The sequence below is a fragment of the Pteropus vampyrus genome, unplaced genomic scaffold (genome assembly GCF_000151845.1).
Source record: "Pteropus vampyrus isolate Shadow unplaced genomic scaffold, Pvam_2.0 Scaffold894, whole genome shotgun sequence".
NCBI classification, from domain to species: Eukaryota; Metazoa; Chordata; class Mammalia; order Chiroptera; family Pteropodidae; genus Pteropus; species Pteropus vampyrus.
The window spans coordinates 75,839-147,927 of NW_011889675.1; the positions used below are offsets into that span (position 1 = coordinate 75,839).

The window sequence follows — 72,089 nt, forward strand, 5'->3', positions numbered from 1 at the left end:
ACAAATTATCTGTGTCAAGCCTGTTCTCAGGCAACCCAGTCCCATCTTGTGCTTTCCTTGAGACACAAATTCAACAGTAACTAACAGCATTCAGATCATGCGGCCCACACAAAGTTCATGCATCCCAGGAGAAACTTTTGGTGGTGGACAAAAAAACCCTGCCCACGATCTTCAGTAATTTTTTAATGGGTCTCCCATGTTTGTAGGCCCAAGGAGGACAGCAACTGGCCTTGCTGTGAACTGAGACTTTTATAGGAAACCACAAAAACATGAAAACAACCTAAGCCTTTCTTGATAGATGATTGAATAAAGAAGATATGGTACATATATACAATGAAATATTACTCAACCATAAGAAGCGATGAAATATTGCCATTTGCAACAACACGGATAGACCATGAGATAATCATGTTAAGTGAAATAAGTCAGACAGAAGTTGAGAACCATATAATTTCACTCATATGTGAGATATGAAATAAAAGTAACAGACAAGAGAAACAAATGGGGAATCAAGGATATGAACAGTGGATTAGTGGTTACTAGAGGGAAGGGAAGAGGGGGGAGTTAAATAGATAGAGGCATGGGGGGTCAAATATTTGGTGGCAGAAGGAAATTTAACTCCGGATGGTGATCATGCAATGTAATATACATATGATATATTATTGAATTGTATATTTGAAACCTATTTGAGTTTATTAACCAATGTCACCTCAATAATTTTAATAAAATAAATAAAATAATAAAATAAATGAATTGTGGAACCTGAGAAGATTCATTTGATATGAACCACAAGAAGGAATATTCTGCTCATATGGACTTCCCACAGTCAACCAAGGGCCCGATTTTATGAATAATAAGAGTCTAGCAGCCATTTGCTCACACTGGCTCCTTACCCACTTTGTACACTGGGAAGAACCTCAGACTGAACTCCCAGCTTCCTGCACTATGCTCGCTTGTTTCCACTACAGGAAAGCTCTGGTTTCCTTTTCTACCACAGGACTGAGACCTGCTCCATCCAATCAGAACTACATGAATTTATTCTCATTTGCATCTATACCAACCAGTTGGAACCACACAATTTGGAAACCTCATTTGCATAAAACTGGAATGGGAACTTTATAAAAGATGGCCTTCCCTTTTCATCAGGGGAGCACAATTTAGGTTGCTACTTGAATCTGTGTCTCCTGGACTGAAGCTCCTTTTGTTCAATAAATGCTTTGTATTCTTTATTACAATTTAAGATTAATTTTAGTTTATGGTATTCTAGTTCACACCTGAAGAAGGGCAGAATTTGCCACCCCAAAAGATGCCTCCATGGCATAAGCATTATTTTAGGCTGATTGTTTTTGAGAAATAGCAGACATAGGAAAAGCTCTGGAATCTGAGTAGACAGTTACCCTTTTGTAAGAGAAATTTACATTTATAAGAGAAATCTTTATTTGCAAGGGTGTCTGTCTCTCTGCACCAAGAGAAGGATAATTAAATTTCTATAGAATCATCAATGTAGAGGGCAAATGACTAAACTCTGCATAACAACCATACATTCATTTACCATGCTTTTCCTGGTAACTTCCCATAACTGGCCTCCCTCCACCCTAAAAACCTTTTTTTTCTTTAGGTGGAGATGATATTTAAGGTGATGGCTTCTGCCATTTTGGAGACTTACTCAGATTCTCTGGGTCTCTCCCATGTATACAGGAGGTACACATATTATTAAACTTCTTTTTGTTTTTCTCCTGTTGAAATGTCTTTTATTATGGGAGGGTAGAGCACAACCAAGAATCTAGAAGGGTAAAGGAAAAATTATTTTTCCTCCCCTACACACCAAAGTTTTAGCTATTTTTCCTCTCTTAGAAACATATATGATCAGTAACAATGACAGTCAAAGTTGTAGTTATGCTGCCCGTGGGCTTGCTTCTTCATTATTTTAGTATTTTCCATCATAAAATAGTGCTGTACAGTAAATCCTCACTTAACATCATTGATAAGTCTTGGAAAGTGTGACTTTAAGTGAAATAACATAAGGAAAACAATTTTACCAAAGGCTAATTGTATAAACAAGAGTTAAGTTCCCACAGCATATGAATAACACAAACATCACCAAACTTCTAAAGACCCAAACACATCTAATATTAAACATTTAAATAAATATGAGTTATACATACATTTTTTAAAAATTAATATAAATGAATATTATTTCCTGGCCCACTTTTTCCAGTTCAGATGCAGGTGGCTGGAGCTTATTCCAGCAGCTTAGAGTGTAAGGCAGAAACCCACTCTGAACAGGATGCCCTTCCATTGCAGGACACACTCACACACACATACCCTCACTCACTAAGACTGGGGCAATTTATACACACCAATTCACCTAACGTGCACATCTTTGGGATGTGGGAGGAAACCGGACTACCTGGAGAAAACCCATGTAGACATGGGGAGAATGTGCAAACTCCACACAGACAGCAAACAGGGATGGGAAACAATTTTTTACATTAATGTTATAATGAAAAGATGCTTTTCAATGATTTGCTGTATATTGGTGCTTTTCTAATTGAATGTGCAAATGAGTCACCTGGAGACATTATTAAATGCAGTTTGCTAATTGAGTCAGACTGGGTTGGGGTCTGAGATTCTGCATTTATAATAGACTCCTAGCTAATGCCCACTCTATAGGTGAGTGAACCAAAGTAGAACGACTCTGAATAATATTAAACAGAAATTGGTCCAGATTAAACCTTATCTCTTGATTGTAATCTGTAGTTCATTCATTATTTCCTAAATTTTAAAGCAACTGTCTAGCCCTAGGTTGCCACATTCTCTCTTGGAAGTCAATGGTCAATTAGTATGCAGGTTGGATATACGTTTTAAATTCTTCCAGCTTTCAGAGGCTTGTGCCTTTTTGTCTCTGAACTGAAAAAAAAAAATCACACCATCAAAAAGTAGGAAATGTTGCCTGCCAACTAGTATAGGAAACTCTCAAACTTTTATTGTGTAGTTTGTGACATCTGAATGTTTCATATATGATCTCTACTCATTTCATTATTTTCGGCCTTTTAGGCAATACATTCTTCCCGCTTCTTTCGTTAAATGTGAAGCACATTTTTAGACTATGAATGTATTTAAAATTTCTTGCTTCTCATTAATCTTCTCCATAGGTTACTTTTAAAGCTAAGCAACCTTATTCGTGGTGAATACCTTCATCTCAAGTGCAATTTCCTAAAAATTAAACTCTTGTCCTCCAAGATTTGACAATATCTCTATGGCTTAGCTTAGTGCAAGTTGCAAAATTACATTGTTTTATTAATACATCACTGAATAGAATCTGACCCATCCCTTGACTTCTGTATGTGCAGCACTCTCACCATGGATTAATTAATGAGGAAAAAACCTCATTAATAGAATCCAGAAATTTTACTACTAGTTAAAGGTTTGAATACTCTAACGCCTACTAGAATACAATGCTTTTAAAATAAGATTTATTCAACATTTGGAGAAAAAAAATTGTTTAATAGGGCTCATAGTTATCATTTGGCCATAAGACAAAATTATTGAGTCAAAAAAGTGTTTCTTGATGAGAAAAGAGTTCTTTTTTTGTATGAAAAACCTGAAATTAAGAAAGAGCTCCATTATTAATAGTCATTTAATAACACAAACTATTTCTTAGAGTAATAACTCAGAGGAATAGGCAATAAAGCATTCATCAGAGAAATAAAGTGAAACATTTCATATACATTTACATTTCTCTTTATCTTTAAAAGACTGGCATTAGGATATTTTTCTCCAAGTCAATATTTCTTCTTAAAGCCCACCAACCCATAGTGATCCGTCCAACTTCTGATCCTATAACATTATCTGTAGAACTCAAATAGCAATTATCTAAAATCAACTCTTAATGCAGGTTATGTTTTTTTGTATGAATTCTATCTCTCCAAAATAGAATGTGAGGTCTTGAAGGGTAGGCACTGTGGTTTTTAATTTTTGTGATCTTTTGCTCGTGGAACACTAGAAATACATTTCTGTCTATGTCCATTTTAAGTCATTCTATCCTTTCTCTCAATCCTGTAACTCTTTTCTTATATTTTCCCTAATCTAGAGGTAGTTTCATGTTCTAAAGCTTTTTTTTTTTATTTCAACAAAAGTAAATTCACTGCAACATGTAGCTTTTTAGGGTTAATTTTTAAATTGCTATATTATCTGAAGACATCATCACAATCCATACAACGTCAACTGTACACCCACACTGCATAGACAAAATTACAAAATCACAAAATTACAAAATTGGATCCATCGGCCCTAAATGCAGAGCATTCTTTTTTATGTACTATCTCAGACTAAACATTATAATGTTATACAACTTACCATTTTCAGTAAAGCTTTTTGCTTATACAAAAGCATACAAGTTATTAACAAAACAAATAATGAGACAAAAGCAAATGGTATCAAGAAAAATAACAAGGTTTCCCTCCATATGTCACCTAGGTGAAAATCACAAAAAAAGGAAAGAGTTAGATGTTTGCAATTATTTTTGAAACTGATTTTATAAATAATCTGGTAAATAGTGAAAAACTGAGTTTAACTCAGAAACTTCTGCCATCTTTGCCAGAGCATAGATACCACAGTTATGTTTGAGTATAGCATTCTTTTCATTTGTGTACTCTTTATATAGAACAATTACCTTACTGAACTGTGACATTTCTACATTTCACTTAGAAAAATAACTCCCCAAAGCCTAATTCTTATTATCTGATATGACTTTGTTTAAAATTTGACCTTGTAAATTTTTCGTAGGAAAAAAAATGAGAAAAAAATAGCCAAATGGTTGAATAAACATATGTATCACTTAACTCTCAATAAGTCAAATGTTTATATCATATAATGCTGTAGTGAACAAGAGTTGATCTTCAATAAAAGTCCCTGTGTGAATAATGCAACTAGTCTTTAAAGGTCATGTTTTTAAAGTTGTCTCATATTTTAGTAGCTAAAGAGATGTTTTTATTTTCTTTTAGAGATGAAGTTCTAATGGTTTTTCTGCATAGCAAAAAAAATGAGCAATTGCTAGACAAACTTGAAAAAGTAGACAAAGTCTGTCCTTCCAAACTAATATCTCTTACTTGTTTTGAAGTAGTAGTACAGAGCATCCTGAATCCTAGGCCCATACTTATACTTAAACCTACTCCCAACCTCTCCTATTTCTTTGCCTTATTCTCTTAGGATCTTATCTTCTACTAAGTCAAATTTATATGGTCAATTCAGTTAAGATTTGCAAGGATATAATTCAGAGAAATGACTAATAATTTAAGTTTCTGGCATGCAAAATTAACAGTGGGAAAGCAGGCTTCTTTCCTAGGGTTCCAGTTGCTTTCCCTAGATAGAGAGTCAACCCTAGAGAAGATATAGTTTCATTTAAAAAAAATATTATCCTATTGTTCTATACCTCAAAACATCCAATAAGAGATACTAAAAAACTAAGACTACGGGCATCTCAAGAAATTCTTTTTTCCTAATCTCAAAGTTATTAAGATTTTACCAAAGATATCCATCAGGGAAAAAGAAATCTCAGCCATCAATATCATGTTTAGCACTGTATGTAAAATACATAAAAGGATGTATTTATGTATTTAAAGTGGATATCCACTTTAAACTATGCACTGACCAATGACAAGATGTAATTTAGGACATGACTTTTTCAATGTTAGTTCCATAGAGTAACCAGATCTCTTACAGCAGTGACAAAATGAAAAATGTAGAATCAATAAGTGTTTGTTCTGATGCAATATATCTCTTAGTTTATTAAGTTCTCCCTCTATCTGCCTATTGTTTCTCCATGGCCTTTAATGATTACATGATATAGTTGGTATCTTTGTTTATTGTCTATCTCTACTCAACTTGGGAACAAAACAAATTTTGTGAAGACAGGGATTTTTTTTTCTGCTATATCTCACATGCCTAAAAAAGTCTAACACATAATTGGTGCTTAATAAATATTTGATGAACAAAAGAAAACAATGATTCCATTATATTAGTAGGGAGATAATAGCGACACAGCAATTTTAGTATAATGGAATAACATGAAAGGAGATGAATGATTGAGAGGAATGCAACTATCTGTCTGTATCTATATATGTATATGTATGTACATATCTATATACCTGAAAGAGAAATGATAAGTTAATTTAATTTCAAATAATTATTAGTTATCTTTATTGATAAAGCTAGTTTACTGTGAAAAACAATAATTTTTTGCCTCACTCTCAAGCCTTTTTAGTTTATGTTATTTAAATATGTCTTTTACCATAAGTCTCTTTAAATTAGTGTTACAAGTGAATGGAATATGCATTTTACTGATGATTACATTAGAAAAATATTCATTAGACATAGTACTAGACACTTAAAAACCAGTGTATGCTGATCGATCCTGGATTTAAAATTTTGGTTCTTTTAAAAATTGAAAGCATAGGAAAATATTGTTAAAATGGGCTCCACCTTAAAAAGAACTAGCATGTTCTTTTTATTGAGAAAAAAACAAGAATGTTCACAATAGAACTATAACAAGACCTCAAATAGTTTAACTGCTCTTAGTTAAAACTGAATATTATATTTTCCATAAATCTATGTTAAATTGAAATGCTTGCTAATTTATCTTCTCTGATTATAGACTACAGGAAAGAGCCTTTTGATTTCCATAAATATAAAATACACGGAAAGAACATTAATTTTGCTTACAAATAGCTCTAATTATTTAGTTAATGTTCATACCTTGCCAGCATTGTTTATCACTCCATTCACTCCAAATTCCACTATCTGAGCAATAAATATTCACTCTGCTTCTCACTAAAAAGCATAATTGTTGGCTTTTATTTGATGTTCTTGTGATATATATTTCATTTTCAAATGTGGGAGTCTGAAAACCAAGGAAAAAATAAGATGCCATTATTTGATGTAATTGCTGCTAGACCAATCCTATTTCTTTTGTCACTTTCAAAGTGGGTTTTGTTACATAAAATATATGCATCAAATGATTAAAAAGATATATACTAAATTCCTAGCAATGATTATCTCTGTATAGTGGGTTACTTTTTTATTCTCATTTTATCTTCCTTTCCTTATCTATATTCTTAAATTTTTCTATAGTGATAATGGATCAGTTGTAGTAAAGGGCATGTGTGACAGGACAAAATTCCTAGGTAGTTTTGTTGTTTATGACACCCAGTATTTATATTTATCTCAAATTTCTCAGATTCCATAAACTTGAAAATGCTACATACACTGAATTAAACAAAAAGACAGAGCCATCACAAATTTTGTTTCTATGAAAACTATAAAATTCATAAACATAAAGCTTTTTTTTTTCCTTATTCTTGTTCTGGTTAACTGTCATAATACCTGAGTAGCAGTGATCAGGAATTGGCATGAAACTACCCTTTCAGATATGAGAATACACAAGGTTGGATGATTTCAAAGGAAAAAAAATCACTGAAGAGATTACTTCAATTTTATATTTCAAAGAGTGGAAGAGTGTTTCTCATCCAAAATAACAACTTTACTTTTGTTGTAACTTTTCTTGGGAACCAGCATAATGTAATATAGGTGAAAGTGTACTGGGAATAAGATCTCAATTCTAATTTTAGTTATGTAGTTTGACTGTAAATCAATTCACTTCCTTGGGACTTGTAAATCAGCTCAACTCCCTGTTTTTTCATCTGTTTATGGTATGAATTAATTAGAACTAATGCCTCACTTACTTATCTCCACCACTTTCTGAGTTAGAAACTAATACATAAAATTAACATATAATAATGTGGGGAGCAGTCTTGCAACCATTACCTACTTCCCCAGTTAGCCCCTTTCCCTGCTACAAGCAATTCTTGGGTAGCCCTGCCAGACTCTAATTTTGACTTGATGGTTGTTCCTCAACAAGTGATTTTTATGTTTGTTTGTGTTTTTTGTTTTGTTCTCTTTTTTACTTGAGCCATCTTCATAATCCATCTTATGCACACACTTGGCAACTTTAATTTATTGACACAATATTGGACACGAGTTGCTAGATTATCTTTAAGGTCCTATGTAGCTTTAAAATTGGTATGATTATACTCTCAGACTGTAAAAATCTTTCTTTCGTCCATTAGATTATTTAATTTGCTGGAAATTAAACTAGGATAACTGTCATGTTCTAGTCCTCATGTGGATAGCAACTGATTGATTCTCATGTTTGCTATTTTATTTAAAAGCTATGTTTATGATTATCCCAAATAAATGTAATGTTCATACCACCAAAGTAGTATCATCTTCTGTGAACTCAATTTCATAAATGAAACACTTTGCTGGAGTAGGTCCTATAGGTATGCTCCATTTCAGGTTAATTTCTTCTGAATTCTTCACAATAATACTAAGATAGTCTGGTGGTGAAGGTTTAACTGAAAAGAAAAAGGAAACCTTTTAACATGGAGGTAACTGAAGTTTAGCAGTAACCATAACCAGTAGTTAGGGAAACTTAGTAACCTAAGCCTCCAGCATTAGTCAGGTGGCTTGAGACTATTCTCTATGACGTGAATTAAAATCAAAGTTGCTTACTAACCAAGTTTAGTTAATTAAGAAATTGAGTTTTTGTGGAAATTATTTTTTAATAAGTCATCTACTGACACATATTTAAGCCCAAGATAAAAGTTAGATGATCTAAATCATCATAGCCATTTTTTTTTTCATTTTGTAGTGAAGAGAAGCAGAATAAGCTGCCCCAAAATATGCCACTTTGGCACGTGGATTATTTTGAGCTGAAGACCATCAAGACTCAAAAGACTCAGGAAAAGTTTTCTTTCTTTTTATTTCTTTTTCTTTATTTTTTTTTACCTCTGCCTTAATTCACTAAAAGAATTTAAAAAGAGGACATGGTCCAGGAAGAAAGCTATCATCAGTGATAACTACAAAAGAGTATGGGCTAGGTGGGGTAGGCTGGGAGGAGCTGGCAGAGCATGTTTGTTCAAATTTTTCTCTGTGTCCTATTGTCTCTGCATGGCATGACAAACATCTTTTTACCAAACATTTGTTCTTCCCATCTTCCTGTGAACTACTTTCCTTCCCTTTGAAGTTCTAGACCCCTACCCTCTTGTTCTTAGCTCAGGATGGCACATAAGCTTCAATTGCCTGGTTGCCTTTGGACCTTTCTTGTCTATGTGAGGCTTCCATATAGACAAAATAAAATTTGATTTTCTCTTATTAATCTCACTTATGTCAATTTAGTTATTATACCAGACAAAAGAACCTAAAAAGGTAGAAGAAAAGTTTTTAGCCCCTACAGTAGCATTAGGAACAATTACCACAACCATAACTACCACTATTTTTTTATTAATAGCTAACACTTTTTTTGAACTTATGATATGTCAGACACTGATCCAGGGACTTTACATAAAAAAATTCATTCATATCTCATAATAAATTTATGAAGTGGTCCTTTATTAACTTCATTTTACTCATGAGGAAATTGAAACAAATGTTAAAAGTAACTTGCCCAAAGTCATATAACTAGAAAGTGGTAAATCCAAGATTCAGGCCCAGATATGGCTGACTCTAGAATCTGTCATTGTCATAATTGTTACAGCTGAGAACTCAGACTTAGAAAATATCCAAGCATTTGCTTATTGAAGACTGGAAGTAAGTGATTCCATAATTACTCTATCACTAACACTAGACAATAATACTATATAACAGACCAACTTTTGAAGCTGAGAAATAGAGTTTGAGTTCTAAATGAAAGTGACATTTTACCCTTCATTCAATTCCTTATCTTCCAAACTTTTATATTTAATAAGAGCTTCCTCATATGCTTTGTTGGCCCTCATTTTTCTGGCTTTGCATTTCAGTAGGTATCTCTTTCTCTATATCCCTATATCTTTATCTCTATGTCTATCTCTATGTCTATCTCTTCTCTTCCATGTGTTTGTAAACGGCTTAAACTAGGAACATCTTGAAGCTGCTTGTTTACCTCACCTATATCTTGAAGCTGAAAAATGAAATAGCTGGGTCTGATAAGCTGGGATTTTGATGATCCATTAACACAGATGTAGAAATCTTTATAGTCTGGTGACTCCAAATAGGGAAACCTGCATCCAATATTTTTTCCATTACTCTTGATGTAATCAACACATTGTAATGCATGGTCCAAGCCTTCATACCTATAAAAAAAGTTTTGTAAGAATTGTTTTAATGATACATTCTTGTATCATGAAGTCCGATTTCCAATTATCTTAAGATATCAAGTGAATTAAAAATTATTTAATAACACGCCACATTTATTAAGTACTAACTATGTCCCAGATCTTATAACAATTGCTAGGGATACCACAGTAAGGAAGATTAAAAGATAATGCAAGGTTAGGCAGACTCACCAACAGGACTCGTGAATCAAATAACAAGATTCCTATTAAGGAAACCAGGGACTTATATAGATAATCTTGGATGATATTGTCTTTCTTTCCTATTTTTTTTATTATTAAAGTATAGCTGGCTCACAATATTATATTACTTTCAGGTGTACAAATTTTTATACCTTACAAAGTGATCATCATGATATATCTACTAACCAGATGTCACCATAAAAAGTTATTACAATATTATTGACTACATTCCCTATGCTGTACACTACATTGCTTATTTATTTTATAATTGGAAGTTTGTACCTTTTATTCCCCTTCACCCATTTCTCCAGCCCCCTCTCCTCTGGCAACCCTCATGCACTCTCGGTGAGATTATAAATTGGTGCATTCACAATGAAAAACGGTATGGATGTTCCTCAAAAAATTAAAAATAGAACTACCATATGATCCAGCAATTCCACTACTGGATATTTATATAAAGAAAATGAAAACATTAATTAAAAAAGACATATATACTTCTATGTTCATTACAGCATTATTTACAATAGCTAAGATATGGAAGCAACCTATGTGTCCATCAATAGATGACTGAATAAAGAAGATGTGAGATACATATATTATATATATGGAATATTACAATGAAATATTATTTAGCAATAAAAAAAGAATGAAATCTTGTCATTTGCAAAAACACTTATGCTAAGCGATACTACCTTTTTTATATTATACTAGAAAACTTATATTTGAAGAAAGCAGATTTAAAAGCAGATTTACAAAATATTATTATATTTAATAAAACAAATGAAACTTCTTGACTGATACAGTACACATCAAGAGATCAACTTCAGAAAAGTCAACGGGGGTCAAAAAGAAAAAAAAAGGAACTATTTGGCAAGTAAATATCTAATTTCCCTTTCTCTTAGACAAGAAATGTTACCATATCATTGAAAGTTTTATTCCCATAAAACTAATGAGAATTAAGGGGGACTTCCCTACTGATTTCCAAAGCAACAAATACCTCATTTATTTTCCTAAAGAAAAGCTTGCAATGCAAAATGTGGCATTATCTGTAAAAGCAGCCAAAATCCCTTTTGAAATGTGGCCAATCTAGCAGCTGGTAAGATACTGGTAAAAATATCTGGATTCTACAGAATTCACTTCTTGCCAAGTATTTTTTACTTTAGGCAGAATTTGCAAAATTGTAGTATCTTGGTTAATTCACCTGATTAGAGTTTGAGAGACTTGAGTTCTAGGTTTGACTTTACACAAATTTACTTTGTGCCAGTGGGAAGCCCTTATATTCCATTTTTATGGTGTTAATATTTTCCCCTTACTACTTTACTAAAGTGAGAATAAAGTTATGTTAAACATGAAATGCAATGTACAAGAGGGCAGGAATTTTGTCTTATTCACACTTTTGTCCATTTTATCTAGAACAGTGTCAAGTATTTAATAATTGCTAAATATTTGTTGAATTAATGAGCAAAAAGTTAGACCTTAGAGATTGACACATCCAATTTCAGGTGAGGAAACTGAGACCCCAAAAACAGAAATCGCTTGTCCAAGACCACCAAGTGAAATGATGCCAGAGCGGGATTAGAAGCCAGTTAATAGGTTACATCTTATCACTTATTAGTATAATTTCCTAAAGAAATATGCCATGACAATTTGGGCTTGAAATTTACAAAGAGTAACACTTTTTCCTCTCTTGTTTTTTCTGTTATTTAATAAATGCAAAAGTTCTGATACTTATCTATCAATTTACCAATATCATCATCGTTGGTCTCATTCATTTAATGAATATTTAGTGATAATCTACTATGGGCATAGCACAGCAGAGATAGTCAAGAGGAATATAAAAAAATAATTCATGGCCACCAATCTCTTAAAAATTTAGAAGAGGAGACAAAGTATATATATTTGAGACAAAGTATATATATTTGAGACAAAGTATATATATACATATTATATATATATACATATATTATATATATATACTTTATATATATAATATATATATTTTATATATATATTTGAGACAAAGTATATATATTATATATATATTATATTATATATATATTTGAGACAAAGTATATATATATGATATATATATTATATATATTATATATATATTATATATATTATATATATATTTGAGACAAAGTATATATATATGATATATATATTATATATATAATATAATATATATATATAATATAATATATATATCATATATATATACTTTGTCTCAAATATATATATATAATAATATAAATTATAAATTATATATATATATAATTTAAATGTCATCTGGACAATAAGTAATAGTTTAGAAAAAAACTGAACAGAAGTTGTGATCAGTAAATGGTTAAGGAAATTTAATACCAAATAGGCCTTGGAGGTTGGATAAGAGTTGGTGAAAGAGAGAGCCAGAGGGCATTCCAGATAGCAATGTACACAAAGGCATAAAAAAGCATAACATGGGTGAGAAAAAAATGTAGAGATTGGTCTAAATGGAGTGGAACATTCACAGTGGTGATAGTAGAAAGTAATATTGGAAGACAGTGATACAATGAGGCAAAGACTTGAATGGCAGTCCAGATTTTTATCCTGGAGGCAATGAGTAGTCCTTGAGATTTTTGAGCAAAAGAATGGCATATGAATATAGCAGTATAGGAATATAAATCTGGCTACAGTGTGAAGATAAATAGGAAAGGGAGAGATTGGAAACAAAGAGATCATCATCTGGGCTATGGCAATCATCCAGGTGTGGAATGAGGTGAGTCTAAAATGGAGTTCTTACAGAAGAGGTGGGAGGTGAAGAACAGATGTATGACCTTGCAAAGGAGTGTCAGAACATAGTGATCAATGTTATCATGAAACAATTAAGGAATAAAAGAAGCAGAAAGTTCAAAATGGCTTTAAGTTTAAAAGCCTCAGTGATAGTCAACAAAGATAAGAAAATTAGAAAAATGATCAGGTTTTAATAAGTATCTGCTTTTTTAAAAGACAAAAATCAAAATACGCCAATTTTTAAGTTATAACTCCATCTATCTAAGGGATACAAAATTTAATCTAGTATAGAAACAGTGATTGAACCACCCATAGAGTACCTTCCAGTAGCTACAGCCAAAACCTATTTATTCCCATTGAAAACTCAAAATAATTGTAAACAACCTTCATCATAAATACAACTCTGAAAAATATAATATATTTAATTAAATGAAAATACAGTTATTCATACTATGGATTAATTTTGATAGATATTTTCCTAATATGGAATTCTTACTATAAAAATACTTACCAGTAAAACAAGTTGTAATTGGTATCAAAGTGGACACCCATCCCAAGTTTCCAAGAGCAGACTAAATATTCCCAGTTGTAATATATACAATCCATATCCCGAATTTTAGTTTCCAGATTTCCTAAGGAATGAATCAACTGTGAATGCTTAAAAGGCATGATGATGAATCATTTGGGAAATCGCTATGCAATTTTACTTTATCTCCTTTGACCTCTCCATTTAATTTAGCAATCAACACAATCAGGAATATTCCAAAAGGAAGTTGTTGGAAATCACTTCATTGTAAGTGGGGCATGCAAAATCGAAAACATTTGAGGACTCATTTACTAGTGTAAGTACTAGTGTAAGCATATGCAAAAGTACTAAATTAATAATTCCAGGGTGCTCTGAACAGTTGAACAAATGCTCGCATTTGTTGGTCTCATTATTTATTAATATGACCCCAAAATTGGGAACTATATTAGCCTAATAAGATGTAGGTTTTGCCAAATGTATTTGTCGATTTAAAGAATTCGAGGTGGCCAGTCACCCACTCTTAAGAAGGATTCTATTTTGTGCCACACTCTCAATTGTACAATACAATCTCATGTATAAGAATTAAAGGACTTATTCAAGATATGGATTTTTCTGACAGTATTAAATGTGAAATGAGAGCTTTGTTTTAACCTTGTGGTGATGTCGAATAAGTAGCTTCTGACCATGAACTTTGAACTGCAGATCCGTTTGTGCATTGCCCTTGCAGAAGCGTGTGTATCTTTGCTTCAACGCCTTTGTTAAGATCAAACCCGTCTTTATAATGCAGATTCTTAGTAATAATAGTCTGATAAAATGATAAGACAAAGGCAAGTTTATAAACAGTGATGGTATTATTAAAAGCCACATTCATAAAACTGAAGAATTCCCAATATCTAAGAAATCTCTCATGATTGTCTGATACTATGTCCCAGATATATTTCTGGGAGAACTCACTTCTGCATATTATATCATTTGATAAGATTATTTGAATCTTTTTTTACACTGTTTAAGTCTATATAACAACTTCTCTCATGGAAGACAGAACACCAAAATGGGTTAGACTTTCTTGCTATAACAAGCTCAGATTGTGTCAGATATTTTTGCATTTGAATCTTAACATCTCATTTAAAAAAAAAATTCTGGAAGAGAAAAAAAGCTCTATGGCAGGACTTAATCTATAACCAACTTGAAATCAAAAGACAATTTTCTCATTCCATATGCATATTACATGAAAAATGATTTATCACCTTTCAAATGTCATTTGACTTCTTCAGGACTCATACAAAGTAAAATCTTGGGAGTAACTGGAGAAAGCTAGACAAATTATGAGCTCCTAGAGGACTAAAATCATATATCGTTTATTCTTGTATTCTTGATACCTAGCAGAGTGCCTGATACAAAAAATGTTTCTCAATAAATGTTTGATTTAAATTATCCCTTGAAACCACCTAGCTGAATTGGAAAGGTAACAGAATTCTTGTACAACAAAAATCCTTAAATAAACATGCTTGTTGATTATGTAGTTAATAATTTAATAAACTTTTATTGAGTATTAACTATAATATATGCAAAAAAGTGTTCTATGGGGAGAGTACAAAGATAAATAAGACTTGATTCCTATAGAGAAAAAACTCACAGTCAAGTAGCATATATATGACCCATATATAGGTATATAAGTAACTATAAAATATGGTAAAATGTGTAAATACTCTTCGAACCCACTATCTATGGTACTAAGTAATGTTTTCCTAGACTTCCAATGATAGTCTTAATACTGAGTGGGGTGAAAATGAATGTGGCAGCTTGTTATATCTTAATAATAGCTATTAGGATATGGGAATCAGAGTAAACATTGACATCAGGAATCACAAGAAATTCCTAATAATCACTCTGATATCACAAACACATGTTTTACTTACCTTCCAGTTTTCACTATCAATATTTCTGTATTTTAATTCATATTCTATTGTGCATTCCTTAAAATTATCCAGAGACAGTGAAGGTTGCCATTGTAAATAGAGAAAACCTAAATATCCAGGATCCACTATCTCAAAATCCTGAGGGGGTTTAACTGAAATAAAATAAAAATATTTTTACTTTTTTACTTTATTTTATGACAAAAACTGCTAAATTTAGGTTACTTCCAATGTACATCACCGATGAATGGATAAACTGTGGTGCATCCATACAATGGAATATTATTCAGCCATAAGAAAGAATGAAGTACTGATACATGTTACGACATGAAGAACCTTGAAAACATTAAGCTAAGTGAAAGGAGGCAGTCACAAAAGACTTCATATTGTATGATTCCATTTATATTAAATATCCAGAATAGGCAAATCCATTGAGACAGAAAGTAGATTAGTGGTTGCCAGAGGCTGGAGAGAGAAGATACTGAATGGATATGGGGTTTTTTGGGGGGGTGATGTAAATATTTTGGAATTTGACAGTGGTGGCTGAATATATTCACTTTGTGAGTATACTAAAAACCACTGAACAGTTTGTTTTAAGGGGCGAGTTTTATATTATGTAAATTATATTTCAATAAAGCTGTTAAAAAATCTGAATTATTGCTGTATAGTTATCCTCTTCTTAATAAATCACATATGTAAAATGTGACATTGCCTAGCTAGGTACTACATTTTCACAGAAACTAGAAATTCAACATGGAGTTACCTTTGTGGTCATACAGACTATAACTTGGTCTAGGATGGGAACACTTTATTACATAAATTTCTCTAATAGCAAAAAACAAACAGTATTAATTCAGTGTTTACTATATCCATATAACATCATGGGGTGGGCGCGCGCGCGCGCACACACACACACACACACACACACGCACAAGCTAGAAAATATAATTACAATAGCTAAGTGCCTTAAGAATTAGGGGAACAGACAGATCTTGTTGGTCTATCCTGGTTAATTAAATCCTCTAATAAATTAAAGTTCAGAGCTATCCTTAGAGTATGGCAAACCAGGGCCGCTCTTTGGAAGGATTTAAGAATTATCAGCAGGCAGCTGAGTAGAATGACATCAAGAAACAACTCCTTTGATTTTGGAGGAGGAGGCAGTGGGAGGCAATAGCTCTCACATCTAGTAACTTAAAAAGCAACGAAAACAAATAAACAATAATTCTATAAATTTTCCTATAGGCAAATCTAGTAGTACTATACTATTACGCTCATGTTGACTTTCTGCTAATAATTTCCTCTCATTTTTACACGTTGTTTAATACTTCATAACACTTGAGGTGAGAAAAAGAATAAATACACAGGAAGAAATTGTGGACAAATTATAATTTGATGTGGGACCCCCTCCATGTACCAATTAAGAAGGTCTCCATTGAGGAAGAAATAGAAATCCTGTTGTTTCAACTTTTATGGTTAGAAATCTTTGTCACATGCATTGTTCTAATTACCTTTGGTAATAAGAATAGTTTATTAGACATGATTTAATAATTCTGTAATTATTTTTAAATTTTACTTTAAATTTCTGTGTATTTTTCTTATTTATCTAATTGTCTTAAAAGTTAAGGATAGAAGTAAGGAAAGTTCTAGTTAGTTGTGTACCAGGCAGTGAGGTTTCAAATAATTAGCCTATTCATTAGATAAGACTATATGAAATGTATGGAAAGTATCTTTCAGTCTAGCTTTTATGTCACAAAATGTTTATTATCATCAGTTACCTTATACATGAGGCTGGCTACTAAGAACATATCTTTTGTGCATGGATATCCTGAATTACTTCCAGTAACAATCCATCTCCTTGTGATGCATTTTCTTAGGGTAGGTTGAAAAGACAGTAAATATCCCTAATTTTAAAACTATTCCATTGTTGTTTTACCTTTTATTTCAGCATCTGAAGACAAAGTAGAGCCAAAAGCTGTGCAAATAAGAATGGCATATAGACATCTGATATCCAAATGAATGAAAGCCATTTCTCTAAGATCTAATACCTTGAAATTTTCACTCTAAGAAAAAAAAAATACATTTAACTTTATCTTACTTCAAATAACCAAATGACTAAATGTGATTGAAAATACATTTGGGAATTCTCTGCATGTTTTCTACCAAGAATTGGTAAAACCATGCCTCTCTGAACCATAGACACAGAAAAAAATCAAGTTTGGAACCAATATAATTAGAAAGGGAGGATTCTGGTCTCATACTTCCTATAAGAGTAAATCAAAGCAAAATAAAAACCTATATCGCTTCACCCCCAAACCCCGACTCCCACACTTTTCTATACACCACATGCTGTGGTCAAGATGGAATGACTTCAAATAACCTTCAGCCTGAAGACAGAGCCAGACCCACCAGAGTGTTCTTATTGGCTCACAGGGCCTAGCAACAAAGAAAACACACTGACACATATACTCTTTTCTGAAATAAGAAGTTTGAAAGTTATCTGACTATTGAGAATGTTTAGAACCTACGCCAAAGCCTCAGATAACTGAAAACTTTGCTCCATTTCTTCATAAATATTAAATCATTTTCTACTCTATTATCTATTCCACTCTTTACTGTGATTCCTGCATCAGTAAATGTTATTATCATCTTCCCAGTTGTCCAAACCAGAAACCTGGGAGTCTTCCTCAACTCTTTCCTCTCCCATCCAATCTCACAATTATCACTACAATATATAGCAAGGATGATCTTTCTAAAATGCAAATCTGAACTTATTAGCCCTTTCTTAAAACAGCACTTCACCACCACAGAATACAACTCAATTTTTTTAATCATTGAAGAATATTGCTTTTATGATCAAAACTTAAAGGATTTGTATCTCCACATACCTACTCAATCAAAAAAACACTCTTCTTTCAAAGAAAATCTCTACTCCAAGTTCTACATTTCTCTTTGAGTCTATATTCCTGGAAACAACAATTTCACAGGAAGTTAAGAATTAAAGGTCACTCATCCCAACATTCAGGGACAACCTTTCTTTTTCTCCTACATAAATTTATTAATCAGGGCAGACCCTCTCCTCCTGCCCCACCCTCATCATCCTACCTGGTCCATCTGCAATGTTCTAATGTTGGTAGGCTTCTATTATTACGTAATAGAATCTTGAAATCAAATTGTTAGAGCCAGCAAGTATATCAGAGACAATGTTAGTCCAATCCTCTTTTATATATTAGGAAGTAAAACTCAGACTTGCCCAAGATTACATAGCAAGTTAGTGACAGAGCTGGGAGTAGGACAGAGAAATTATTCCCAGTCCAGTTCACTTCCACCCTACTATACTGGATCTCACACGTTTAACTCAGGATTATGAAAGATTTTTCTCTGGGACTCCAGTATTTAAGTCTTCCTTCAATTAGCTGGCCAAGCTGAATCAACACAATGCTATTTTTTTCTATGTCTCATAAACTTGTAAGAGGATACCATTTCTTTTACTGAGGTCCAACAAATCTCTCTCCTCAATTCCTCCCTCCCCATTCGCCAGTCTATTGCTGCCCTCTAAAGCATCTTTAAGTAGTGAGTAGGTTTGGCCAACAGAAGGCCACAGATCTTCCACAGAGTTGCTCTCATAAATTGAGATGAACACACTGGTTACTTTTGGATCCAAGGCAATAGGTCTGACCAAAGAGAAATCTTTCCATACTACCTATAGAGACTAAGACAATCAGGCTTCCCTTAATATACTCTCATAAAGATCTTAAAGTTCTCTTTCCCTTATCAATCTGTACTTAAATATTTCATAGCCCTATGTCATATATAACATAAATACTAAGTAAAGAGTTAAAAATCACTTGTTTCTATTATATTTATAAGCCACTGAAATTTGACTCTGGCTATCAAATACATTTCCTGGATCAGCCCAATACATTTAAACAAAGGTAAGAAATGAGATAGCTGGCTTCCTGACACACTTATCTATAAACCCACAAAAGGAGTTCCTGAATTACACCTTTGATCTTACCTAGACTCCTTACTCAAATTCAGAATTATCACTAGTGCAGAGAGGTGCTTTATATACTATATGGTTTCAAGAAAGAACAGAGTTTTCACAAGGGGATAGAGGACCTGAAGACAAAGGGAAGTTGGGCGATGGAAATGCAGACCTAAGATTTAAAATAGTTTCTGATACACTCGCCACTCCAAACCCACAGTTAACAATGACTTATCTGATCTTAACTTCTCATTTTTAAAAATGAGAAAACACCCAGAATGGAAAGTGAGTTGTCCAAGCTCACACAACTTATTGGTGGCAAAACTAGAACTTAAAAACACTCTTTAAAGGCCTTTCCACTGACTAGCAAATAAACGTTCTTCTTATAATGAGTCTGCCCTGCACCTATCTTACCAGACGACTCACCGTGAACCTTCTCAGCTTATTGTCACCACTCAAACCATCAATCCCACCACAGAGTTTTATCATCATGACATTTTTGGCAGAGTAATAATTCAATAAACTTTCATTGGGCACCTAGTTTTGTTGCCAGATATTATTCCAGCCAAATCTTGTCAAATATACAAAGTGCAAGTGATAAGCCATAATATCTGTAATAATACTATCTCCTACTATTTATTCAACATTCATAGTGAATAAGCATTCAGTATCTCAGGCACTGCCCTGTGCTAAGCACATTATATACATTATTTCATGTAATACAGTCAGCCTTGGATATATGTACTATTTTTATTTCCATTTTAAAGACCAGAGGAGGTAACATAGAGATATCAAACAACTTCCACAAGTCACACAGACAATAAATGGTGAAGCTTAGATTTGAACCCAGTCTTATACCAGAGCCCTTGATGATAATCATTACACTTGGGCATTTTCCATGCCTAAGATCAATATGGAAAGCAGCTTCCTTTTTCTACCAATTCAGTTTTGAAAACACAACACTATTGCTTAGACAGTTTTCCACTGAGAATCTCTTTTGGAATGACAAGCTTAAAGCTATTTCCTGTTTTCAGCCTCACTTCCCCACTTCTTCAAAGCCAAGCTAGGCTGGGATAATCCTTGAATTATTGGAGAAACTCCAGGTACTTACCAATAATATGGTTTCTCAAAAAAAAAAAAAAGATTATCAAGAGCAATTATCACAGGTCCTCTTTTTTTCTCTTGTCCATTTTAGAGACATTTATAGAATTTATAATATTTCTCCTCCTGCCTGATAATCAAGCACACTAGCACACTAAAAAAAAAATAATAGGTGTTCCTGAAACAGCCAGTAGCCAGGATACAGATTCCACAAGTCACAAAATAGGGGAACTTATGGCTGGGGCTAAAAGCCATCTAAAGCAAATTTAGAATCACAGCAAGGTGTTGTAAAAGCTGACAAGACTAATTAATCTTTTAAGATATATAGCTGAGGAGCTTGTTATCATAAAAGGCACAATGGTATAAGTATCAACCTGGATTTCAGCCCTGCATCAACCATTAATATGCTCAGAAGTAAATTATACATCAATTTCCATTCATAAAATAGAGATAATGAAACAAGCTTGGCAGATTTGTGTTGAAGATTAAATGAAATAACGTATATTAAAGTGCTATGAGAATAGTAATTTTCTCTATATACTTGAGAGGGGTTTGGTTCTGTGCACTTTGCCACTAAGCAAAGACTTGAAAATAATTTGCTCCAACCTATACGTTTGCACCTACTAATTCGGCAAAATTGACCTGAGACTTGATAACTAGACACTTAATATTAAACTCCAACTTTCAACACTCTTGTTATTAAGACCTTTGTCTTAATAACAATAATTTCTTACATTTGTTTAGCTTTTCATAGTTTACAAGAATTTATTGAATTATTTTTACAAATCTTCAAGTACATAATGGTGATATTGCATATTTGCAATCAGTAAAACTGGGGCTTAGAGGAGTGATGTAATTTGTATAAGATACCACAGATAGTATAATCTGTACTGAAAGAAAAGTTTAAAAAAGAAAAAGACAGAAAAATGTTGTGAGACTAATAATTCAGTCATCTACATAATATAGTTTTGTAGAAAATTTTCTTCTCTACATTGACAAAGAAGAAAAAAGTTTCTTCCAAAGTACTTGAAATGACCACAGGTTCTTGTTTCATTTATAAAAGCAGTGACCAAGTTACAGAGACAAATAATTATGTATTTGAAAATGATACATGGAGTTTTTCAATGTCACTAAAGTGGCTTCTAAAAAACCACCTAAAAGAAATATGGGCATGTTATTTCTGTTGTCACTGGGTTAAAAAAAAAATCAGTGCTATAAAATTTGATACTTTCCATTCACTTTATTTGAAATATCCAAAAATAGACAAAGCAATTATAATGTGGCTTGGAGAAAAGGAAAATGGGAAAATAAAGAAGTAGAGCTTGAGGAGAGAAAAATGAAGTAGTGTCGTTACAAAGGCTTAAATATTGTAAGTGAAATGATAAATTTATATGGCCTTGCATGAGAAGGAATTGATTAGATCTGGGCTCTACCACCAACTTTGCCAGACGATTTAGAAAATAATAATAATAGAGACAATAGTTTATTAAGCTCTAATCAGGTGTCAAGTTCTGTGTCAGGTGTTTGATATGAATTAGCTCAGTTAAGGTTCATCAACATTGATAGTTACCATTATGATTTATCCCAATATTACAAATGAGTCTTTTGAGACTTTAAAAGGTTAAGTAAATCACTCAAGCTCATAAAACTTAAGCAAGAAAAGATGTATATATCTGATTCTAAAGACTGTGCTCATTTTAACATATAATACTGTCTTTTAATTTCACTTTAGTGAAGCTCAAATTCCTCTCATATAATTATCCCAGAGATATCTTTTTTTTTTTCATCAGTTAATCTGCTGTGTATCCATCCACAGTTTCAGGATGTGACTCAAAAGCACTGGCTTCCTGAATAACTAATCTTATTTCAAGGAGATCATCCAACATGTACAAATGTCTATGCAGAGCTTCTGAAGTATGATCTTGACTCAGCATCATAATCAGCACGTCTTGAACCTGCCAGATCTTAAGGACTGACAACATGCTGAGATCAATACATGGCTAAATAATAGTGCAATCAGCTTATGAAACTGGTGGTGAGTCAAATCTAATTTAGATAATAACTAGCAAATAGTATGTCTTGCAATAGAGTCATTTATAAAGAATGATGATGACTTTGTGCACTTTCAAACACAAAAAAAGACTTAGAATCAGACAGATTCATCATGCTCACCACTAGTCAAGTGGTGTAAGTCATTTCCCACAAAAATATTCAAAGAAGTTAGGCACACATTAAATGATGAAAATCACTGTAGACAAATGAAATACAGGTAGGATCTCTTTTTAACAAACATCACTTTAACCTCATTATGTATAACATGATATTTTTGGGTCCCTGACAACATTACATACCAATATTATTTACTGATATTTATAAAATACGTTCAACACGTCTTATAAAACATAGGTAGTCATCTTATTCCATAATGTTTTAAAGATAGTTTACTGTATGACATACTGAGTTCATCCAGCTAACAAATTTCCTAAAGCACCATCAAAGCTAGAGAATTCAGTTTTGAATTACTATAGCAACTGCCAGATTAACAGTGTTAATTCATGAAGCAGTTTATACATTTCAGAATCTGTCCCTAATTTGAGCAGATCAGAGCTTTATTAGTTTATAATTTCATCAAACATATCACCAACATACTTTTACGACCCTTTTAAAAAAATCCCTCTAGATCATCAATTTTTTAACACAGATCAAATTATTATTAAATATGTCTTACATTCCATTCAAATGTAGTCACAGATGAAGAACAATGCAGTATCTTGAAAGGCCCCACTGCTCTGAAACTAGCAAAATAATCTCTTTTATTCGACACTCTTCTCTACATTCCAAGATGCTCCAAATATTTGTTAGCAAGCAAACACCGTGTACCCAAAATATTCACTTAGCATAAAAACTTCAAAAGTAAATAATAGAGTGTACCCCACCCTCTCCATACTAAGAACAGAATACAAATTGTACAATAGCAGGTTTTATATTCCTTCAAGGTGATTCTACCAGTATACTCTTTCATGACCATAAGGTATAATTGTAAATACGTGGGAATATGGTATTATAGCATGAATGCTACCGTCAGTTATGGAAAAGAATGCTAACAAAAACATGTAAATATTTCTATCATGTATTTATTATTCAACATTTTTTGGAAACCTACTACATGCCAGGCACTATTCCAGGCACTAAGGATACAGCAGTGAACAAGACAAAGTACCTGCCATCTTGAATTAACTTTCTGGTGTGGGAGACAGGCAATAAACAGATATCAGATAACTATAAGTTCTACAAACAAAAATAAAGCAGTATAATATGAAAGTAAGTAATGGGAGTCCATTTTAGACTAGGTGGTCGGAGAATTCCTCTCTGAGAAAGTGACATTAAGGACCTCGATAAAGTAAGGGAATGAGCCAGGTGAAGATACAAGGGAAGAATTTTCCACACAGAAGGAATAGCACATCCAAAAACCCTGAGGTGGGAATCAGTTTAGTAGTTCTAGAAATAGCAAGATCACTACAATAGGAAACAAAGTTTAGATGATTTCACAGAGATAAGCACATTTATTTTACCACTTATTTTTAGTAAAATGAGAAGCAAGTGGACAGTTGTGAGCTGAGTGAGATGATGTAACTTAAATTTTAAAAGGCTATTCTGCATGGAAAGAAATGGTAGAAGTAATAATCCAGGCTAGAGTTGATGGTGACTTCAACCAAGCTGATAGCAGTAGAGATACTGATACAATCCACTGATGGACTGACTGTGGAAGATCAGAGAATGATGCCCCATTTTTGTCATGGGCAACTGAATAATTGTGTATGGGGCCTGGGAATGATGGACAAGAGTTCGGTATTGGATGGTTCAGTTTGAACTGCCTGACTAGACATATAAGAGGAGAAGATGAGCAGGCAGCTGGCTATTTGATTCTGGAGATCAGGGGAAAGGCCATATATATTTGAGAGTCATCAGCATATAGACAGTATTTAAAGCCATGAGATCAATTGAAGTCACCTAGGGTATAGTGGAAATTAGATTAAAAAAGAAAAAAAAATAGAGGATTAAGGACTGAGATCTGGGACCCTCCAACATAGAGAGGTTAAAGAGATAAGGTGGTACCAACAAAGGAGACTAAAGAAAAGCCAGAGAAGTAAAAGGAAAACCCAGAGTCTGTGGGGTCTCAGAAACCAAGTGAAGAAAATGTTTCAAGGACAGAGTTATAGACAAAAGCTGTTGATAGGTCAAGTAAAATGAAGCCTGAGAATGGCCTAATAGATTTGGCAAACTGGAGATAATTGATGATATTGATAAGAGATACACAGAATGTTTGGAGCAAAGCTCAGATTAAAGTGGGTTCAGGAAAGAATGGAAGGGTAAAAATGGAGATAATGAGTATAGATAATTCTTGAGACTTTTGCTATGAAAGGACTCTAAATAGGAGTAAATCACTCATTTCTTCTTTCCTGAAAACACAAATAGAGAACATCTCACATAAAGGCTTGACCCAGCTCTTCCTCAGATTTTTGCCAGACATGTTTAGTAATGGTGAGTGTTATTTTTGAGGGACACAGGTCAGAGTATCTTAGCATTGTAATTATCAAAGGGTACCATACCAAGGCAGAACATTTTTCTGAGACAATCAGAAACTAACAAAGTTTAGTTTCACCAGTGATAACTTTAACAAATACTTTTTATCTACAGAAAACACTCTCTAACTTCTTGCATTTCTAATTAAATATTATTTTTTAAAGACTGCCAAATTCTCCAGACTATAGCACACTTTTACTTTCTATTTATGTGGAACCTGAGATTTCATTTTTTTTTCCTTCTAAATTTGTTTTCTGCAGCAAAAATCTTCAGAAATAACTTTATATTTTTGTAAGGCAGTTTGTATTCTGGCTTAGATACACAGCCTATTTGAAACTCAGACCATGGAGGATAGCGATTTCATCATTTCAGTCTCTTACTTTGGGCTTCTCCCTCATGCTCCTCTCTCTGTGGCCCCCTCCTCTTCTTTTCTTCTCTCTACTTTTCATTTTTCCATTTCTCCCCCTTTTCCTCTCTTACTGATGTTTCTCTTTTCCAATAAGTGGAAATTAATATATTTTTGGGTTGCTGGCTATCCTTATTTTAAAAATACTGGAGTATTATCTCTTTTCAATACATTTCCATTAGTTATTTGACTTCAGAATATTTTCCATGCATCACTTGAAGATTAAACCAGTTTTGTAATCTTCTAAGCTTACTTTTTAAATGTGCTTATGAGAAAGTTAGTTTTTACTTGTGTGTGGGCAGAGCCTTATTGTTTTTCAGGAGACTGACTTGCCCTTCATAAAAATAAATTTCCTGATTCAGGATGCCTGGTTCTTTATAATCATCTGCTTAAAACCTCTAAATCTACTTTAAAATTTTAAATGGTAGGTCTGCATATTCATCTACTCTCTCACCATTTCGATAGCTGCTTTTGAGCTTGGGATAGCAAATGTTTCCTAAGTGACTTTAGAGCCTTCTCATCAAAATAGAACCTCAGAGTTTCTATTTTTCTAACCTGTGCCTTTGATTGCTGTATTGATGCTGACATGGTCATAGGCATCCTTCCAGATCTTCATTTCATAGACATTTCCGGAGCATCAATTTTGCATTCAAGGCTGCAGACATGAAAACAAGCAAGAAACATTGTTCCCTGCTCTCAAATGTATTGAAGGAGCAGACAAAAAATAATACTCAATACATATCTATTAAAATGGCCAAAATCCCATTAGAGGGTTTTAACAGGAAATGCAGACAGCAGTAAGGTAATGACTATGTGTAGAGCCAGAGGGAAGATAGAGCAATCAGGGCAATTGTTTCATAAACTATATAAATGTCTAACCAAGGTACTGTATACCTGAAACTAATAAAAATAAACATTAAAATTAAATGGTCAAAATCCAAAACACTGACAACGAGTGATGGCAAGGATGTATAGCAACAGGAATTCTTATATTTTGCTGGTGAGAATGTAAAATGATGAAGACAGTTTGATGATTTCTTACAAAACTATACTCTTACTATGCGATCAAGAAATCATGCTCCTTGATATTTACCCAAAGGAGTTGAAAATATGTCTACAGAAAAACCTCCACATGGATGTTTATAGCAGCTTTATTCATAATTGCCAAAACTTGGAAGCAACCGAGATGTCCTTCAGTATGTGAATGAATAACTAAATGGTGGTACATCCAGTGATAGAATGTTATTCAGTGCTAAAAAAAATTGGCTATCAAGCCATGAAAAGGCATGAAGTAACTTTAAATGCAAATTACTAAGTAAAAGAATCTAATCTGAAAAGGTTACATACTATATGATTTGAATTATATGACATTTTAGGAAAAGCAAAATTATGGAAGCGATAAAAACATCAGGGATTGCCAGAGGTTGGAGTGAGCAGGAGAGATGAATAAGCAGAGCACAGAGGATTTTTCAGGCAATGAAAATATTCTGCATAATGCTATAGTTATGTATGCATGTCATTATACATGTGTCTAAACTCATAGAATGTATAAAACCAAGAGTACAAGCCAAAAGTAAACTATAGACTTTGGGTGATTATGGTATGTCAATGGAGGCTCATCAATTGTAACAAATATACCACTCCAGTGAGCGATTTTGATAATGGGAGGCTGTGCATGTGTGGGGACAGGGGTATAAGAAAAAAATCTCTGTGCCTACCTCTTAATTTTGCTATAAATATAAAAGTGCTGTAAAAAAATAGTCTTTAAAAATTAACTTATATAAACTTACAGTTAAATAAATTGTAATACAAGCAAAATTAATAAATAAAGTGTGAGTCTTCTCTCAGGCTACTGGTAGAATTATGAATTGGTACAATTCTTTTTGCAGGTGGTACAGTTGAGATTACTAGCTGTCCCCTAATGTTCATTCTTTTCTCCTTCAATAATAATGGAATTCCCAAGTTTTATCTGGGTGGAAGGCCACACAAAATGAAGACTTCATTTCTGAATGTCCTTTCAGCTATATGTGACATCCGATTAAGTTTTGGCCTAAGAGATGTAAATCGAACTGTTATCTCCAATTCTGGGTCATGTCTTTAAAGAGAATAGACCTTTTACTCCCCTTCACTTTTCTCCCTTTCTCCATCCTGTATCTTAGAATATGCTCTTGATAGTGAGCCACCTTTGATCAATTTGAACTCATTCAGTAAAACTGCATACTCTTCATGCAGGCCTGGATTAGCTATCTTGTCATCTGAGAGCAAAATAAGTCACTTTCTTATTTAAGCAAAACCTATAATCTAATTAGGGGAGTATTTAGCATTGTGTATCAAAATCCTTTAAAAATTCATAATATTTTAAGCCCAGATTTCTAAGTAATCAAAGAAGTATGCATTTATATAGTCCAATCCCTCATTTTCTACATAGTCTTTGAGTCAGAAGTTCATCCCTGAGAAGGACACCATTTAAGCTTCCCTAGGATATATTGGGGGGAAAAACTTACTGAAGCACTCCAGTTGCAAATGTTAGAACCACAAAATGCTGAAACAGAAACTTTTCACAGTGACAAAATACAATGTGACAACATTTCAATGTCCCCCCTTTGTGGTCTTCAAAGTTCTTACTGTTGTAAGCAAGGGGATATAAGTGCTGGAGGACACTTTTTGGTTGTCTGGAGGTACCAGAGCATTTCTTCCACCATCATGAGCTGCCATCACAATTTTCTGAATGATGTTCTGAATTATTCTTTAATCCAATGCTGCTTCATCTTTTCCAAATGTTACCAGCTCACCCCACATTCTTTGGTTATTATCAGAATACCCTGGAGTTCAAGTTTCCTCTCAGTGAATCAGTACTAATTCCGTCAACAACATACACTGCTCTTCCTGTAAAAGTGCTAGATAAATAAAATGACAGATTCTATAATTAAAGATTAATTGCTGTTGGATGAGCAAAAGTAAACTTGCCTAGGGGAAAAAGAACTACTTGTAGTAGAACCACACCTATCCAGCATGGCTTAGTCTTCCTTTCACTGAGCAACCATGGGAGGTTTAAGAATGACTAATACTTCCTACCCTCCAACCCTGCTTCATTTCTTAGAAGTGAGTGGGATGCTCTTCAGGAGCTTCTAGGCCCTCCTGATTATCTTGATACTACCAAAAGATAACGAGATATATGTATAAATTTACACACACAAACATATACTTGGTTTCCATCCTCTATTACCATGGCTTATATACAGGTGAGAAAACAGAGGCCAGAGAAGTTATAATTTTCCCATAATCCTAGCTTACATTTTTAAGTACTGCCACTGTGATCATTTTTCAGTTTTGCAAAGACTTCACTGTTTTATCCAAATCCATCAGCCAGATTTTGCCTTCTTCCTTTCTTTATTCCATCCAGATTAGCTTCCATACCCCAAACTAAACCTGCCTCTCTGCATTTTTGTCATAACTTCCTAACAAAATCTCAATCCTAAATGAATCCAACTCTCAGGTTTCTCTGTGTCTGTGCCTAAGCAGGTGAGTGCTGATGGAAGATGTCCCACGATAGATTAGTTCCATGATAAATTCATAACATTTAATTTTAAGTAAACCCACAGTACTACTCAGAAACACTACTACATCTGTTTAACTTTATTCCATTCTTGATCATTAGACTTCTTCCAATATCTTCAATCTTCTCATCCCCCTTACCCCAACCTCAGCACATGACCTTATCTCTTTAAAAACAAAACTGAAACTATCTGATGGAAATTCCCTCATTTTTCCGATTCCACATTTTCCTGATTCAATATCTTCTCTTCTTTTCCCTCCTGTTATAATAAAGAAGGTACATTTCCTACTTTCTAAGGTAAAACTCTTCATGTTTGTTTGGAATTCCAACTCTGCTCACATTGTTATAAATCTTACTATTTATTTTTTCTTCTCTCATATATCTTCAACATACATAAGATATTTATGTGAACACATATGTCTCAGCTGCATGCATCTCATTAGCATTTAAACATATTAATTTCTCCCGAAACTTAAAAAAAATGAATTACCTTACCCACATTTTTACCTCCAGCTACGGCTCCTATCTTCTTCACAACCAAATTTCTAGGAAGAGTTGTCTATACTTGTTATTTTCTTCACACCTACCACTCACTCTTCATCACTCTATTTCTTTCTGGCTTTGTCCTTCATCCTACCACTAATTCATGACTCTCCTGAAACATGTCCCACTAGAATAATTACCAATGTCTACCTTATGTTATCCAATTGATATTATTTATCCAAATCTTGTTTATCTCTTAGAGGCATTCATCTGTTTACCACTGTCCTTCTTAAAATATTTTTCCCTTGGGTTTTCTGACACTAGCTTCTCAATTTTCTTTCTATTTCTCTGGTGACTCTTTTTATTTCGCTTTTAGGCTCATCCTTTATTTATTCTAATATTAAATGTCAGAGTTCTTAGCGTCCCTTAACTCTTCCGACACTATGTTCTTCTTAGGTCATCTTATCCATTCTCACAGCTTCCATTACCATTGATATGCCAATGAATTTCAAACATCTCTCTCACACCTGAACTACTGTTCTGAGCTCTAGACTTGAATATTCAATTGCTTTCTCAAGATCTTCACTTAGAAGTCTCAAACGCACATTAAGTACAAAATGTCAAACACCAACATCATGATCTTCCTTCAGAAAATGGGTCCTCTTGAAAGAGGTATAGTAGTTTCAAGGTACAGTAGTCTTATCTCACTGGTTGGCAGTGGTATCCATTCAACAGTACAAGCCAGAAACCAAAGAGTTACACTAGATACCTGACAGCTATATCTACCACGTCCAATCCATAATCAAATTTGATCCTGTGGATGCCAGGCCTGGCTGGCTCAAGGTCTGGCTGTGATCCAAGGTCTAGCTGTTATCCAAGGCCTGGCTGATCCAAGGCCTGACTGGCCCAAGATCTGGTTGGTCCAGGGCCTGGCTGTGATCCAGACCTGCGGCTAGACATAGGACCCCAGATTTAGAAAATACGTAAACATGCTTCAGCTTATTGTATCACACATGTGTGGCTGAATGCGACTTTTGTACTCTGCTATGTGAGGAGCCATACAGTCCCCTAGAGAGGAGAAGGGGAGAGCAGAAGGGGAGTACTGCATGGGGAGCAGAAGCGTACGCAAGACTGCTTGCCCTGTACAATAAATAGACTGCAGTCCCCACCAGAACTGCACTTCCCAACAGAAGTGCACTCCGCACAATAAAGTTGGTGCCTGTTGGTTTATCCTCATGTCTGCTTCTTGTGCATTCTTCCAACTGGGCATCTCACTATCAAACCTTCCCTTCTAGGTCAGCAATACCTCTGACACTTGGCGTAGCCGACATGATCCATTCGGCCCTGATAGATCCATTTTTCAAACATCCCTTGAAACTACTTATTCTATCTACCCTCCCATGCTAGTCCAAATTACCATCAAAATTTGTCTCTATTATAGTAGATTCTTAATACATCTCCCTGAATTTGCTCTGGTCCCAGTTTGTTTACACACTATAGGCAGATGCCTTTTCTCTGTTTTCCAAAAGCAAATCTGATTATAAAAACTCCCTGCTAAATTTTTTTCATAGATTCTTTTTCATCTTGAGATAAAGTTGAAATTTTTTTACTTGGTCCTCAAGGTCCTAAATATGTGGCACCTGAAACTTTACAGACATGTATTCTCCTATTTTGTGCTCTGCATTCTCACTACAGCTGTAGTAATAGGTCTCTTCAGATTTCCCGTTTCTTTTTGATTCAGTCTTGGGAGTTTGTATGTTTCTAGGAATGTATCTATTTCTTCCAGACTGTCCAATTTATTTGCACATAATTGCTTGTAGTAATTTCACATGATCCTTTGTACTTCTGTAAAGTCCATAGTTACTTCTCCTCTTTCGTTTCTGATTTTATTTATTTGAGTCCTCTTTCTATTTTCTTTGATGAGTCTGGTTAAGGTTTATCAATTTTGGTTATCCTTTCAAAGAACCAGCTCTTGGTTTTATCAATCTTTTGTATTGTTTTTCTAGACTCTATTTCATTTATTTCTGCTCTGATCTTTATTATTTCCTTCCTTCTACTCACTTTGGGCTTTGTTTGCTGTTCTTTTTCTAGTTCTTTTAAGTGTAAGGTTAAGTTGTTTATTTGACCTTTTCCTTGTTTCTTGAGGTAGGCCTATATTGCTATGAATTTCCCTCTTAGAACTGCTTTCGCTGTGTCCCATCGATTTTGAGCTGTTGTGTTTTTATTTTCATTGTCACCGGGTATTTTTTGATTTCTTCCTTGATCTCATTGTTAACCCATTCAATGTTTAGTAGCATGTTATTTAGCCTCCATGAATTCGTGTATTTTCCAATTTTTTTTTTGTAGTCAATTTCTAATTTCATACCATTGATACTTGTTTCATGGCCTAATATGTTGTCTATCTTCAAAATATTCCATGTGCACTTGAGAAGAATGTGTATTCTGCTGTTTTGGGGTGAGATGCTCTGAAAGTATCTATTAAATCCATCTAATTTAGTGTGTCATTTAAGCCCACTGTTTCCTTGTCGATTTTCTGTCTGGAAGATCTGTTTATTGGTGTTGATAGGGTGTTAAAGTCCCCTACAATGAGTATATTACTGTTGATTTCTCCTTTTATGTCTGTCAATAATTGCTTTGTGTATGTAGGTGCTCCTATGTTGGGTGTGTTTATGTTTAATAGGGTTATGTCCTTTTGGTGTATTGATCCCTTTATCATTATGTAATGTCCTTCTTTGTCTCTTATTACAGCCTTTGTTTTAGAGTCTCTTTTTTCTAATATAAGTATTACTACCTCAGCTTTTTTTTTTTTTAATTTCTATTTCTGTGAAATGTCTTTTTCCATGCCTCTACTTTCGGTCTGTGTTTATCATTTGATCTGAAGTGGGTCTTTTGTAGACAGCATATGCATGAGTCTTGTTTTCTTACCCATTCAGCTACCATATGTTTTTGATTGCAGCATTTAATCCATTTATATTTAAAGTGATTATTGATAGGTACACAGTTATTACCATTTTATTATTTGTATTTATTTGTTTCCCTTTTTTTTTTTCACGGAAGTTCCTTTAACATTTCTCGTAATATTGGCTTGTTGGTGATTAATTCCTTAAGTTTTTCCCTGTCTTGGAAGCTTTTTATCTCACCTTCCATTTTAATTGAAAACCTTGCTAGGTAGAATGTAGATTCTTGTTTTTCATAACTTCAAATATTTCTTTCCAGTTTCTTCTAGGCTCCAATGTTTCTGTTTAAAAATTATGAGACATTCTTATGGGGGTACCATTGTAAGTAACTAGTTGCCTTTCTCTTGCTGCTTTTAAGATTCTCTCTTTGTCTTTGACCTTTGGCATTTTAATTGTGATGTCTCTTGGTGTGGGTCTGTTTGAATTCTTCTTGTTTGAGACTCTTTGTGCTTCCTGGACTTGTATGTCTAATTCCTTTTCCAGGTTAGGGATGTTTTCTGTCATTATTTCTTCAAGTAGATTCTTAATCCCTTGCTCTCTCTCTTCTCCTTCAGGTACTCTTATGGTGTGGATGTTGTTACACTTCATGTTGTCCCAGAAGTCTCTTAAACTATCCTCAATTTTAAAATTCTTTTTTTCTTTTTGTTGTTCCAGTTGGATGTTTTCTGTTACCTCGTCTTCTTGTTCTCTGACCTGATCTTCTGCTTTGTGTGTGGACTTCATTTTATTGAAGCTTGGTTATATAGATTATACAGGCCTTAGCTGTACAGTACAGAGTCAAGAAAAGGTGTCTTTTATCTTCCTCTGTTGACAAAAGAACTCATAGAAGGTAAGAAGTTAAAAGTACCAAAGAAAAAAGGGATAATTATGTAAAGAGATTTTTGAAAAAAAGTAAGAGAATGGCATGGAATCTAAAACAAAGATAGAGAGATCGAATTAGAACTGATAGAGGGCTAGTTTTGCCTCTAAAACAAGATGAAAGTATGGATACAGATGCAAATCAGTGTGTATAAAAGATGGTGAGGTGGGTGGATCAGAGGTATACCCGATGGCTTTTATTTTCTATGTGAAATAAGAAGCAAACTCATCTCCAAAGAATACATGTGTAGTAGCTGAGTAGGAGGCTTAAAAAGAGAGACGAAAGTCTGTAACAACCACCAAACAGGATGTAAAAGAGCTAAGGGAAATCCAGAAGAATCTGAGTAAGGACATGTAGAAGGATGACATGATTAGTGCCTATTCATATTTCAAATATTAGCCACTTTCTCAGAGAAGCTGAAATGAAGCTCCTGTTACATGCTTTTAGAGCACCAAAGATCTTTTTTAAGACTTACAATAGTTTTAATTTCATGTTAATTCGTAGAATTAGCTGATTAATTTCTACTCCACTAGAATATAAACTCAGTGAGGTCAGGTATCATATTTATTTTGCTCACCACTGCATCATTTAACTCTTAGTTTCACATCTCTAAAATGTGAAGAACATTAAACTGCTACATGACTGGAATATGGATATAGTTAGGTTAGCACCAAACTAGAATTTGAAATATGAAATAGCAGAGACTTCAAATTATTCACTATTATATCCCTAATGCCTAGCACAGTGCATGACATATAGTATATGCTCAATAAATACTTACCTGGGTGAATGAAACTGATATTGCAGGATACCAAGCCTCCTGACTTCCCTTCTAGTATTCCTCCCACTATACCACAATTATCCATACTAGATGTTCAGTATATTATAGTTATTATAATAAGGGCCTATGCATTTGCATTATTATCTCTGCTTTACTCAAGAAGAAAATGAAGCTCTGAAAAGTTAAATATCACATGCAATTTAAATAGCTAAGATCTGGTGGAATCAGAATTCAATTCCATGTCTTCCTGGTTCCAAAGCCTGAGCTCTTTATCCAGTTCCACACTGCCTGCTAAGGTATTAAGTGATAAAAGATTTAATGTATGAACCCCCCTAGAGGGAATGTACATTTGAAAGTCCTCCCAAACTCCCCACTGGAAAAAAAAATAATACAAACAAAGTAATGATTTTAATGGTAAAATCTCAAGCAAAGTGACAAGTCAATGAGGATAATATTTCAGGCCAGACACTTGTCAACTGCCTCCCAAATCATGCCATGTAGGCACCTGCCAATCTAATCTATGATCATGTACATTATTCATCTCCTCAGCATGTATTGATCCCTCAGAGAGAATGGAAGACATAATTCCAGAGTTTATCTTCTCAGCATGACCTAAGCATGACCCTAGAAGCAGTATGGAATAATGGAAAGAGCACAAACATTGCAACCACTCTGATCTGGGCAAGACGCTTCAGCTATCTATACCTTAATTTTCTTATCTAAAAAATTAAGGCAATGATGCTTGTGGTTTAGGAAATGATTACATTGGATAGTACATATAAAATGTTTGCAGCATAGTGGATATATAACTCAATTGTTATTAGTTGCTTTCTCCCATATCCAGAATCCACCTCCTATCAATTCTTTGAAGACACTCTGAAAAATACATCAAAAGGACAAGCAATCCATTCTACCCACTACTCCAAGTTGTAGCAAAACACAGGTGATATTTTTCTGATTTTCAAAAAGTTCCCTGAAAGCAACTTTTCATTTATAGGTGAGATCTTAGCATTAAAACAAAAAATAAAAATAATCTAATAGTTGTTCTGCCCCTTTTATGTTTAATGCTGCTGTTTAAATAATCATTTCTTTTTTTAAATGTCAAAGAATATTAGATAAAACTTTTATTTTGAATGTGATTTAGACTCATAGGATAAAACTTAAGAATCATGTATAACTTACTGCTTGATCAAAATTAACATAAAAATATAACAAATTGTATTTTAACTCAAATGGACAAACCACTTTCTAAAAAAAAAAAAAAAAACTTCCTGCTCTATGCTATCATAATTTTTCCAATGGAGTATTGGCAAAAATGTAGTTAAATTGTGCCACAAATGGTTAAAAACAACATTTTAGGTGATTTGGATAAAATATACATGCATTACTCAAAATAAATATTAAGATAATTTTCTCTGTAAAATTAGCTTGCAGATGAAAAGAAGAAATCCAAATCTACAGACTAACAGCTGTCCTCTTTAAAGTTCTATTCCATGTAGCTACTTCTATTAATGGTATATCAGTTGGATCATTTTCTCTTTTATTTTGCAACTTCCAAATTAAGCCTTTTAGATTGCAGACCTCTTCACTCAAATGTTCAACATTACTAAACCGTCCTTCACAAACTGAAGTAAAATTCTGAGAAGTTCATTTGAATACTATCTTGTGAGAATTTACTGGCAATTCAGTAATGATGTTCTGTACAGCTGTTACTAAATGGCCACATTGTTTGTTTAATTTCAGAAGAAAGTTGAGTAACTCATCACTACTGATTTCCAACTTTGCCACTTCAGGTAATTCTCCAAATTTTATCGCTTCTACATTTAGTTCTTTAAGAGCAGCCGGAACTTTCTGCTGATCTCTATTGATAATTCAATTCTTTTAAAACTCATCTTTCCTCATGATCAAAAGATGTCTTAAAGCTATATTATTTTCCTTTAATAAATCTGTCATATGCTCAAGTCCAAGGCCATGTAAAAATATCTCCAGATCTTCAAATGAACTAAATATGTGATCTTTTTATTTATCAGAATCCATTGTCAATAGTTTACAAATAGTCTCTTCTTTAGTTAGCTCTGTACATTGGAACGCTAGCTTCATACATAAGGAGTGTCCCTCTATACTGGAATCTACACTAATGTCAGAATTTGGGAGCTTCTCGACCAGTGAAATATCTCCTGTAGTCAATACTTTCTTAAATGTTTCATTCTTTTCTTCTGTCTGTAATGCTCCTTTTAATTTCTGAGCTGCCCAATCTATATAGCCAGTCTCCCAGTGATCATCCTCACTCTTGCTACTCTCGCCTCCACCGGCCACCTCCAGGCCTCATAGCATGCCTGCCACCATGCCCTCTGGCTGCTGCGGACCCACACTGCTACACATGCCCACTCCTAAATAATCATTTCTAACATTTCTATTGCATTTCATAACATTAGGCAGAGTCAGGACATCTAGCTTATTTTACAGTTGAAGAAATTAAGATGGAGAGGGGGTGGGATGCCCATCCCAAGCTCACAGGACTCAATGAGGGAGGGCTAGAACTAAAAACTAGATCTCTTAGTCCTTAGTTTATTATTCTATAATAATAATAACAACAATAACAAATATATTCAATTTACTTAAGTCTTGAACTCTCTAAACATGCTATATAACACTTTGATCGAAAACAGCTAATAAATCCCCTATATTCATGTTCTGGTTTCATATACCCTTTTACATATTAAAAACTGAAAGTTAAACTAGAAGCATCCAAAGTGAGCCCAGTGTGTAAGAGTGATGTTTTTTAAGTGTTATTTTAAGTGTTAATTACATATTCTTTCAGAGGAAGCATCCAATGTATAAGATGCTACTTCATTTCATAGCAAAAGCAGTGAAAATTGGAATTTTTATTTTAATAACTTTACTATATCTATAACCACAATGGACAAATAAATGAAATCACCACATATAGAGGATAAGCATGTTCTATAAATTCAATCAAAACATCATTAAAGATCAATTAAATCATTCATTTTAAAGGAACTCTATGGTTATTTCTGAGCTTAAGAGAAAAATTACTACAAAGTGAAGGATTCTCATTTATAGAAAAAAATCACATAGAAAATAAACTCAGAAAACCTCTTAACTCTAAAATACAACTATCCTTAGCATTTCCAAAGAACCAAGTTTGCTTATAAGAGGTATACTTTTTAAAGAAAATAAAAGTTAGTAAGAAAATAACAATAAGAATGAAAAGCAACAGACTTATTTATGCCAATTATCCAGCACCTATGAATTAGCTTCATGCAAAAATTGCAGTATTTCTCCAAATTAATATTATATCAAATCAAACATACAATTTTTGCCACAAAAACAGATTTATGAGCCCATTTTTTAAAAGGCGAAGGAAGTGAAACAAATAATTATTAAAAACAAGTTACCTCTCATCCCCACAGTCCCTCTCCCAAATTTAAGTTCTAGACTTACTGTAAGTGAATAATGTGCCCAGTTACAATAAAATCTTCTGTAATACCACCGAAATCTGTCTCAATGAACAGCTTCTTAGCTAAACAGATTTAAATGACCTTAGAACTGAAATCTTTATGTAGGAGGAGTTCTGTTTTATCCACCAAATTTACCAATTGTCATGAGAAAATTTGCATTCAAAGCAGGTCAGCATTCAAGGCTATATTTGTCAAAAGATTCAGAGGAAATCACAAAGTTCAAGTGAGTGAGTTTTTCCCCTTTTAATTAGTTCCTGATAGGCATTTCAGTATGCCAATGTTATTTTACTATGTGACTCACCACGTTGGGAATTAACAGATAATCCAAAGGTAAGTATGCGATTGCCAAGTCTATGTTGTTTCCTCAGAGTGCACTATCCAAAGTACCTCACTGTTTTGAGTTTCAAATACCTTTAAGTATGAAAGGAGTCATAAATAGACAAGGAGTCTGGAAACTTGCATTCTGCTCTCCCTCCCACAATCAGCTAGGTGAACTTGGGCAATTTCCTTAACATCTTTGGGCTTCAGATTCAAAAAAATTATTGAGTAAAACCCAAGACATCATGTAGTCCAACTTCTATTGCCAAGCAAAAACTCTCTCTTCGTTTGTCCTAAGGTTTCTCTAATTTCTAAAATCTTCAGTGTTGTAGTTAAAACTCAGTGTCATGTATCATTTTCTTTGCCATTAAAAGTTTATCAAATATTTTTAATAACTAAACAAGATTCCATTTCAGCCCAGATATAATTAAATAAACTTCATCATTAAAGTCTCCACAGAATTTTTATCTACTCCTGATTTAATATCCATGCCAGGAATTGTGCAAAGCCATAAGAAGCTAGAATATTTTGATGCTTTTCTAAACTATATGAAACGATGTCAGTGATTTATTTTAAAATAAGAATTAATTGAGATTAAATCCAGTCTACATACCACCTAATATTTCAATGGATAAAAAGTATCTTCCCTGCTTTGGAATACAGGTTCCAAACTTGTGTTAAACTTGATAACTTTTCTCAGATACCAAAAATATATTGAACACTAAATATGTGAATAAACTAATAAAAAACAAGGAGTCTAATGAAGAGCGGATTATGGATAGTCTTCTCTCCATTATTAACTTTATGTTTTACCCTAAGAGTTTTTTTTTTCATTTTTTATTCATTTGCATAGTTAATGCTTCACTCTAAATTAAAGTTGTAAAGCGGGAAAAAACAGAATTGTTTAGGGAGTTTAGTATCTGCTTTTCAGATGTCAGTTAGTTTGGCTCTTTCATAATCATTTTTGTCAGAATCATCAGGCCTACATGAGTTATTTTATAATCAGAATTTGCTGACATGATGGTAACAATGGAGACTTAGATTTAAAATATTTCCTTTTCCTGCAATTGCAATTCTAATTAACTCATTTATCTTCTTCTATTTAAAAAAAAAATTCTTCAGGAAGTTTTCTTCACGCTTCCTGTTTCCCCCAAATTTTCTAGCCCTTGCAAATATTTCATTATATTATACTTTACAATATAATGGAAAAATACAATTCAAAGAAATAGTACTATAATATCTTGGAATGATACAGTACATTTATTTGTAGACATGCAAACCATAAGTTAAACACAGTTAATAAAATGCAGTTGGAAACAATAATGCACCATATCTCAGATGTTAAAGCTGATTAGATATGAGATATGGACTTTCACCCTGATTTGATAGTTTAACCGTGAAAGCATAAGCTAAGCTTTGCTTCTTGGTGTGAAGAGAAAGACACTAAAAGGGTAACTCATTTTAGTATAATGAAAGCCTTATTTGATGGCTTTCTAGTCACATCGATAGAAGTTGCCAACAACACTTGTTTGCTTGTACCTTAGCACTCATTACTCTGCCTTAGATACAAGGCAAATTGTAACTCCTAAGAAAATGAGAATTTGAGAATAAACCTTATTGGTGCAGAGAAGGAGGTTGGATAAGACTAGTTGGAGCAGTCCCTCCGTAGCTGGAAGCTGGTCTACATCAAAATTGAGAAAGTGTATAAACTCACATATGAAGCAGGCCAGGTTCAGTGTCACCCAACAGGTATGGAATAAAGAGGTATATTAAAGCCTCAGGGTGGGAAAGTTCTTCAGGATAGTTGTGATATGGGCCATCACTTGCAAAATTCTTAATATTTTTAGTAAACCTAATTAAGACTTTTCTTTCTTCCCTTCTTTAAAGAAAGACCCTCTCCCTCAAACTTAGATAATTACCTTGACTCCGGTGACTCAGGTCCTCTGGCTATTGATAAGGATCATTGAAACTCAGCATTATCCTTGGCCCATTACAAGACAGGAATGGCTTTAGGCCAAAACAGGGCCCTTGGGGTCCAAGAAGAGAGAGTACCTTTTACCCAAGTTTTTTTTTTCTTTCTTTTACGAAATATATTAATCAAGCCTGATTTCTTTTACCCACTTGATAGGCAAATCAATAATAGAAATGAAACTAGATATATGATTCAAGTAACAAGTTTGTATATTTTTCCTTGTCTAGAGATCGAGGTGGCACTTTAGCAGGAAACCCAAGACCCCATCCTAAGGCAGAGAGGGAAAGAGCTCTATGAAACCCCAATAAGCAGGCACTACAACTCTCCTCAGCAGGAAGCAGATACAAAAGAAGAGACCTCCCATCCCTCAACATCCATACTAATAAGAAGGGGTTCATGGCTCTCAGAAAGAGAGTTAAGCAAGAAAGTTAGATAGGAGGGTTTGGGTCTGCCTGCAAAGACACTGAGGTCATCCTATGCTAGAAAATGTCCACCCTAGTCAGCCCACAATTAAGCAAGCCAGAAGGCATTTTGGGGGCTAAACATAACTCATGCAAGGAAACAAGTGAGCAGAAAATTGGGTACTAGTTTTGGCCAGTCACTCGCACCTGCTCAATGAAGACCGCAACAACCTTTAAGTCACCTGAACCTCATTATACCATCATTATAATATGATGCATATTCCAGGAAGTTCATTAATATAATTATTACAGACTGAATTCTGAGAATGAACATGCACAGAAAGCAAATGATTAATCACTGAGTCCTGTTAGTCTTAGTTGTCAATCAAAGAAGCCCATTCCTCTAATAAAAGTAACTACTCACAGCAAATAGGGATAAAAACCCCAAAGGCTTTGTTACCAGGCCTTTGAGCCACTCCTCTTGCTCAGGCCCGCTTCCTGGAAGTGTACTGTTGCTTCTAATAAAGCTATTCTTTTCTGCTGTATTTCGGTGTCTTGCTCAATTCTTTGTTCAAGACATTAAGAACCTGGACAATGAGTTGAGAGGGGAACCCCACTCTCTGATAACAGTTGGTATCAAGTCATTCTTCTGAAACAATCGGGAAAGATGATACAAATGATTCTGCAAGCAGTCTACAGTCAATCCTTGGAAAGGGGCCAGCAGAAACTAGGCAAAAAGATTTAGGCCTGGGCCCCAATTTCAAGACACAGGAAGAATTGAGCTTCCAAATTAGAGCCAAGTCCAATTAAACAACCAAAAGCAAATGGTGGGGTAAGAGATAAAAGCTAAAGACTGATGCTTAGAAAGTCTCCCAGGAGCCCAAATAAATTCCAGAGGCCAATAACACATTAGACTATTTCCAAGCTGCTACCTGCTAAAAGACAATGATTCTCATTGGGCTTGGGCTGTATCAGAACTGAGACTTCCTAAGCCGACATCATGAAGTGAAGCTAGAATGGGCCTAGGATAGACAAATACTATCCCTGGCCTCTTTGGTAGGAATATATACATATTATTTTGTATATAGATCTTAGCCTAATTTGAATTAAGTGTGGTAAACAGGAAGGCTTCAGGTAGGGGCTTCAGGTATATATTGAGATATATATCTTGATAAATCAGGAGTAGGTGTGCCCCCCCAAAAAAGACATTTCTGCCAGAAGATACCCTTTTCACCACAACTCATGTAGAATGAATTGTTTCCTTTAAGCTCCCTTAGTTGTCGATGATTCTATCATAGCATACTGTTCTTATCACAGTATCCTGTAATTATGCAATAGTTTCTAGTTTCTATCCCTCTACCTAGAAGGTAAGCTACATCAGATAATATCAAATCCACCTTTGTAACCCGAGCATCTAGCACAGCGCTTGGCACATTGTAGCTCTGTAAACTGTTGAATGAATGTGAGTGAATAAAAACCAGAGTCTGGCACTGCTGACCTCTGTGATCTGTGGGTCTGTATTTAAGCCTATTTGGTGTTAATCTGGGAAGTGGATCATGCTGTTTTTGGATCATGTATTTCCCAGGTCATGTGGGTTTCCTGAGAATCTCAGCTCTGGTGTCCTGCTGTTGAATTTGTGGTTGTTTGGAGGGGAATTCAGAGTTCATATATTAATTGGTTTCAAAATAATAAAGGCTGGACTTCAGGGAAAGAAGGCAGTCTAAATGTCCTCTGTGTTCTTTATAAGATGCTGTTTTTCTGTATAATATGCCAGCTCTACTAAATAACTTTTCAAGTCAGTTTTCGGGAGGCGTGATGATTAAAAAAAAAAAATCAAATAAAAAAACCTCAGAACTTTAGAAGTTTGACATATGTCTCAATGTTTAAAAACTGTTCTGAAATCCAGAGAATTTCGTTAAGAACTATGTGTGTGTATACATATAAATTATAAAGTCAGTAGCTATTTTTATTTTATTATATTTATTTTTCTTGTGTTTGCTTATTTAATATCCTTTAATCTTACAAAGGAAATAATACTTTGGGCCATTGAATTCTGCCTTTGCTGATTGCCTTATTTGAACAGCAGTTCAGAAATACCCATTTCCTATTATGGTGGTCAACAGAATGAGAGTTAAGGGGACTAAAAACAGTAATACTTTTCCTCTCACCTTCTAAGTTCTTCTAGCTGGGCTAATAATCAAATTAACTGAGCAGATTAATAGTAAAAAATCAAATTTTAATACATGTGCATGGGGAATTCACATAAGCATGAAAATTCCGAAGATAGTGGGACGACACTGGGTATATATGACATTTTTGACCTAGGAGAAAAGGGGGATGGTAATGGGGTCTTAGACTTCACAAATGAGAATGAGTGATTTACAGGTATTTGAGGAAGAGCAGAACACATGGCAAACAAATTCTTGCTAGGCGACTATGAAACAATGGGACATAGTGGGTATCTAGCTAACAGCTCCCTAACTGAAGCCTTCCTATTTACCATACTTAATTCAAATTAAGCTAAAACTAACATCTTAAGATTTTATTTACAGGTTTTTCTATCTGAATTTCTTGGACAAAAAGGGGACAGGTCAAAAGTTTTTTCTGAGTCTTCTGTTTCTTAATAAACAGCTTAAAACCAATATCCCCCCCTCAAAAAAAAAAAAGCAGCCTTCAGGGTTGCAAAACTTTTGTTCCCTTCAGAATCATAAAGCTTTACACAATGAAAGAAATATCATGATCCCTGCTAATCAATTATTTTAGCTACTGAAGTATCAGAAAGAACCCCAACAGTAGCGTGACTCTGGTGGAAGAACACTGAACTAGATGTCAGATCCACCTAGATTTTATTTCTCTTGACTTTTTGACTTTTGGAAAGTAACTTAACCTATTGAAACTTGAGTGATATCCATTTATGAAACTGAAATAGTATCTCCTTAGCTATCTCAAGGGGATAATAGATAATATAATAGATAATATAGTTATAAATATATATATATATAACATAATATATATGTTATATATATAATATATATGTTATATATAATATATTATATATATATAACATATACATATTGGTCTTTGTCCCTAGTTCCTGGCATAGAGATCCTAACATCCTTGGAATTTCCTGAGTAATAGGAGTGCCTTTTGTTTTTTGTAATGAGTCTCTTTTGACTACACCTGAGTTTATGCTAATGAGGCATAAACTACTGGTGAGCCCCTGAATAGCTTCAGGATAAAGCCTAGTTACCAGAGGAACCAATCTTGTGATTAGAGGTTTGGAATTTTCAGTCCCACCCCCTGACCTCCAGGAAGGGGAGAGTGACTGAAAGTTGAGTTCAATCACCAATAGCCAATGATTTAATTGATCATGCTATGTAAAGAGACTTCCATAAAATAACCCTAAACTGGGTGCAGAGAGTTTCCACCTTGGTGAACACATCAAAGTGTTGGGAAGGTGAATGGAAGCTCCCCAAGCTGCACTACATCTCCCCTACCACAATACCTTGTCCTATGTATCTCTTTCATTTGGTCGTTCCTGAGTTGTATCCTTCATAATAAACCAGTAATAGTTTACCTAAGTTCTTTGAGTTCATCTAGCAAACTATCGAACTTGAATTGGGTCATGAAAACTGCCGAATTTATAGCTGGTTGGTCAGAAGTACTGAGATTTTTGACTGGCATCTAAAGTTGGTGCAGTCTTGTGGGACTGAACCCTTAACCTGCAGGGTTTTTGCTGACTACAGATACTTAATGTCAGAATTGAACTGAACAGTAGGATAGCCAATTGGTATAGAGAATCTGAGGCCAGATAATTGTTTGATGTCAGAAAACACCTCAGACAAGTCAACCTTCTTTATAACCATTTCTTTATTGGTCATATAGCCCACCTACTTGGAAAAGCCTAGGTCTTTCAGGAAACTTATCAAAATAAAGTCATCTTACAAACTATGGTAAACACTGCTAATTGTTTCTCAGTATCCATTCTCCTACCCTTTTTTATAGTAATAGAAACTCATGTGTTTTAGCTGTGTACATGACCTCCCAACCAAACTGTATTTTCCAGACTCCTTTGCAGTCTGGTATGAAGATATGACAAAAATATAGACAATGATAAGCAGCAGTGATGCATGTAAACTTCGGATCATGTTTTGAGAAGAAAATCTCTTGTCCTCTTCATTCTTTCCCGCCACTCAACCAGCAGAGACATGATAGTGGGAGCCATATTTGACCACACAAAGTTATCATACTAAGAGATAGCAAAGCCGCAAAGTGAAGGACCCTGGGACTTGTATGACCTTCTGCAGAAGTGCTGACTGTCTACCATTGGTCTATTGCTTGAGCCATAATATTTTGAGATCTCTTGGTTATTACAGCTTATACTCCAAATAATATAGAAACAAATCTTCATTAAAGTGCAATTCATATTATTTAATGTTACTCTTCTCAAAGGCATTTGCACGTGGATTCCAAAAATCAAAGAATGTATGAAGTTCAAAGGAAAAATATGCTAATGGTCTTTCAGACCTAGTGATAGGCCAGAGGTTTTTGTTTAGTTTTTATCTCCCTTAAATTTCAGCATACCAGCAATTGGCTACTTTGTCTCTCCTTTAAGTTCAGCCCTGACTCTAAGCTCTTACATATCCGTTTTTCCTCTTAGTACAATAGTCCTCCCTTATCCACAAGGGATACATTCCAAGACCCTCAGTGGATGCATGGAAACTTGGATAGCATCAAACTCTCTCTATATATACTATGTTTTAATCTATGATATAGTTTAATTTATAAATTAGGCACAGTAAGAGATTAACAATAATAACCAATAATAAAATAGAAAATTATAACAATATACTGTAATGAAATTATGTGGATGTGGTCTCTTTCTCTTTCTCCACTAATCTTTATATTTTTCAGTCCATATCTATCCTAAATCTTTGTAACCATCCATTACTTGTAGTAAATGGCTTGGTGTCTCTCATTTCAGGGGATCCCTTGCTGAAGTCTCGATGCTTTCTGGTGCAACACATTGCCATCATTGGAACACATTTTTTGTTTGTGTCTTCCATTCACAAATGTAATACCTTTTCTATCTTAACTGAGCACTTCTCACACACTGTGGCCATAACTTTTGCAGCTTGTGGTAGGACAGCAAAACTAGTACAAATTTCTTTATCCTTCTTTAGAATTTCATGGAAAGAAGAGTCATTCTTATCATAGATCTTAGCAACCGCAATATACAGATTTTTTTTTCATTCCTTATTAAGTCAAGAACTTTCACCTTTTCACTTAAAGGAAGTGTTTTGCGGCTTCTCTTTGGCACGTCCAAATTGCCAGCATCACTACTCCTGTGTTTTGAGACAATTATTAAGTAAAATATGGGTTACTTGAACACAGCACTGTGATACCATGACAGTCGACCTGATAACTTAGATGGCTACTAAGTGACTAATGAGTGAATAGTGTATATAGCATGGATATTCTTGACAAAAGGGATAATTCACAAACAATGCAAGATTTCATCAAACTACTCACAAGGGCACACAACTTAAAATTTATGAATTGTTAATTTTGGAAATTTCCATCTAATATTTTCATACTGCACTTGACCACAGGTGACTGAAACCACATAAAGCAAAGCTGCAGATAGGAGAAAACTACTCTATGTGATTTCCTTAAGAACAGGAAGTGCACCTTACTTGTCTCTATAAATAGAGCTCCTAGAATATAACAGATGTTCCATAAATATGTTTTGAACACTTCTAGTGAAGGTAAACAAAACAGCCATATTTCTTCCCTTGTTTTTTTTTTAAATTCTTTCATACTAAACTTTTATTCTAATAGTGCAATAACTAAATGACAACAATAATGAGAGAAATAGGCTGTATTGTTGGTTTAAACTGCTTGTCAAACAGTATGTTTAATGATTACCCATGTTCTTTAGTCCTCACAATTACTTTATGATGTAAATACTACTACTGACATTCCCATTTTACAGAAAAGGTAACTGAGTCTCAGAGAAGTTTAAAAAGTGTTCAGTGTTCTTTCCCATGGTCTCACATTTAGTAATGATTGAAACAAGGATTTGAACCCAGCATTGTTTAACATCAAAAGACACTTTCTTAGCTGCAATATAGTATGCTACATTATCTTCTAGGAATGGCCTGGCACTGTGAAGGATAGCAAGGGGAAAAATCAGTCTGGGTTTAAAAATGAATTGCAGATAATTAAATCAATCTAAATTATGTGTTGTGAGTTGCCAAATTAATATAAATTATATGACATAAGAAAAGTTTGCTAGCTTCCTCATCAATAAATACCATCACCTTGAAAATCTGTACATGGGAGAATTTGTTAATCTGGTCTGAACCTTGGCACAGTTACTTGAAAACCAAAGAAACTAGAATGATCACAAGAGGGACTGCTATTTTGCATAAATGTTTTAGAGGACAATGGAAGAAAACAGCATAGACACAAAATAGACTTCACAAGGGCAGTTTGAATGTAGTATATTATCTGCTATCAAGCATTTTATTAACCAATTATAATTCTAAATTTGTTACTGTTTAAGAATATTCAAAGATACATAAAAGCCAAATAGTACAATGAAATTGCATGTACTCATTATCCAGATTCAACAATAACCAAGATAAAATATTTATTAATCATATCATGAGAACTGATAGTCCTACACTTAAAGATTAAAAAGTATCATGTTCACTGAATCTTAAACTGGTAATACTGAAACAAATTAAACATTCCAGTCTAACATCCTCTTTTTACAGCCAAGGAAACCAAGGCCCTGAAGAAAGAGGTGATCTAATCAGGTTATTGAGTTAGTAACAGCCAATATAAGAATTAGTTTGCACTATATCACACTGCTATTTAGTATTAATTACTCTTTAGTTGATTTGAATCCTTTTAAAATAATTGATAAAATATGGCAAAAGCCTTTTCTCCATAAATTCATTAAAACAGACTAGGCTATACGCCAAATATGAGTCTTTTCTACCTAATTTTTTCCCCAAAAATATAAGTTACAAAACAGCTCTCTCATTTATGCCCTTTAACATTTAAGTGTATTATAAACAGTTTTTCAATCAAAAGAGTTCAGAGAAACAATCACAAAAAAATTTTACCGTAACATCATGATCCTTCCGATTTGTCTCTTGATAATGCTGAGACAGGAACAAACACATAATGAACTTGTTAATGAACTACTAACAGGAAACCAGAGTGTACACATGTGTGTCCTTGGATTGAGCCTTAACAAAATTAGGAAGTTAAGTTCCAACTGAGGACCAGACAACCAGCAGAAATTCGTAAGAGCTAAGGCACAGCAGAATTTCAGGAAAAATAAAGATCAAGAATACATATTAATTTTCTCAAGTTGTCATTCTATTAGTGGCATATGAGTGTTAAAATGCTTACATGGGTTATTAAATTGGGTTCCAAAACCATCTCACTCATTCATCTTAATATTTATTTAGAAGAAAATCACAGATCATATGGATCATATTTACTGCATATTAACATTTGACTTCAAAATGGCTGTATCTCCTAAAAAGAGAACAGCTGGATCTTCTACATTAATACTGAGATGATCTTGTGAACTATATTTTAGATTGGCAGCATATCTTTGAAAAAATGTTTTATTTCTTTCTTCAGACTGTGGCCTACTTTCTACGTAGGCTACTGCCATTGAGTGATTTATTCAATTTGTCACCCATTCACTTATTCAAAAAATAGTTATTGAGTTTTGTGGTAGGTAATTGGTACACAACAATGAATGAACAAATTCCTGCTCTCATTGAACTTACTTTACGGTAATGTAGTAAACCATAAATAAATAAACAAGCCAAAATAAATTAGATAATGACACATAAAAAATAAAAAATAAATCAGGGTAAGATAGTGAGGGTAAGAGGCTAGACAGTGATGAGGGGAGTGAGAGAAAGAGGCTATTTTAGAAAGGATGATCAGGAAGGCCTGTCTAAGGGAGGACCTGAATAAAAGGATAGAGGGAGTTATGAAATTAACTGAGAGTGTTTAAGGCAGATGGAATAGCAAGTGCAGTGGTTCTGAAAAAGGACTGTGACTGATGGGGTTGTGAGTCTGTGTTGCTGGAACAGAGTAAGCAAGGAAGAAAGAAGGAGGAGGAAAGGTAGGAGAGGTACAGGGGGCAGTTTGTATGGTGCCTCATTGGCCATTTTAGACTTCGGCTTTCGTTCTGAGTGAGATGGGGAGCCCTTGGAAGATTTTGATCAGGGGAGTATATGAAATTAGTTATGTTTTAGAATAACTTTGGCTGCTGAGTAGACAATAAACTGAATGGATATGAAATGGAATCAGGGAGATGATTTAGGAAGCTCTTGCAATTGTCTAGCCAAGAAATGATGGTGGCTTGCACTATGATAGTGAAAAATACCATATCTTGAATATATCTTGAAGATTGGGCTAGTGTGATTCTCTAAAGGATTGTGGGGTATGCAAGGGAGGAGATAATCAAAAATGATGTCAAGGGTCCTAGTCTAAGCAACTAGGTAAATGCTGATGCCATTTATTGAAAGGAGGCATACTGGAGAAGGAGCAGGCTTGGTGTGGGAATAAAAAATTCAGTTTTGGACATGATAAGTTTAGGCTGTTCATTAAACTTCCAAGTGGAGGTGCTGAGTAGACATTTGGATATATGACTGGAGCTTAGAGGAAAGTCTAGTACTCCATTAAAATTTGAGAGTTATGGTATATACATGGTACTTAAAGCCTTGAGACTGAATGAGATTTCCTAGTGATCATTTGTTTGGATTGTATAGCAAGCAGGTTTAGGCATGGGCAGTTCTAAAATTAGAAAATTAAGAACTCTAGAGAATTACCACAACATTCAAGAAAGTTGAACATTTACTGAGTAGACAAATTACCAAATATCACTAGTTAAACTAAATTATTTTATTTGGTTTTAGTCTTATCCTTTATTATCAATTACAAAAGTACATTATCCCACATCGTCACCTGTCAGAACAAATTCAGTCTTTTTTTCTTTTAAACTTATTCTAAGTTGTTTTAAATAGTCAAAAATTTAGCAATGTTAACACTACATTGTTAATCATTAAGCTTCTAAAAGACATATAGTCTTATTCACTTTATAAGATTTGTTACTACAAAAGCTCTTACACTTTATAGAACACTTCCTTGCCTGGCTATTGGCATTACCACATTAAAATACGAAACTTTCTTACTTTTAGCCATCTCATTCTCTACCTTTTCCATTCAAGTTTGAAGATCAACTACAAATTTTTGTGCTTGTGTGACAATTAGGGGGCAATAATTGAAAATTTCCCTGAAGAGAAAACTGTTCAACAACTCATAAATTCAGTACTTTAAAGATACACTTTAAAAAGTCCTTCGAACTCATCAAATTGTACACATTAAATATGTGCAGTTCTTTGTATATCAATTATACCTCATTAAGCTGTTAAAGGCAGTTTTTAAAAACATCATCCTTTTTCTTGCGTCACCAAATTGTTGCACTGATTTCCTGTTACTATTAGTTTCAGTTGATCTTTTCAGTTGTTCTCTACTGCTTGGCACAAAGTAGCCTATGTGTGAATTAGGCGATGGAGGGTTTTGATAAGGGGGGTGAATGAAATAAAGTTCCACTTGTCTATTTACTTGCCAAGATTTACCCCTTGTCACCTACTATGGTTATAAGTCCCATATTGGCATCACTTCTTTGTGATGGGCTCCCGAAGCAGAAATTTTTTTTTTCTAAAATTCCATTAATATTCACATAGAGAACTCAAGAGGTCATCGTGGGAAATAGGTAGGTATGTGTTAATCTTTCACATTTGCACAGCATGACTAATTCTTATCTCGAGTATTTCGCAAAGTACAAAGACTAAGACTGATAAATTTTAGTGATGTGTAAGGAATGAATGTGTGAATACATAGATGTATGCCTAAACAAAATTTAAAAAATCCTAGAAGAGGGAGGGTAAACATAATTTTAAAAAAATTATCAAAAGAGAAGGAGATGAGAAAGTGAGAATTGCTAAGCTACCAAAGACCTCATTTCCACACTTGGAAACTATGCCTAAGCCTCATGCACTTTATTTTTTTAAGTAAAAGGAACCATTTTCTGTAAATGCTTAATCAAAATCCCTCCAGTTCCACTGTTGATACAAAAGAGGCTCTTCCTTTGGAGAAAATGAAGCAGAGAGTGTCTCAGGACACATCCGCAGATAATTCTAAGTAAAGTCCCCAAACATTACATAACAATGACCAGATCCCTTCCCTGGCTTATACAATTTTATAATAAATTTTAAGAAAATTAAAAGTTAGCTTTACAAATGTGCATGAGGTCCAGCCACTTCTTGTGAATTGTCTTTACAAGCTCTATGTAGGGAGAGTAATATGGGTTAAAAGCAGATGGACTTATAGGAAAAGAACATTAAATGTTGTGACCTCCTGATGATATCTGTAGACATTATTCAAATAAATATTGTTTTCTTTTACAAAATGTTTAAGGTAGCAGAACTTGTGTGGGCTGGTATAGTTCACATTATTTTAATCATCACCAATGAAATAATTATTACTGACAGTAAAGAAACATCTTGAGATATTACTCAGACTGTCATGATATGTTTAGAAATGAGAGGAAACTTCTAAAGGTTATAATTTGTTTACAGGTGTTTTTTAAATATCACTTAACTAATAGTTTGAATGCAAATCATGCCAGTACACTCCATCATTATACAAAGATAACGTGATTCCAAAAGAGCTGTTGTACCAAATGTAGTAATACAGACAATATTACAGAGAGTACATCTCATATCCTGTGACTTGTCTTCTGTTTCTCTAAGGAAATGCCTTGCTTCAGGGTTCTGGTAAGGTTTGCCTGAATTTGAATTTCTCTTTGCATAGTTTGCACTCTAAAACTGTTTAGAATGTATTTAGAATTTCCATAGAGTCTATAGAATGTGCTCCTTTCCTAAAATTTTATCTCCCAGAATAGTATTGAACAATATTGCCTAGATTATCCAAAATATAGCTGCATTACCGCAATGAAAATAATATATATACAAATTAAAAAATTTAAAGTCCTGACTCCAGCTCACAAAATAAAATAAGGGCAGTGTAGTTTTAGTTTGTGGTGTCCTGTCCAGAGGCCAAGAAATTACTCAAGTGGTATTTCTCAGGAAACAAATGTTTAGACTCCTGGGAGGAAGCCAAAAATCTGGAAAGAGTGATGTGGTTCTTGGCTACCCCGATCTTTGTCACCAGAGAAATATTTTTGGCTGAGCACTACATATTCGTCCTCATTTCCAGACCACATAGTTTTGTGAAGTTAGATTCTTTGGATGATTATATAGTGCAACCCAAGGTGCATTTTAATGGTGTAATTACCATATGTTATGTATTTGAAATTTGAACTTTTGGAATGTGTGAAGGTACTGCTGATGTGAAAGCTGTCTTTCTATATATATTACACAAGAGCACAAGAACCAATGTTCTCCAAAGCTTCTGTCTTCTACTGCTAGATCAGACTCTCAGCAAGAAAAAGAAATGGTGCCCTCTGGATTTAACCATAACAGGGTTTAGAATTGGGACCAACCCTATACATAAGCAGAATAGGTATCACCTTTGTAGTGAGATTTGAGGGGCTCTAAAAGATCAGTCGAGTTCAGTACCTGACTTTGTCCTTTGAGACTTCAAATGTCTCCTCAATAAGATTTAGACTGTGGTCACTGTATTTAGAACTGCAACCTGTACCAATCCCCACCCCTAACAAATAGAACACCTACTATTTCTATATTTTTCAAAGCATGTATTTCCTTTTAATATATAATATCATTTAGTTAGTTAATCACTTGGTTATTTTGTCATTCATTGCCTGTCTCTCTCCTCTAAACTACAAACTCAATCCTGCAGGTATTTTTGTCTACTTTGTTCACTGATGATGCCCAGGAACATAAAACAGTGCCTGAGACACATTAAGTGCTCAATAAATATGTTCTAAATGAATGAGTTGAACAATCTCTATGAGAGATAGCTAGTATTCAGACTGGCACTATGGCAGGCTCTATTTTAATATACTAGTGAAGGCATCAAATCATCGGTTAAATCATCAGGTTGAAAACAGAAATAGTAAGTATAATTTATCCAACTTCAATTATTGGATACCGCTGTCATTTATTTATTTCAAAATATTTATTCAGTGCTTACGAGTTGCATTTCATCATCATATACACAATCACATATGTAGTATTTATAAACACTTAGACAAGGGCACACATGCAAGAAGCAAAAGGAGTAAAGGAGAAGAATAGCAGAAGGAAAGTGACGGATTTCTGAAGTGGTGGCAGCAAGAGATTTTGGGTTGCCGAAGAGAGTACAAAAAAGTTCAGAAAAACACCGAGAAGTAATGTCAGAACATAACTGGAAAATACCTCACCTGGATCTCTCATGAACCTTAATTTTGATCCGGTGGATAGGTCAGCCTCACTCCATATAAACCTCACTCCTTTTATTCCACCTTCTGAAAACTACCTATTAAAACCGTGAGATTTTAAAACCAAACTCCTTTCTCCCAAGGTACCATGTCTCCCTATAGTTTAACAAAACTGCTATAGTGCATTTCTTCATATTCAAAAAAACAAAGTTATTGTGTTACCTTAGTTAACAAAATAAAAATGAAGTGTTAGACTTGCTTTCTTCTTGTGTGACTATAAGCCTTCACATTCTCAGGAAATGAATTCTCAAACAGTACAGGAAAGCTGCCCCATTGGTTTCCCTTGTCTGCTTTCCATTTTCATTTCTTATCTTTAACTGAGTTATTTTTAAGTAGAACTGAAAAAAAAAAAAAAACAAGGACAAAGAGAATTCTGACCACTTTGGACTATAGGAGGCATTTGGAAATGGTAAGCAATGTCTACATCTCCCTCTCTCTCCTTTTAAAAAAATCCTGAAACATTTACAGCATGTTCGTTGAAACAATTGGTTTAAACGATTGAAGGAAAGGGTCACATTCCAAAAGCTAAATACACTAGAAGGCACTTATTTTAATTTTCAGGACACAGTTAACATTTTTCTCACCTGTCATTTTCTTAGCTTAGTTTTTCATGAAATTAAGCTTCCTAAGTAGTTTATATTTGAATACTTCCTATTCTACCTATCTCAATGGTTTAAAAAATAAAAAATAAAATTGCATTTTTTTAATATCACATGACCAAAAATTTCTATTTGGTAATAGAACTCAGGCTGTTTTAATCCTTGCTTTATTTTAATGTTATGAACTTCTTTTTCCATTTAGCAGAGATCAGTTGAGTATCTTCCACTGTAAAACCAAGAGCTACATAGTCTAGATACAAATATAAGACACAGTCCCTCTCCCCTCAAGGACATTAGTATTTATCATAGAAAACAGACATGTAAATATTGTCAATATAGTAAGATAGTGGTCTCCGAACTTTGTAGATAATAAACTCCATTGTGTTTTCATATTATGAACACATCTTCTCAGTAGATGTATGTTTATTTATAAATTATACACATGCAGTGTCATAATTAGCTAACATCTTAAGGTATAAAACATATATGGGGTAAAGCTCACTATTACTATACAGGATATAAATTCATGAATCATTCTTCTTAATTTTGAACTGTATTGGCCAACATTTTAGCAGGCTTAATTAGATCATCATAGTTTTTTTTTCTTCTTCTTTAACAAGATTTTTTTTCAGGCTTTATTGAAATATAATAGACAATTAGTTTTCTATTATAATAGTTGCTCATATTTACATTGTACAATTCAATGAGGTTTTTTTTTCAATTATATTTGGCATACAGTAATATACCAATTTCAGTTGTACAGCATAGTGATCAGAGATCCATATAACTCACAAAGCAATCATCCCACTAAATCTAGTACTCCTCTTCTTTACATATTTATTACAACATAATTACATTACATGATTACATCTTCCCCATTCTACACTCTACATCTCCATGTCTATTCTGCAACTATCCACTTGTACCTCTTAATCCTTTTGCCATCCCCCAACCCCTTTCTCTTCTAGTAGCCCTCAAAATTTTCTCTGTATCTATGAGTTTATTACTGCTTTTGTTGTTGCTATTTATTTGTTCTTTAGATTCCACATGTATGTAAAATCATGCAATATTTATCTTTCTCTATCCTTCCCATTTCATTCAGCACAACATTCTCTAGGTCCATCAAGGCAATATTTTTCCCATCCCCTTCCTTTTAGTTCATGTGTATCTTTTAATCTGAAGTGAATCTCTTGAAGATAGCATATGTAGGGGTCTTGTTTTCTTATCCATTCAGTCACTCTTTTGGTTGAAGCACTTAATTCTTTTCCATTGTTGATAGGAATGTAGTTATGATCATTCCTTATTCCTGTTTATGATACATGGTTTTTCTTCTTAAAGAAGTCCCTCCAATATTTTCTGTAATACTGCCTTGGTGTTCATAAATTCTTTTAGCTTATTTTTGTCTGGGAAGCTCTTCATCTGTTCTTTGACTCTAAATGAAAGCTTTGCTGGATAAAGTATTCTTGATTGTAGATCCTGGGTTTTCATCACATTGAATATTTTGTGCTTAGCCCTTCTGTCCTGTGTGGTTTCTTTTGAGAAATTAGCTGCCAGTCTTAGGGGTGCTCCCTCATAATTAACTAACTGCTTTTCTCCTGCTGCTTTTAAGATTCTGTCTTTGTATTTAACCTTTGGCATTTTAATTATGATGTGTCTTGGTGTGGACTTCTTTGGGTTCCTCTTTCTTGGGACTCTCTGAGCTTCCTGGGGTTGTATGTCTATTTCCTTCACCAGAGGAGGAAAGTTTTCCATCATTATTTCTTCAAATAGCTCTTCAACATCTTGTTTTCCTTCTGGTACCACTATGACAAGGATATTTTTACATTTAATAGTGTCTCATATGCTCCTTAAATTATTATTATAGTCTTGGCTTCTTTTCTCTTGCCATTCTGATTGAGTGTCCTTGGCTTCCCCATCCTCTACGTCAATGGTTCAATCCTCTTTTTTATCCACTCTTTATTCCATCTAATATACTTTTCATCTCAAATAATGTATTCTTCATTCCTGACTGGTTTCCTTTTATAATTTCCATTTCCATTTTTATGTTACCTTTGTTAAAGTTCTCACTGAGTTCATCTACACTTCCCCTAAGTTCCTTAAACACCTTTATAATCAGTGTTTTGAACTCTGTATCTGTTAGATTGCTCGACTTCATTCATTATTTCTGGATCTCTGCTGTTCTCCCATATGGTTCTGCTTCTTTGTCTTCCTATTTTGGCTGCCTTTCTGTGACTGTTTCTATGTACTAATCGAAGCTCCTAAGTCTCCTGGTCTTATTAAGGTGGCTTTATGTAGTAGGTGTCCAGTAGTACAGTCCTGAGAGGGGTTCAGCTGCAGGTCAAGTTTAGCCCCAACCTGTGTCCCTCGGGGGCCACCTCTTAAGATTTAGCAAGCAATCCACTGATGCTGTGCTTATAGTTGCCTCAAGAAACCACACCAAAACCTGAGGCCAGCTGCCACCAGTGTGAGTTTTGGGGTTGGTTCAGTAAGGAACACTGGACTCACCAAGGATACAACTGAATGTGGCTGATGTGGGGCTGTGAGTTGGGGGAGGCAGTTTCAGGGAATCCTCTGGGCAGAGTGACCTCTGTTATCCAGTTAAATGACATCTCAGCTAAGGTGGTGCTGTGTTCCTTACTGGGAGCAGGGAGGGCTCAACAGAGGAACAATGGATACCGCTGGCACTTCTGCCCAGGAGAAAGCCTCACCTCCAGCCTTCACTCTGACAACTCAGTGTCCCCCTATAAGTCCCTGGTGCTCCCCGTGCAGCCGACCTGGCAATGGTGCTCAGAATAAGTAATTCCATTGTCGCAAAAGTCCACTCCTGGACATAGCCCCTTTAAGAGGCATCTGCAGCCACCATAGTGTCTGTCCCACTCAGCCACTCAGGACCGGGCAGCCTCGCGGCTTCACCCCGTCTTACCTTCTACTGTTGCTGGTTGATTAATTATTTCTCTCTCTAGTTGTAGTGCTTCTGTTCCTCTAGATCCCAGGTGACTTTCCTCGCTGCTTGCTCTTTGTTTCTGTCACAATTTTGATTTGGTTGCAAGAAGGATAAATAGAGCCTCTATCATCTACGTCTTTTTTTCTCCCTCATCATGGTTTTTACACTTGTTTTATTTTGTATTTAAACTAATAACGTAGTTGACAAAGAATACTGTCAATTTCTTGTCCACTTGTGCCTACATTGTTAGTAATATAATCAAGATTCATTGTAGGAATCTTTTAGAGTCATTCGTGAGAGTTAACTTATTTAAAATTTGATAATGTGGTTAAGAAATCTAACTGGGAACATGTAAACTGCAATATCTTGCAAAATGGTGAAATAAAACTAATGCATTTGTCTACTCCTCCACACTTTTGTTCCAGAATACCTCATAAATATTATGACATCACATTTGACCCTTTTGTTAAACAGATTAAATGATAACAATGTTTATATATGTGTGTGAAAGTATCTGTGTATAATTATATTCATTAAAGAAAACATTCACTATCTTTATTAAAATATAGACATACATTTTAATATGTATACTCAACCCCAATGTCCATCTACAGAAACCCTAGAGTACATTTCTCTAGTTTCAGATACCACTGCAACAGTCTGTTTAACATGCACAAAGTCTGGTAGAATGGGGTAACTGGAAGAATGAGGTCAGGAGGAAAGCAGATATGAAATTGAGAAGTATGTTAGTAGGGGCACAAAGAACATTCTTGAACAAATAGTGAAACACATTTCATTAAACCATTAGGAATTCATTCTTGGGCCTATAAAGAATTTTAGTCTATAACGGACTTTTAGTAAAATGCAAAAACCTGTGGGAAGGCTAATACTTTTAAATGTGTCCTTTAATATTCTAGATGAAATAGCTAACAAGCTAGCATGGGGCAAAGCCCTACAGATAGGAAAATCAGGCTAGGAAGGAAGGAGATGAAAGAGCAAAAGTAGGATGGTGAAGGTAGGGAGAAAGGCTGAACAAAGAAAATAGAAGGTATCAAAAATAAGTGTTTATCTGCTTCATAAATTTGATTACATTAATTTCCAGATCTTCTGGTTCCCTGTTTTTTCTTTTCCTTCAGATTTCTCATTTTAAATTATACTTCGTTTCCCAATCTTTGTAATTTAATTCTTAATCCAGACAGGATTGATCTAGTAGATTGAAAAATAAAGAATCAGTGTAAAATTTCTGGGTACAAATAGAGGAAGTATACAAGAACAGAAAGCCAAGTTATAAGCAAGAAAATATGAAGTATAGGTAAATAGGTATTATGGCTTTTTCTTTTTTTCCCATTAGAGTGCTTCCATCTCAGTTTGTTTTCTCACCCCACATAACATCCAGAATAAAAATTATATTAGATAATCTTTAGGCTAGAAAAAACTAGGAGATAGTCCAGAGAGAGAACTTTAAAAGAAAGTACACCTTGGAATATTGAGTTATATACCTTGGTCATTACACAATATAACATAAAGAAAGAAATTTGCACTGCACTGGATTGGGAGGGGAACATCCATACCTTAAAATTCCTGAGTATCTTAGAAATATTGAGGATTTATTTAAAATTTCATAAATCTATCATTTTCATTTAAAAATATTTTCAAAATCATCAATCTTTTATAACTTAAAGATTTATTATACTACTTTCCTAGGAATATATTAGACATCTTTGTTTGCATATCATGACCTGAAAAACTCTAATGAAAATAGACATCTTATTACCAGTGTCTTCTCTACACTTGTTAAAATACTGCACATACCATATTATTCTTGAAAGGCACAGAACATGACCATAATTAAGGAAATATTCTTAAGAACTGTTTTCTTGGAAGTTGTTTATTAGCACATAGTCACTTGTACTGCATGCAGCTCCATGTCACATGGTTGGCTTATTTTCTCTTAGTTCATTATTTTTCCTCTCTTAGTTCATTATTTTGAACATTTATTGAAATGAGAGAGTTCAGTGGAATTGGATATAATAAATAAAAACAGCTTTGTCAGAAAAACAAAGTAATTGGAGAAAAAGAAAATACTTGATTTATCTTGGTTGGGACAAGCCCTTGGCTTCTAAGAAAAGAGAAACATTTTAATTAACCTTCTAAGGAAAGAGAAACATTTTAATTAACCTTTAAATATATGTTTTAAACTTTTTAAAACTTAAGAGTCAATCTGTGGGTTGATTTTTCTCATTTCACTCAAAAGGTAAATGGTTCAAGTGACTTTATGAAGCATTATCAATGTTTAGGTACACAAGTCCTTTGAGAACAGGTCATCCCTGGAGTTTTAATCCAAGTTTGTTCAGGTATCACAAAGTCAGACTGTCAGTGTATAGCCCAGGGAACAACTGATTGATTCCTGGTTAGCTTTGTCTACGTTTATTGCCTAAAGTTATTTTATATTTTGTCATGCTTTTCTCTATATTTTTAAACTTTTTGAATAACAACTTTATTGGGATATAATTAACTTTATTGGGATATTATAAAATTCACCCTTTTAATGTGTACAATTTAATAGATTTTAGTATATAGAGTTATAAAACTACGTCAATAATATCAATTTTAGAATATTTTCATCACCACAAAAAGAAATCCCGGATGGGAGACCACCTAGAAATATTAGGTGCTGTAGGCATTAAAAAAAAAAAAAAAGAAACCCCATATGCTTTAGCATGCACACCAATTGCCCTACCTTAGTGTTGTCAACCCTAGTAAACCACTAATCTATGTTCTGTTTCTACAGATTTGCCAGAATGAATATTTCATATAATTGGAATCATATTGTTTGGTCTTTTGTTACTACCTCCTTGATATGTTTTCAAGGTTTACCCATGCTGTGGCATGAATCAGTTCATCATTCCTTTTCATTGCCTAATAACATACCATTGTACAGATGTACCACTTTGCTTATTTATTCATCATTTAATAGACATCTGGGTTGTTTCCACTTTTAGGTTATTATAGATAATTTTGCTATAAACATCCACATATAAGGTTTTGTGTGGATATGTTTTTCTTTCTCTTGGGTATATACTGGGAGTAGAATTGCTGGATCATATAGTAATTCTATATTTAGCCATTTGAGGAATTGTCAGACTGTTTCTAAAAGTATCTGCATTATTTTACATTCTACTAACAACACATGAGCGTTCCATTTTCTCCACATCTGCATCAACATTTGTTATTGCCTGATCTTTTGATAATAGCATCTTAGTGGCTGTGAAGTGATACTTTATTGTGGTTTTGTTTACGAATGTAAACGAAATGTTTTTCATGTCTTATGTCTTTTGGTTGCTCTATTCTTTAATAACTGCCTTTTTTTCTGTTAAATATATGGTTCTAGTGTGTCATTTTAATCCCCTTGTTTCTTTCAATCTATTTTACTTTTAATTATTTTCTTACTAGTTTTCTTAGGGTTGTCATCTAACTTTAAATCAATGTAGTTCAAATTAATACCAACTTAATTTCAATAGTATTCAAAAACTTTGCTCCAATCTTGCTCTGTCCCCTCCTATATCATTTGTTTTATCAGTGTCATACAAATTACATCTTTACACATTATAAGCCCATCAGTGCAGTTTTCTAATTATTGCTTTATGCAAGAATCTTTTAAATCATTATGGGAGAATAGTAACAAAATTGCATTTACAACGACTTTTATATTTATCTATGTAGTTAAACTTTAAGGGTGCTTTTTATTTGTTCATGTGGATTCAAGCTCCTACCTAGTATCCTTTCATTTCAGGCTTCAGGGTTTCTCGTAGGGCATGTCACCTAGTGACGAATTCTCTATTTTTACCTCAAAATATCTTAATTTCTCTTTTACTTTGGAAAAATAATTTTGCTAGTCATAGAACTTTTAGTTGAATCTTTTGGCACTTTGTCATTCCACTGCCTTCTGGCTTTCATTCTTTCTGATGAGAAATTAGGAGTTAATCTTATTAAGGATCTCTTATACATAGCAGTCATATTTTTCTTGCTGTTTTCAAGTTTCACTCATTATCTTTTGATATATTGACTATGACTAGTGTCAGAGTAGAGTTCTATGAGTTTATCCCATTTGGAATTTGTTGAGCTTCTTGGATGTGTAGATTAATGTTTTCATCAAATTTGGTGAGTTTTCAGCCATTATTTCTTCAAAATTACTAGCCCTCTCTTTCCCTTCCCTCTGGAACTTCTATTACGTGTAAGTCAGTATGCTTAATGGTGTCCCATAGGTCTCTATACATTTTTCGTCATCTTTTTCTTTCTGTTTTTCAAACTAGATAATCTCAATTGCCCTCCCTTCTAGTGCATTTTCTTCTGCCAGCTCAAATCTGCTTTTGAGCCTTCCTTTAATGAACTGCACTTTTCAAATGCAAAATTTATATTTGTTACACACTATTCTCAGACTTCCTTTAATTCTTGAGACATAGTTTCCATTAGTTATTTGAACATATTTATAATTGCTTACATATAGTCATTGTGTAGAATATCAAATATCGGGGCTTCCTCAGGCATAGTTTCTATTAACTACATTTTTTTTCTGTGTACACACAATATTTTCCTGTTTCTTTGTGTGTATAATTTATCAAAAGCTGGATGCTTTATGTAATATGATGTGGCAACTCTGGAAATCATATCTCTCCTCCCCAGCATTTGTTGTTACTATTATTATTATTATTATTGTTATTACCACTACTACTACTACTACTAATTATTAGTGATTATTATTATTATTATTATTATTAGTTTGTTTAGTGATTTCCTGAAGTAATTCTTTAGAGTCTATATTCTTTGGCTTTTGTAGTCACTGGAGTTTCTGATCAGATAGCTCAGTGGTCAACTGACTGAACAGAGATCACCTCAAAATTCTCAAACTAGTAAGCCTCCAATCCATTCCTGAAGTATTGTTGAGGAAAGCCTTCAACACTCTAGCAGTTTACAACTCTGCCTTAGCCTTCATCTCCTGCTTGTGCAGAACTTCAAGGTGAGCCAAGGTAAGAGATCAGGGTCTTCTCAGGTCTTTCTCGGGCATGTGCTCAGCGATGCACATGTTCATGGCCATATAGATCTCCAGGAATGTGTCAGAACATTTCAAAGAATCCCTGGGCATTCCATTCCTCTGATTTTCTAAGTTTTTTTCCTCCCAATGTTTGTTTGTCCTAATTGTTATTGCCACTTCCAAAGTCATGATATTAAATTATTGCCTCTATTTTTTTTAAACAAAAATGTCTTGAGGATAGGGTTTTCCTCATCAAGCAAGCAACGAGTCAGGTCAAATAAAGATCAGTCCGTATAATGAGAATTTTCCAAGGATCTGATAAAACGGTCAAACAGTGAAATTTCACTAGAGACGAGGCACTTTTGGGAGCTCCAGACCTGTTCTGCCCTCTTCTATGCCCACTAGGCTACAGATATTCACAGCTACACATGGTCCTGAGATTGATGGTTTTCAAGGCTACCCCAGAACTCAGGAAAGAAGAATGGGAATAGGGTAAGTTAAAACTTCATAATGCTGTTTTGCTGAGATTCAACTATTTTTCTTGAATTGGTGCAAGAATTTGGTAAATTTTCGGAGTTGCAAAAAATTTTGACAATTTTTTCTAGGGTTCTCATTTCCGTTATGAAGAAGTGGATTTTGAGAGGCCCTTCTTCCAACCAATGTGGAAGTGCTTCTCTCATCACTCTTTCATTTTTGATTGATGTGTTTTCTCGCACCATTTTCCCTTCTTATTTTAGAATAATTTTTCTTTAATCTTTCAGTGGTTAACTTCGGGATTTTCTCATGCATGCTTAAAGTCTAAAGTTAAAAAACATCTTATGTCTCCCTAAAAAGACAAGCATCACAGAACATTAAGTTAGACCACAACTTTATCATAAGATATGTAAATATGGTCTAGTATTCTACTTTTACCTTATATTTTCTTTAAATTAGCCATTATTATCACATAATATAACCAATGTTTTGACTTACCCATATATTTACTTCAATCTCTGTCATTTTTTCTTGAATCTCAGATATCAAGTCATTTTCCTTCTGCCAAAAGTCCTTTCTCTAAATTTTTCATTAATGTGATTCCATAGGTGGTAAATAATTTTAGTTATGTATGCGAATAATATTTTGCACTAGTTTTTAAAAAAGGATTAGATCTTTGGAAGCATGGCAGAGTGAGAGACGTCCCCAGATCTCTCCCCTTGAAACAACAATAAGATGAACATCTAAAACTCAACAAAAAACACCAAAACTGCACATCAGCACATCTGAGCACGGGATCTGTGCATAAGAGCTACTACGGGTAAGAACCCCAAGTGTTGGGCGGTGGACTGGGAGAAATAAAGAAGCTGTCTCTCAAAGCCACTGGAGCTAACTGTAGGGGGAGGGGTAGGGGAGAAGGTGAAGAGAGTGCCCTGAACAGCTGTGCCTGGAAAAGCTGTGAGCTTCCTGCAGCTGGTGCAGGGCCCAGTTATCACGGCAGAAGGCAGAGAAGTGGGATGGCAGAAAAACAAGTTGATTTGCACTGACTGTGGTTACAAAACTGAGGCTGAGCTGCAGATCACAACTCCCAACCCAGCAGGCCCATCCCCCCATATCCTCTGACGCTGAACACCGAGGAGACCTAAGGGAATCTGACTGAACACTACCGAAACTGTTGCTAACACTGACAGGGACTGAAACTGAGAGTAGCAAGCGTGATTAAATATCTATCAGAAAATAAAAAGGCATTTTTCAGGCTTTATATACAGCAGGAATCCAAGAGGCTTAAACACCACCTACCAGAAACAAAAAGAAAAGCTCCTTCTTTGCAGGGGGCTAAAAGATCTATATATAATAAATCTTCTTTCAGGAAAAATAAAAAAGCAGAATACATGTCCATTAATGTCCAAGTGGAGAAATAGTCTATTAAACACCATGAACAACCAAGGTGACAAGGCATCTCAGAAAAAAAGAGAAAAATCTCCAAAAATAAGCTTATAGATATAGAAATATGCGACTTAAATGCCAGAGGATTCATGATGGCACTTCTGAAAAAACTCAGTAAATTCTGAAATGAATCATATCAACAAATTTCAGGAATTGAAAAAACAACTAGATGAGCAGAACAAGGAGACTGAAATCCTCAAAAAGAACCAAATAGAACTTCTGTAGATGAAGAACATACTGCAAGAGTAGAAAAATGAAATAGAAATCCTGGGAAATAGAGTCGATCAAATGGAGGAAAGGATCGATGATATCGAAGACGGAAATCAAGAAATAAATCAGAAGGATGAAGAGAGAAACCAAAGAATGAAAAATAATGAAAGAGAAATTCAAGAACTAGCTGATACCATCAGGAGAGGAAACATAAGAAAAATGGGCATTATCGAAGGCGAGAAAAATGAGCAGGGACTAGAAAGCATTTTCAGACAAATAGAAGATGAGAATATCCCAAATCTAAGAAATGAGTGGGAGCTCAGAATTCAAGAAGTCAACAGAGCACATAATTATCTCAACTGAAAGAGGCCTTCACCAAGACATATTGTATTAAAATTATCAAAAATCAAAGACAAAGACAGAATACTCAGGACAGCTAGGGAGAAGAAAATGTTAATGTATAAAGGAAAATCCATTAGATTATCGTCGGACTTCTCAGTACAAACCTTATAAGCCAGAAAAGAGTGAAATCCAATATTCAAACTATTAAGTGGAAGAAACTGCCAGCCTAGAAAAATGTATCCAGCTAAGCTCTCCTTTAGATATGAAGGAGAAATTAAGTACTTTCCAAACATACAAAAATTGAGGGAATTCTCCATTACAAGGCCTGCACTACAGGAAATACTGAAAAAGGTCAGCTCACTTAATACAAAATGACAAAAAACAAAAACAAAAACCATAATTAGGAGCAAAGTGACTATTGGGCAAATAGAAGCAGAAGAGTGCAACCCTTACTAAGAACAAAACACTATAAGCTTAAATAATAAGAGAATTGTTATAACAAGATAGTAATAAACATTCAGTATACATAGGGACAAATTGAGATAACAATGACTGAAAACGGGAGGAGTCAAAGATTCATACTTGCAAAGAGTAATGGAGATAAGGCACTCCCAGGAGAAAATGGAAGACTATATATATAACTATCCTTTACATATTTGTAATGGTAACCACACACCAAAGATTCAGAACTGAAGTATATAACATAAAACAAGAAGGACCAGAGTGAAAATCCACAGAAGCCAACCAAAATAAGGAAAATGGAAACACAGGGACAAAGAAGCAATGGAAACACTGAGCTACAAGAAAGCAAAGATAAAATGGCTATAAGAAGACCTCACATTTTAATATCTCTCTAAATGTTAATGGACTGAAATCACCAATAAAAATGCACAGACTTGATGAACGGATCAAAACTCAACCATATACTGCCTCCAGGAGACACATCTCAGCTCCAAAGACAAATACAGACTCAAAGAGAAAGGGCGGAAAATTATACTTTAAACAAATGGCATTCAGAGAAAAGCGGGAGTAGCGGTACTAATATTGGATGAAATAGACTTCAAAATAAAAAAAGGTAAAGAAAGTAACAAAGGAAAACTTCATAATGATAAAGGGAATCATGCACCAAGAAGACATAACACTTATTAATATCTATGCTCCCAATTAGGGAGCCTCGAAATATATAAGGCAATTACTAACAGAACTAAAGGGAGAAACAGACCAAAATACTATCTTAGCAGGAGGTCTAAATACCCCACTGTCCGATATGGACACATCATCCAAAAAGAAAATCAATAAGGAAATAACATCCTTAAATGAAACATTAGACCAACTAGACATAATTGACATTTACAGAGACTTCCATCCCAAAACAACTGCTTATACATTCTTCTCTAGTGCACATGGAACATTCTTAAGAATTGACCACATTATGAGACACAGAGATAGCCTCAACAAATATAAGAAGATTGAAATCATATCAATCATATTCTCTGATCATAATGCTTTGAAACTAGAGATCAACTGCAAAAAGAAAGCAGGAAGAACCACAAATACATGGAGATTAAACAACATGCTACCGAAGAATAACTGGGTCAGAGAAGAAATAAAAAGAGAGATCAAGAGATACATAGAAACGAATGGTAATGATAGTACAATATATCAAAACATTTGGGACATGGCAAAAGTGGTCATAAGAGGAAAGTTCATATCTTTACAGGCCTATCTCTAAAAAGAAGAATGAGCCCCAAAAAACAACCTAACGCTTCATTTTAAAAACTAGGAAAGGAAGGATGAATGAAGCCTAAAGTCAGCAGAAGGGAAGAAATAATCAAAATTAAGGCAGAAATAAATGAAATGGAAAACAAACAAACAATAAAAAAAATAAATGCAACAAAGAGTTGGTTCTTTGAGAAAGTTAATAAAATTGACAAACCCCTGGTCAGACTTACTGAAGAAAAAAGAGAAAGGACACAAATAAACAAAATCAGGGATGAAAGAGGGGAAATTGTGACTGACATTGCAGAAACACAAAAGGTCATACAAGAATACTATGAAAAAGTACATAACACCGAATTGAATAACCTAGAAGAAATGTATCAGTACTTAGAAAGATACAACCTTCTTAGACTGAATCAAGAAGAACTGGAAAACCTAAACAGACTGAACAGCAGTATGGAAATTAAACAATCATCAAAAACCTACCAAACAGTAAAAGTCCAGGACCAGATGGCTTTACCAGTGAATACTACCAAACATTTAAAGAAGATTTAATACCTATTCTCCTCAAACTCTTCCAAAAAAATTGAAGAGGAAGCAATACTTCCCAACTCATTTTATGAGGCCAATATCACCCTGGTACCAAAATCTGGTAAAGAGAACATAAAAAAGAAAATGACAGACCAATATCTCTCATGAACACAGATGCAAAAATCCTAAATAAGATATTAGCACATCAAATCAAATACAGCAACATTTTTAAAAAGATTATATATCATGATCAAGTGGGCTTTATCCCAGGGGTACAGGGATGGTTCACCATATGCAAATCGATAAACATGATATACCACATAAACAAATTAAAAAGTAAAAATCTAAGATCAGGAACAAAGCAAGGCTGTCTGCTATTGCCAGTGTTATTCAATATAACATTGAAGGTCCTAGCAAGAGCGCTGAGGCAAGAAAAAGATATAAAAAGCATCCAAATAGGAAAAAAAGAAGTCAAACTGTCACTATTTGTGGATGACATGATTCTCTATGTAGAAAACCCTAAGGATTCCACAACAACACTACTAGAAACAATAAGCAAATACAGTAAAGTCTCTGGATACAAACAACGTTCAAAAATCCATAGCTTTCCTATACTCTAACAATGAAGTGTTAGAAAAAGAAGTGGAAAAAATAATTTCTTTTGCAATAGCAACAAAAGAATAAAACTGGAAAGCCACCTGCAAAAGAGTGAAACTAGACTGTTGTCTATCACCATACACCAAAATTAACTCAAAATGGATTCAAGATCTGAATATAAGACCTGAAAAAATAAAATGCACAGAAGAAAACATAGAAACTAAACTCAAGGACCTTGGACTTAAAGAGGATTTTATGAATTGGACCTAAAAAAGCAAGGGAAGTAAAAAGCTAAAATAAACGAATGGGACTACATCAAAGTAAAAAACTTGTGCTCAGCAAAAGAAATCTTCAACATGGTAAAGAGACAACCATCCAAATGGAAACATATATTTAGAAGCAATGCCACCGATAAGGGCCTAAAATCCAAAATATACAAAGAACTCATATAACTCAATAACAATGAAAAAGCCAATGATCCAGTCAAAAAATGGGCAGAGGACATGAACAGACACTTCTCCCTAGAGGATGTACAAATTGCCTATAAACATATAAAAAGATGCTCAACATCGCTAGCTATTAGAGAAATGTAAATCAAAACCACAATGAGATACCATCTCCTGTTAGACTAGCTATAATCAACAGGACAAGTAATAACAAATGTTGGAGAGGATGCAGAGATAAAGGAACTCTCATACACTGCTGGTGGGACTGCAAATTTATACAGCCACTACGGAAAACAGTATGGAGGTTCCTCAAAAAACTAAGGATTGATCTACCATATGATCCAGCAATCCCTTACTGTGTATTTATATAGAAAACTTAAAGACAATTCTCTGAAAAGATATATGCACACCAATGTTCATAGCAGCATTATTCACAGTGGCCAGGACATGGAAGCAACTGAAGTGTCCTATGATAGATGATTGGATAAAGAAGTGGTGGTTCATATATACAATGGAGTATTACTCAGCCATAAGAAGAGATGAAAAGCTTCCATTTGCGACAACATGGATAGACCTCGAGATAATCATGCTAACTATAGGAGACAGAAAAAGTTGAAAATCACATGATATCACTTATATGTGGGATATAAATCTAAAAGCAACGAATGAACAGGGCAAACTAACAGATTCATGAACATGGAATATAGACTAGTGGTCACCAGAGGGTAGGAGGTGGGGGAGAAGGGGATAGTTAGATGGTTAAAGGGGTTCAAATATAGGAGGAAGGGGAGGTTGAAGTGGGTAAAGGAGATCAAAGGTATTGTAGCTGAAATAAATCGGACTTTGGGTGGTAAACACACAATAGAATATACCGATGTCAAATTATAATGTACACCTGAAAATTATATAATTGTATTAACCAATGTTATCCCAATAAACTTAATTTAAAAAAAAATTGAAGATGTTACAAATAAATGGAGATATAACCTTGTTCATGGGTAGGAACAATCTGTGCATGGGTAGGAAAATCAACATCATTAAATGGTCATACTACTCAAAACGATATATATATTCAGTGCAATCCCTATCAAAATAACAGTGGCATTTATCAGAGAGCTAGAACAAATAATTCTGAAATTTATATGGAACCATAAAGGATCCCAAATAGATACAGCCATCTTGAGAAAGAAGAACAAAGTTGGAGGTATAATAGCTGATATCAAACTATACTACAAGGCTACAGTAATCAAAACAGCATGGTATTGGCATAAAAACAGATACATTGATCAATGGAACAGAATAGACAGCCCAGAAATAAATCCACGCCTATATGCTCACTTTATATATGACAAAGAAGGCAAGAATATACAATGGGGTAAAGACAGTGTCTTCAATAAATGGTGTTGAGAAAATTGGACAGATAAATTCAAAAAAAGAAAAAGAAACTGGACCACCTTCTTATACCATGTACAAGAATAGACTCAAAATGGATTAGACTTAGATTTAAGACCCGAAACCATAAAACTGCTAGAAGAAAACAGTAATCTCTTTGATATGCTACTAGTAATTTATTTTCGGAAAAATCTCCTCAGGGAAGAGAAACAAAAGAAAAAATAAACAAATGGGACTACATGGAACTGAAAAGTTTTTGCACATCCAAGGAAACCATCAACAAAACAAAAAGTCAACCTACTAAATGAGAGAAGATATTTGCTTATGAGACATCTGATAAGAGGTTAATATCCAAAATATATAAAGAACTCATACAACAACAGAAAAAAAAAACAATCCATTTAAAAAATGGGCCAAAGACCTGAATAGATTTTTCTCCAAAGAGGAAATACAGATGGCCAATAGTTATTATATGAAAAGATGCTCAAGCTCGCTAATCATCAGAGAAATGCAAATGAAACCCACAAAGAGATATCACCTCAAACCTGTCGGAATGACTATCATCAATAAATTAAAGAACGACAGGTGTTGGCGAGGATATGGAGAAAAGGGAACCCTCATACAATGTTTGTGGGAATACAAATTGGTACAGCCACTATGGAAAACAGTCTGGATGTTTCTCAAAAAATTGAAAATGGATATATACCTTTTGACCCAGCAATTGCACATCTGTTTATTTATCCAAAGAACAGAAACAATAATTCGTGAAGATGTTTGTACCCCTATGTTCATGGCAGCACAATTTACAATAGCCAAGATATGGAAGCAACCTAAACATCCATCAACAGATGACTGAATAAAGAAGTTATGGTTCATATATACAATGGAATATGACTCAGCCATTAAAAAAATGCAATCCTACTATTCACAATGACATGAATAAACCTAGAGGTTGTTATGCTGAGTAAAATAAGTCAGACAGAGAAAGATAAATACCATATGATTTCACTTATATGCAGAAACTAAGGAACAAAAAGAACAAACTAATTGAAAACAGACCCATGAATGTAGACGACAATCAGGTGATGGCCAGAGAGGAGTGGGATTTGGGTGCCGGGAGAAAGGGGTGAAAGATTAAAGAAATACAAATTAGTGGTTGATAGATGGTCACGGGCATGTGGAGCATGGTATAGGGAATGCAGTGAGCAGTAATGTACTGGCTAGGTGGTGAGCCAGAGGAGTGAAAGAGCAATCAGGATCGTTTATAAACTATATAAATGTCTAATCATTTTACTGTGTACTTAAAATTAATAATAAAATTAAATAAAATAGTTGCAATTTGATCCATCCTACTTTTATTTTATGTAAATGTTTATCTGACATTTATATTATATAAAGAGTCTCTCTCAAATAAAGGTGACATTATTTGTGAAGATATCCTGGGGAGTTAGTTATTGTCTTTTAAAGAAAGCATTCATATTGAAAATAACACAATGTAAAAGAATCTGAACTCTTAAACAACTTACTTTGAATATCCTTTCAAAGTCTATTTTTCCATACTAGAGAACATAGATACAAGCTATCAAATAGCTACAAAAGAATGGATGCTGTAATGTTGAGGGAAGAGTTATAGAGGGAGAAAAAAGAAATCTCAGACTTTAATGTTTTCATTCAATTTTATCCACAGTTTGCATCGGTAATATACATTTAGTGTTCCATTTATTTTTAAATGCATCAGAAAATCAATCATGATAGATCCCAATACAAACATTTCTGCATTCTTCAAAAAATTCAGTTAGAAAAGACGATAAACTAGTATTCTGTAAAGATAATTATTACACAAATGGCAATGCATTTTCACTCCTTATTTCAGTTCTAATATATCCAACATCACTTCTTTCTTGTGCCATGTAGTAATAAAATTTAGCAGAGTAGCTATCCACTGTACTTCTTAGGGCCTAATAAAATATTTTAGTTTGATTATTTAACCCTCTTCAAATCACGTAACCAATTCAAATAATGATAATCATTCTTAGTTCAATAACTGATGAAGTAAATATATAATAACCATAAAAACCATGTAGAATAAATGTTACAATTATTTAGAAACTACTAAAAGAAATACATCGGTGCCTTGATATAATTCGTCCTTGGGGACTATGCTGTGAAACTGCCTTAGAGATGGTGTTGCCTTTCGGCCTATCGTAAATAAACTGCCTTGACATGGACTTCAGATAGACCTACCCTAAATAGAATTTTGATTTGTAGTAAAAAAATGCTACAGTGAAGTTCTGGTGTATTTTCTCTTTAAAGTAATAATTAATTGACCAGTAAGTGAAATGCAGTAAGAAAATGACCTATAATTTCACTAAAACTTTAATGACATAAAACAGAAAAATATTTATAATTCAAATCTAGATTGAATAATAAAAGGAATCCTATAGCAGGATGACCATGAAAACTGTATGAATGATTGCTGTAGTTTTTAATGTTCACGATGTTTTTAACATTATCAAATTTCTATAATAAAAACTATCAAATAAAGTATTTACTTGCTATTTCTTACCTTTATTATCCATGTTTTCACTAGGGAAATTATGTGAATGAGGTTTTTTTTTTTTTTAATAGATCCAACTAAAAAATAGTAACTAATTAGCTCAAATATTTAAAGTAATAAATTACCAATAATTTAATTTTTAAACTGTATAGTCATAAGAACATTTAATTCTTTAAAAGCTCCAATTTGAATCCTGGGGGATGTAAATAACACATCTGTTTTCTAAAGCCAAATTTTAATTATATGGCTTATGCCAACTGATCAAAAAAAGTAGAGTTTCTAAATCGGCCCTTACTAAACTATTTGGCACATTAGTTTTTACCTTTTATATATACCCTTTGAAACACCCAGGCCGTTTTAATAAGTTGCATCCATATTAAGAGGTAACAAGTGCAAATCAAATATTTAAGATATGATACTTGCTTGGCTAGTACAAAAGTAATTTATACTAAGGTTCTTCTAAAGGAAACCAAGTTATTCATTACAGTAATGTTTCTGAAAAAATACCTGCACTACTACCAACATAAATTTACTCATCTCTAAATTAAACAAGGACTTTATGTAACATGGTATATTTATGAAAATATTTATAGAAAGGTCCGTGTTTAATTTAACATCATGTTACTTGAGGATCATAACATTTACAGGATACAGAAGTGGCCAAATGTCAAATAAAAACCTATTCCTCGATTGTTGCTCTCCGAATTTGAATGTAACTAAAGGCAGCACAAAGATGTAATGTTCTTGAAAGTCAAGACATAAACCCAAACTTTGGTAGTTTTATCAAAATATCCTTGATAATTAG

The 72,089-nt window shown here is 34.1% G+C and overlaps 1 protein-coding gene and 1 non-coding gene across 2 annotated transcripts; both read right to left on the bottom strand.

Annotated features, from left to right (window-relative positions):
* Positions 1-3,553: 3,553 nt before the first annotated feature.
* On the bottom strand, positions 3,554-37,834 carry IL13RA2 (interleukin 13 receptor subunit alpha 2). Its single transcript, XM_011386070.2, has 10 exons — positions 37,783-37,834; positions 17,539-17,665; positions 15,609-15,760; positions 14,341-14,494; positions 13,675-13,795; positions 9,985-10,169; positions 8,269-8,414; positions 6,757-6,901; positions 4,360-4,475; positions 3,554-3,604 (listed from the first exon to the last, which is right to left on the bottom strand). The coding sequence occupies exons 2-10, from the start codon at positions 17,630-17,632 to the stop codon at positions 3,554-3,556; spliced, it is 1,164 nt and encodes a 387-aa protein (XP_011384372.1). The 5' UTR covers positions 17,633-17,665; positions 37,783-37,834.
* Positions 14,691-14,814, bottom strand: LOC111734242. The gene has a single exon (XR_002778384.1). It is a non-coding gene; the product is annotated as a small nucleolar RNA SNORA28 (small nucleolar RNA).
* Positions 37,835-72,089: the final 34,255 nt, after the last annotated feature.

Bases quoted from the DNA above. Each gene is read 5' to 3' on its own strand.
- IL13RA2 (XM_011386070.2), bottom strand. From the start codon at position 17,632: ATGGCTTTCATTCATTTGGATATCAGATGTCTATATGCCATTCTTATT. The intron at 6,902-8,268 runs GTATGAACATTA...CTTGGTTTTCAG, and splicing joins AAGATGATACTACTTTGGTG to ACTCCCACATTTGAAAATGA. The intron at 4,476-6,756 runs GTATGAACATTA...ATTTTCACCTAG, and splicing joins TGATAAACAATGCTGGCAAG to GTGACATATGGAGGGAAACC.